The sequence below is a fragment of the Salmo salar genome, unplaced genomic scaffold (genome assembly GCF_965601325.2).
Source record: "Salmo salar unplaced genomic scaffold, fSalSal1 ptg000838l, whole genome shotgun sequence".
In the NCBI taxonomy this organism is placed as follows: Eukaryota; Metazoa; Chordata; class Actinopteri; order Salmoniformes; family Salmonidae; genus Salmo; species Salmo salar.
In genome coordinates, this window is record NW_027675516.1 from 293,430 (window position 1) to 365,518 (window position 72,089).

The following is a 72,089-nucleotide window of genomic DNA, read 5'->3' on the forward strand; positions in this document are numbered from 1 at the left end:
TAAATAGGACGTTTATTTCAAATCAAATCACATTTTATTGGTCACATACACGTGTTTAGCAGATGTTATTGCGGGTGTAGTGAAATGCTTGTGTTTCTAGCTCCGACAGTGCAGTAATATCTAATAAGTAATATCTAACAATTTCACGACATATACCCAATACACACACATCTAAGTATTTGAATCTAGGTTTCTCTGTAGACATGATCCATCCCACCAGAGGGTGGAGGGGCACCTGTAACAGTGGTTTTGACCAGATAGACACCTGCAGACACACAGTATAGTGCCTCCCATGTACTCTCCTATGATTGGACTCTTCTATACCACGTATCACATGACTGTGTACAAAACTGCATTCATTAAGTATTCAGACCCCTTCACTTTTTAAACATTTAGTTACATTACAGCCTTATTCTAAAGTTGAATAATTTTATAATTGAATAATCAATACCCCATAATGAGAAAACAAAATCATTTTTTAAAAACATTTTTCCAAATGTATTTACTTAAGTATTCAGACCCTTTGCTATGAGACTCGAAATTGAGCTCAGATGCATCCTGATTCAATTGATCTTCCTTGAAATGTTTCTACAACTTGATTGGAGTCCACTTGTGGTAAATTCAATTGATTAGACATGATTAGGAAAGGCACACAACTGTCTATATAAGATCCCACAGTTTACAGTGCATGTCAGAACAAAAACCGAGCCATGAGGTCAAAGGAATTGTCCATAGAGCTCTGAGACAGGATTGTGTCGAGGCACAGATCTGGGGAAAGGTACCAAAAAATGTCTTCAGCATTGAAGGTCCCCAAGAACACAGTGGCCTCCATCATTCTTAAATGGAAGAAGTTTGGAACCACCAAGACTCTTCCTAGAGCTGGCCGCCTGGACAAACTGAGAAATCGTGGGAGAAGGGCCTTGGTCAGGGAGGTGAACAAGAACCCGATGTTCACTCTGACAGAGCTCCGGATTTCCTCTGTGGAGACGGGAGAACCTTCCAGAAGGACAACCATCTCTGCAGCACTCCACCAATCAGGCCTTTATGTTGCAATGATTAAAGTGTCAAAATGTATTTCAATGGACAATTCAGTGACCTGTTCTGTGAAAGGTGTTGGCTAGAGATGACATGCAGGAGCTTGCAGGGATTTGTAGTCTTGCATGTCGTCTACTTTGATGCTAATTAGCATTTTAGAATCCAAGAGTAAAGAGACACAAATATATTGATACAAGTATTTGTATTGATTATGGATCCCCATTAGTTCCTGTCAAGGCAGCAGCTACTCTTCCTGGGGTTTATTATGGATCCCCATTAGTTCCTGCCAAGTTAGGTCAGGGAGCGTGCCAGCCTGCCTGAACCGCCCCTGAATTAACAGGTATAAATGATGGATTATGAACTAACAGGTATAAATGATGGGTTATGAATTAACAGGTATAAATGATGGGTTATGAACTAACAGGTATAAATGATGGGTTATGAATGATGGGTTATGAACTAACAGGTATAAATGATGGGTTATGAATTAACAGGTATAAATGATGGGTTATGAACTAACAGGTATAAATGATGGGTTATGAATTAACAGGTATAAATGATGGGTTATGAATTAACAGGTATAAATGATGGGTTATAAATGATGGGTTATGAATTAACAGGTATACATGATGGGTTATGAATTAACACATCCCCTGCGAGCCCAGGCATTTCAATACATTCAGGATTTCTTACGGTCCATGTGCAATGTATATGGTTATCTCTGTCTCTTTCTCCATCTCTTCTTTAAGAAGCAGCCATGTTGTTGTCATTCCACTAGGGACCTGTTTTCAGCATTTTAAGTCTGCAGTCAATAACCAGTGCACTGGGATTATCCCTTTACACCCTTTACACATGTACTGTACTGGAATAATCCCTCTACACCCTTTACACATGTACTGCACTGGGATTATCCCTCAACACCCTTTACACATGTACTGCACTGGGATTATCCCTCTACACCATTTACACATGTACTGCACTGGAATTATCCCTTTACACCCTTTACACATGTACTGCACTGGGATTATCCCTCAACACCCTTTACACATGTACTGCACTGGGATTATCCCTCAACACCCTTTACACATGTACTGCACTGGAATTATCCCTCAACACCCTTTACACATGTACTGCACTGGAATTATCCCTTTACACCCTTTACACATGTACTGTACTGTGATTATCCCTCTACACCCTTTACACATGTACTGCACTGGGATTATCCCTTTACACCCTTTACACATGTACTGCACTGGAATTATCCCTTTACACCCTTTACACATGTACTGCACTGGGATTATCCCTCAACACCCTTTACACATGTACTGCACTGGAATTATCCCTCTACACCCTCTACACATGTACTGTACTGGGATTATCCCTTTACACCCTTTACACATGTACTGTACTGGAAATATCCCTCAACACCCTTTACACATGTACTGCACTGGGATTATCCCTCAACACCCTTTACACATGTACTGCACTGGGATTATCCCTCTACACATGTACTGCACTGGAATTATCCCTCTACACCCTTTACACATGTACTGTACTGGAAATATCCCTCAACACCCTTTACACATGTACTGCACTGGAATAATCCCTCAACACCCTTTACACATGTACTGCACTGGGATTATCCCTCTACACCCTTTACACATGTACTGTACTGGGATTATCCCTCTACACCCTTTACACATGTACTGCACTGGAATAATCCCTCAACACCCTTTACACATGTACTGCACTGGAATTATCCCTTTACACCCTTTACACATGTACTGTACTGGAATTATCCTTTTACACATGTACTGTACTGGAATTATCCTTTTACACATGTACTGCACTGGGATTATCCCTCTACACCCTTTACACATGTACTGTACTGGAATTATCCCTTTACAGTTAGGAGCACTCCCTTTAAGAGTGTGCTCCTAATCTCAGCTCGTTACCTGTATAAAAGACACCTGGGAGCCAGAAATCTTTCTGATTGAGAGGGGGTCAAATACTTATTTCCCTCACTAAAATGCAAATCAATTTATAACATTTTTGACATGCATTTTTCTGGATTTTTTGTTGTTGTTATTCTGTCTCTCACTGCTCAAATAAACCTACTATTAAAATTATAGACTGATTATTTCTTTGTAAGTGGGCAAATGTACAAAATCAGCAGGGGATCAAATACTTTTTCCCCCCACTGTACATCTACATGATGTATTGTTACACCATGTAGGAGCAGTATAGACCTAGTCTGTTCATTATATATATACATCTACATGATGTATTGTTACACCAAAAAAAAGGGAAATTATATTATTTTATACTAATACAATTGCTCAGAGAAAGAGATTTAGTTTAACATGTAATTCTCAAAAGGCAGGGGTCTGAATTATTGCTACCCATGTTTTCAATACTCCAGCACTCTCCCCTTGGGAGGATAATGACACTGAAATGTTTTATGAGATTAGAGAACACATTGGGTGGGACCTTAGACCCTTCCTCCATACAGAATCTCTCCATGTCCTTGATTTATTTAGTCTGTCTTATGGACTGCCCTGTTCAATTCAAACCACAGGTTTTCAATGGAGTTCAAGTCCGAAGACTGAGTTGGCCATAGAACATTTTTGATTTTGTGCCCAATTTACAGTTTCTTTGTTTTGCTGAAAGATCCCCTTATGGCCAAGTTTCAGCCTCCTAGCAGAGAGGTAACCAGGTTTTGGGCTAAAATATCCTGGTAGTGGGTAAAGTTGATTTATTTTATACATTTTTGCTCATCTTTATCAAGGGTATTAATAACTAGGTGCTTATTTTGATATCTTGTTTTTTGACTGAGTCAAACAGGGACATTGATCTGATTAACACCAGTAAATACAGTGAGTACCATCTCATAAAACAGGGACATTGATCTGATTAACACCAGTAAATACAGTGGAGTAGATGTAGAGTTTGTTTTAAATTCTCATAAAAAACGGAATTAATCAAACAGCACTTGTTGCTTTTTGTACGTGTTGATATAATATTAATATTTAATGGAGAGAAAAAAACGTTTCCCTAAACTGCTTTATAATATTATAATTCAATGAAGAATAAAAATAGTTTTCCCTCCTCAACTGCGTTTCCTCCCTCCAGACAGCAGATGGCGATATGTGTCTTTCAGGCGATGTTTCTAGTGTGACGTATAATCTAGTGGACGGAACGCTTCTTCAACAACTGCAGCCACCTCGGTAGCTCGCTAGCTGACAAAGTCGGAACATTCAAGTTCTTTAGACACTTTCCTGGTTTAATTGTAACTGTGATTTAGACATACTTATGTGTAAACAACTAGCTACCCCATTTAATTTAATATTTACGTTGTAAGTCAACTATCTGGCTGGTTAAGTTAGCACTAGCCTAGCTAGCTAACATCCCCGACCATGCGCTCACTAAGCTACTCTCCTCCTGCTAAAGAGGAGGTCTGCTGGACGGAGAAAGAAGCTCTGGGGCTGAACATTGTCGTGAAAGAGGAGAAGGAAGAGGAGGATGTCACAGTAAAACAAGAAGTAGAGGGTGAGGCTGTTACCGTGAAAGAAGAAGAGAAAGACGTTACAGAGAAAGAAGAGGAAGACGCGTTCAGAGTGAAAGAGGAGGAGGATGTTACAGTAAAAGAAGAGGAGGAAGTGAAAGAAAATGAAGACGTTTTTGGAATGAAGGATGAAGAGGGGGAGATTACTGTCACATTAGAGGAGGACGAAGAAGAGAAGACTGGAGATCTGATTAACATTAGTAAATACAGTGAGTACTATCTAATAAAACAGGGACATTGATCTGGTTAACACCAGTAAATACAGTGAGTACTATCTAATAAAACAGGGACATTGATCTGATTAACACCAGTAAATACAGTGAGTACTATCTAATAAAACAGGGACATTGATCTGATTAACACCAGTAAATACAGTGAGTACTATCTAATAAAACAGGGACATTGATCTGATTTAACACCAGTAAATACAGTGAGTACTATCTAATAAAACAGGGACATTGATCTGATTAACACCAGTAAATACAGTGAGTACCATCTTATAAAACAGGGACATTGATCTGATTAACACCAGTAAATACAGTGAGTACTATCTAATAAAACAGGGGCATTGATCTAATTAACACCAGTAAATACAGTGAGTACTATCTAATAAAACAGGGGCATTGATCTGGTTAACACCAGTAAATACAGTGAGTACTATCTAATAAAACAGGGACATTGATCTGGTTAACACCAGTAAATACAGTGAGTACTATCTAATAAAACAGGGACATTGATCTGATTAACACCAGTAAATACAGTGAGTACTATCTAATAAAACAGGGACATTGATCTGATTAACACCAGTAAATACAGTGAGTACTATCTAATAAAACAGGGACATTGATCTGATTTAACACCAGTAAATACAGTGAGTACTATCTAATAAAACAGGGACATTGATCTGGTTAACACCAGTAAATACAGTGAGTAATATCTGATAAAAGAGGGACACAATCTCTGCAGTTGTTGAACTAATGTGTGATTTTAAAAAGGGCATTCTACACTTGAATATGTTGTTGTACTGTATGAATTGTTCATGACGTCCTTTCCTGTTGAAAAGTGATATAAATACAGTAAAGTATAAACACACTAATGGGAAACAAATAAATGTTTTGGGCAAAATAGTGATTTTTTAGACAACTGCAAACTAGAAGGAGTGAGTGATGTCATAGTAAGGCCTCCAAGGAGTTGGCTTGATGGGAAGTCGTGATGTCATCCAATAGGAGGCTGATCTTCATGTGAATATTCATTATTCTTTTTAAAATCCTTCCTGTTCTGTCAAGTTGGTTGTTGATCATTGCTAGAAAGCCATTTTCAAGTCTTGCCATTGACTTTCAAGATGATTTAAGTCCAAACTGTAACTAGGCCACTCAGGAACATTCAATGTCATCTTGGTAAGCTCCTCCAGTGTAGATTTGGCCTTGTGGTTTGGGTTATTGTCCTGTTAGGACAGTTTTTTGTATTCAGATCTCTGAAATGCTCTCTACCTACGTAACATTTAGTGTCTCCTTATGTTACGCTGGCAAAACAGTTTTTATGGGCACAGAAATACTAAATAATTTCAGAGTTTGCTAAATCCAATGGTTCTAACCGAGAGTCACCTTAACTTTATTTACAACACCCAAATAGATACTGTCATTAACGTCGTTCTTCAATAATTACACATAATACTTAATACTGTAGCTGTTTAGTTACAGTCACATGTTCAACTATCATCAGCTGATCCAGGAAATCATTTTCTGAATGACAGTCACATGACAAACATCACGACATGCAACAACAACCAAAGTGCTTCTTCATTCATTACTCTGGTAAAGACAGTTATGCCGTGCTCCACGTTGGATCCAACATCCCAAACAAATCGATGTTTATAATGTGTTACTGTCTGGCTGATTTACAGTAGGGTCTCATTACTCTGTTTGTGCACAGAGATACTTAGCTCATAATGTGTAGAGAACTGTTCCTTGATGGATAGGCTATTGTACAACACACAGAGCTATTTTCCTTTATTCAGGACATTTAGAATGACAACACATTACAGAGTAGCCTAGTGGGATTATTCACAAAATTATCTGGTGATCAGGTTATGAAATGTCATGACAAAGACATGTTAGTTTCCATGTTTCACCTGAAATATAAAATTATATATAGTCTTAGGTGAAGTAGGTCTATGTTGTTGTTAGGTGAAGTTATGGGTCCTACAGTAGGTCTATGTTGTTAGGTGAAGTTATGGGTCTTACAGTTGGTCTATGTTATTGTTAGGTGAAGTTATGGGCCAATTTGTTAAACACTTAGTGTACAAACCCTCATTGTCAGGCTGATGTTAAAGCTAGCCAAAGAGCATTTTACTGGTTGAAGTGTTTTTTAAGTATAAATCAGTTGATATGCGACAATAACACAAACATATTAAGTAGGTGATTCAAGCGAGTCTTACAATTATAATCCATATTTAATGTGAAATGCACTCATAAGCAACCTGTAAATGGAGGCTATATTTGCTGTCAGCCTATGAGAACTCCCCTGAGTTTTCCCCCACGGTGGTGAATTAGTGAATAGACACAGAGCTTAATGTGAGTTTCCTTGAGTAGCACTCCTGATCTTGTGCTGTAATATTCAGAATACATTGTGAAAACTAAAATCTTTGCTCACTATTTTTTGCTCCAGGCAGATATACTACATCCATAACTAGTGGTTTCCTCATTACCAGATACACTATATCCATAACTAGTGGTTTCCTCATTACCAGATATACTACATCCATAACTAGTGGTTTCCTCATTAGCAGATATACTACATCCATAACTAGTGGTTTCCTCATTACCAGATATACTACATCCATAACTAGTGGTTTCCTCATTACCAGATATACTACATCCATAACTAGTGATTTCCTCATTAGCAGGGAAGTGTTTCTGCAATCATTTTTGTGTGCGCATTGACCTCGTGTCGCAATTTTAGCAAACACAGAAAGGGGCCAATATTGGAGACCAAAAGTCATCTGGCACACTGCTTAGGGTTTCAACAACTTTAAAAACTTTTCTAGTTTCTACTAATGTGAAAACAAGACAAAATATGATTGTTGCTAAGTTGACTGTCTTAATTGTCAAATATTTTAACAGACGTCAATTGTTGTACAACTTCATGGGTACGCTCTGGGCATCACCTTTTACCTCAAATAAACAGTGGATTTCTGCTGTTGTGGACCTTTAACCATCTGCCTGACTTTGTTCTCACAGGAGAGAGACGGGACTATAGGGATCCTGGGGATCCTCAACAACATCATGATGCTGACGAGGCAGAGAAGAGTCTCTCCAGATCAGAACTCCTCAAGAAACACCAGCGAGTTCACACAGGAGAGAAATCTCACTGCTGCTCTGACTGTGGGAAAATATTCAACTCTTCACTAGGCCTTAAAATACATCAAAGAATTCACACTGGGGAGAAACCTTATGGCTGTGATCAATGTGGGAAGAGTTTTATTCGGCTACAAACTCTGAAATCACACCAGAGGATACACACTGGAGAGAAACCTTTTGGCTGTGATCAATGTGGGAAGGGTTTTACTCAGCTAAACAGCCTGATAGTACACCAGCGGACACACACAGGAGAGAAACCTTATGGCTGTAATCAATGTGGGAAAAGTTTTACGACATCTAGCTATCTAACTATACACAAGAGAACACACACAGGAGAGAAACCATATAGCTGTAATCAATGTGGGAAGAGTTTTACTCAGCTAAACAGCCTGATAGTACACCAGCGGACACACACAGGAGATAAACCTTATGTCTGTGATCAATGTGTAAAGAGTTTTAGTACGTTTGGCTGTCTGACGGCACACCAGAGGGCACACACAGGAGAGAAACCTTATAGCTGTGATCAGTGTGGGAAGAGTTTTACTACATCTAGCTGTCTAACTAAACACCAGAGAACACACACAGGACAGAAACCTTATAGCTGTGATCAGTGTGGGAAGAGATACTCTGATAAAAGATCTCTGATCAAACATCAGAAACTACATGAAGGAGTTGTTTCATGATATCAGTGAAATAATGTCACAATGTAGAATGTTTTAACATTGTAGTAGGAGTATTTTAATAACGTCAGAATGTAGAACCCTAAACGTTTGTTGTTCAATTGATTTTAGCCTCAGGGGGAAAAATCCAGGCTCTGAAATGGAAGAGTTACTATTTATGTGATTTAACAAAAAGTGACTAACAAAAAAAGAGTTCTGTTACACTTACCACGTTGGTGACCCACTGGAATCACAATGCAACACTTCAAAATGTAGCTAGCTGTTTTCTACAAATTGTACTCTAACCAGTGATGTACACATTATTCCCATATTCCATGTGGTTTTTGAGCTGTTAGTTTTAACAGGACGTGCAACCTCATCTCCCTCCTCTCGCACAATTGATTTCAACATGATATCGATGAGTGATGACAAATAAGTGTTGTGTTCCTTTGTTCAGCGACCCTTAAATGTAAATGCATCACTGTTGCCCTGCTTTTAGAATATCAGGGTTCATTCTCAGATGTGCCAACCCAAATGTACTAGAACATGACATTGGGGACTGGGCCCCGATCCAACAACATGCCTATCTAGTGAACACTGAAAAGAGAGAGAAGCTCTGCAATGAGGTGGAAAGTTACTACGGATATTGCAGGAGTTTCCTCTTGAAATCAGACATGTCTGTGGTGAGGACAACTTGGTTGCTGATTGTCTCAAGGGTGGGCAGTTAAAAAGTTTAGTGTTTTGTGTTTAGCCAGTCCGTTGCCATGGATCACAATTTATTTTGACTGCACGTTTTTCCGTATTGGAGATGAGTTTTGTTTGGGCTCGTTCCAAGGGGACGAGAGTTCTAGAAGCTAGTGGGATTTAGGAAGACGAGTGTTCTAGAAGCTAGTGGGATTTAGGAAGACGAGTGTTCTAGAAGCTAGTGAGTTTTAGGAAGACGAGTGTTCTAGAAGCTAGTGAGTTTTAGGATTCTATAGAAAGAAAAAGGAGAAAAAAATAATACGATTGTATATTATTACTTAGAAATACGTGTTTTTAATTGTTGACATCCAGTGGACACCATGTTTATATTGTAGAAGGGAAGCATTTTTGTTGATTTTAATATGAAATGTAAGTTGTTTTCTGTTGGTGGTGAGCAAACTTGTCCATCAAAAATATAGGATATATTTGTTGTCTTAAGGGGGAAGGTGTTACAGGCTTTGGTTTTTCCATTTATGTTTTGAGGTTGGACTTTAGCTCGTTACCACGTCTAGCTCGTTAGCACATCTAGCTCGTTAGCACGTCTAGCCCGTTAGCACATCTAGCTCGTTAGCCCGTCTAGCTCGTTAGCACGTCTAGCTCGTTAGCACGTAGGACGCACTGATTGGTGTCACCTCAGTTAGTCAATGTGTTACACCTGTGCTGGCTTGTCCATCTCGTTATGGTTGAATATAACATCCATTGTTAATATTGTAATCAATTAATTTTCCTTAGAATGCTCATTAGTCTTTCAGTTGTTATTCTTCATTTTTTTTATCCTCTTATGTTTGTGGTAAATATTGCTGTTTATTTTCATTGTTTTTTTGTTTTCTTTTCCCTGTGAAGCCATTGTGTTTCATCCATGTCTGAAATATGCTGTATAAATAAAGCTTGATTTGAACATATAAAACTAATGAACCCAATGACTGACAATCAACAGACTTTTGCAAAACTAATGAAGAAATATGTGCAAAAGCAACACGTATCTTGGTCCATCTTAGTATGAAAAACAGTATAAATTCAGTATATCTTCCACTATGTCAAAATAGTGCTGGTATGTAAGTTTAAGTATCACTTTTCAACCAACCCAGTTCATTTGTTGAAGATGAAACAATTTGAAATCAACAATATGTTAAAGGATTCAACTACTGGAAACTGAAACAAACAAATGGATCAAACAGATCAATCCTACTGGACATTGGGTTTGATTCAGACCCTGCCAGCATGGCCAGAGATGTAACTTATAACCACAGAAACAACACAGACCTTTCATGCCTAAAAACACCTAAGTATTAGATTTACTGCCATGGTCTAGTATGTCACCGCCTCAGACACCATTCACAATGCTGGCTGAGGTACTCGTAAAACATGACATATTATTTCCTAACCATTCACAATGCTGGCTGAGCTACGAGTAAAACATGACATATTATTTCCTAACCATTCACAATGCTGGCTGAGGTACTAGTAAAACATGACATATTATTTCCTAATTGTCAAAAAATCCCCACTCCTTAATCAACTGGTCTCTCTCTGTTTAACCAGAATAACATGAGTTGTGTCCTTCAAACTGTTAGACTGTTAGTCCATAATCAACTAGTCTCTCACTGAGACAGCTTTGATGGCCCAATAAATGTTTCTGCCAGCCAATGTGATAATTCCTGTACAGTACATGTGTAGAAGGATATTTCCAGTGCAGTACATGTGTAAAGGGTGTAGAGGGATAATCCCAGTGCAGTACATGTGTAAAGGGTGTAGAGGGATCGTTCCAGTACACCGGTTATTGACTGGAGACTTAAAAAGCTGAAAACAGGTCCCTAGTGGAATGACAACAACATGGCTGCTTGTTAAAGAAGAGATGGAGAGAGAGACAGAGATAACCATATACATTGCACATGGACCGTAAGAAATCCTGAATGTATTGAAATGTCTGGGCTCGCAGGGGATGTGTTAATTCATAACCCATCATTTATACCTGTTAGTTCATAACCCATCATTTATACCTGTTAATTCATAACCCATCATTTATAACCCATCATTTATACCTGTTAATTCATAACCCATAATTTATACCTGTTAATTCATAACCCATCATTTATACCTGTTAGTTCATATCCCATCATTTATACCTGTTAGTTCATAACCCATCATTTATACCTGTTAGTTCATAACCCATCATTTATACCTGTTAGTTCATAACCCATCATTTATACCTGTTAGTTCATAACCCATCATTTATACCTGTTAGTTCATAACCCATCATTTATACCTGTTAATTCATAACCCATCATTTATACCTGTTAATTCATAACCCATCATTTATGCCTGTTAATTCATAACCCATCATTTATGCCTGTTAATTCATAACCCATCATTTATGCCTGTTAATTCATAACCCATCATTTATACCTGTTAATTCATAACCCATCATTTATACCTGTTAATTCATAACCCATCATTTATACCTGTTAGTTCATAACCCATCATTTATACCTGTTAGTTCATAACCCATCATTTATACCTGTTAGTTCATAACCCATCATTTATACCTGTTAATTCATAACCCATCATTTATACCTGTTAATTCATAACCCATCATTTATACCTGTTAGTTCATAACCCATCATTTATACCTGTTAATTCATATCCCATCATTTATACCTGTTAGTTCATAACCCATCATTTATACCTGTTAGTTCATAACCCATCATTTATACCTGTTAGTTCATAACCCATCATTTATACCTGTTAGTTCATAACCCATCATTTATACCTGTTAGTTCATAACCCATCATTTATACCTGTTAGTTCATAACCCATCATTTATACCTGTTAATTCATAACCCATCATTTATACCTGTTAGTTCATAACCCATCATTTATACCTGTTAATTCATAACCCATCATTTATACCTGTTAATTCATAACCCATCATTTATACCTGTTAGTTCATAACCCATCATTTATACCTGTTAGTTCAGGGGCGGTTCAGGCAGGCTGGCATGCTCCCCGACCTTACTTGGCAGGAACTAATGAAGATCCATTATAAACCCCAGGAAGAGTAGCTGCTGCCTTGGCAGGAACTAATGGGGATCCATTACAAATACTTGTATCAATATATTTCTGTCTCTTTTCTCTCGGATTCGAAAAAGCTAATTAGCATCAAAGTAGACGACATGCAAGACTACAAATCCCTGCAAGCTCCTGCATGTCATCTCTAGCCAACACCTTTCACAGAACAGGTCACTGAATTGTCCATTGAAATACATTTTGACAATTTAATCATTGCTACATTAAGGCCTGTTTGCTGGAGTGCTGCAGAGATGGTTGTCCTTCTGGAAGGTTCTCCCATCTCCACAGAGGAACTCTGGAGTGAACATCGGGTTCTTGGTCACCTCCTTGACCAAGGCCCTTCTCCCCAGATTGCTCAGTTTGGCCAGGCAGCCAGCTCTAGGAAGAATCTTGGTGGTTCCAAACTTCTTCCATATAAGAATGATGGAGGCCACTGTGTTCTTGGGGACCTTCAATGCTGAAGACATTTTTTGGTACCCTTTCCCAGATCTGTGCCTCGACACAATCCTGTCTCAGAGCAATATGGACAATTCCTTTGACCTCATGGCTCGGTTTTTGTTCTGACATGCACTGTAAACTGTGGGATCTTATATAGACAGTTGTGTGCCTTTCCTAATCATGTCTAATCAATTGAATTTACCACAAGTGGACTCCAATCAAGTTGTAGAAACATTTCAAGGAAGATCAATTGAATCAGGATGCATCTGAGCTCAATTTCGAGTCTCATAGCAAAGTCTCATAGCAAAGGGTCTGAATACTTATGTAAATACATTTGGAAAAATGTTTTTAAAAAATGATTTTGTTTTCTCATTATGGGTTATTGTGATGTCATTATGGGGTATTGATTATTCAATTATAAAATTATTCAACTTTAGAATAAGGCTGTAATGTAACTAAATGTTTAAAAAGTGAAGGGGTCTGAATACTTAATGAATGCAGTTTTGTACACAGTCATGTGATACGTGGTATAGAAGAGTCCAATCATAGGAGAGTACATGGGAGGCACTATACTGTGTGTCTGCAGGTGTCTATCTGGTCAAAACCACTGATACAGGAGCCCCTCCACCCTCTGGTGGGATGGATCATATCTACAGAGAAACCTAGATTCAAATACTTAGATTTGTGTGTATTGGGTCTATGTTGTGAAATTCTTAGATATTACTTGTTAGATATTACTGCACCGTCTGAGATAGAAACACAAGCATTTCACTACACCCACAATAACATCTGCTAAACACGTGTATGTGACCAATAAAATGTGATTTTGATTTGAAATAAACGTCCTATTTATCAAAGATGCTTTTGGCTGGGGTCAAAATGACTCCAAAGGATTGGAATTTGTTAAAAGTCCATATTGATACAGAAACACTAAACCATGATTTAGATTTATTAAGAACAAGTTGATTGACAAAGTCATAAAAATTTGGAAGAATTGAATAAAATACATTTTGGCTATGATAAAAGATATGCCTCTGGGGTAAAAATGATCCATGTCAGAAGTATGGTTCAATGCAAATATGTAGTGGGTGTAAAGTTTGTTTTAAATTCTCACTCATTAAAAACGAATCAATTAACACATGCTTCTCTTTGAACGACTTAATATAATAATCAACTTTTCTGAAATAAATGAAAAATAAACGTTTGGTTCCTCAACTGCATTGCCCAGTCCAGTCAGCAGATGGCGATGTGCGTCTTTTAGGTTCAGGCGATGCTGCCAGTGTGACGTATAATCTAGTGGACGGGACGCTCCTTCAACAACAACAGCTAGTCAGACACCTCGGTAGCTTTCTAGCAAACATAGCTACAACATTCACGCTCTTTACACTGGTTTGGTGTATATTAGTCGCTGTGTATTAAACACACTTCTGTCGTATGTACTTGTTGGTCCGTTTAATTATACATTTACGTTCTTTGTCAGCTAGCTGGTTTGCTAAGTTAGCTTAGAACTAGGCTAGTCGCTAATGCCAGCTAGCTAACATACTGACCATGAGTTCACGAAGCTACTCTCCTCCTACAGTAAAACAAGAAGTAGAGGATGAGGCTGTTACCGTGAAAGAAGAAGAGAAAGACGTTTCAGTGAAAGAAGAGGAAGACACGTTCAGAGTGAAAGAGGAGGAGGATGTTACAGTAAAAGAAGAGGAGGAAGAGAAAGAGGAGGATGCAGTTTATGGAGTGAAAGAGGAGGAGGGGGAAATGACTGTTACATTGGAGGAAGAAGAGGAGGTTGGAGATCTGTTTAACACCAGTAAGTACCGTCTCTGCAGTCGTTGAACCAATATGCAGTAAAAGGGTTCTACACTTTAATGTTGTTCTGTAGGAATGGCTGAAGCTACACTGTAACGTGTAGAACATCAAGAGTGGACCATCAACAAAACGTTAACAATTGATCAAATGCATCCAATGACAATGCCTGAAATACTGTAGTCCTCAATATCTCCTATTAGATTAGCCCAAGATGTTCTCTTAAAGGGGCAATCAGCAGTTGTTACATCCATTTAGGGACTTATACATTAATGATATGTACCCATCTGTTTCTTGAAGAAATCCCTTATAAATGCCTCATGAGCTTAGTTCAACTGTTGTACCCCATCAGAACCCAAAATATAAGCTTTTTTTTACTCCAATGTTTGTCAGTAAATATAAACAAACACTGTATATCCTCAAAACATGGTTAAAACTAGAATGTTGATATCATGGATGGTTACATTTCTCCAGCCCCATCCCTCAGCTTTTTACTGAAACGGGCAGGGAGGACGCTTTGTTATTGTTTCTACTGCTGATTGCTGCCCCCGTTACTCCTCAAGGTCCAAGGACTGTATGTTATTTTCAGAGGTAGACTGGCTCTGTTCAGGTAAAATAGTCAAATAATCCATCTAAATGTGAATTGATTCTCAATTAAGATACATTTCTAGAAGCATAAATTGATGTACTTTCATATCAATTCAGAATAATTTCACACAATATTTAAATATCACAAAAAAATAATTTCACATAATACTTTCCGGACTAGTCTCTCAGTCCCTGCTGCTGAAAAACATCCCCACAGCATGATGCTGCCACCACCATGCTTCACCGTAGGGATGGTGCCAGGTTTCCTCCAGATGTGACTCTTGGCAGTCAGGCCAATGAGTTCAATCTTGGTTTCATCAAGTCAGAGAATCTTGTTTCTCATGGTCTTAGAGTCTTAAGGTGCCTTTTGTCAAACTCCAAGAGGGCTGTCATATGCTTTATACTGAGGAGTGGCTTCTGTCTGGCCACTCTACCATAAAGGTCTGATTGGTGGAGTGCTGCAGAGATGGTTGTCCTTCTGGAAGGTTCTCCCATCTCCACAGAGGAACTCTGGAGCTCTGTCAGAGTGACCATCAGGTTTTTGGTCATTTCCCTGACCAAGGCCCTTCTCCCCCAATCGCTCAGTTTGGCCGGGTGACCAGCTCTAGGAAGAGTATTCCATTTATGAATGATGGAGGCCACTGTGTTCTTGGGGACCTTCAATACTGCAGAATTATTTTTGGTACCCATCCCCAGATCTGTGCCTCGACACAATCCTGTCTCGGAGCTCTACAGACAATTCCTTCGACCTCATGGCTTGGTTTTTGCTCTGACGTGCACTGTCAACTGTGGGACCTTATATAGACAGGTGTGTGCCTTTCCAAATCATATCCAATCAATTGAATTTACCACAGGTGGACTCCGAACAAGTTGTAGATACATCTCAAGGATGATTAATGGAAACAAGATGCACCTGAAAGCAATTTTGAGTCTCATAGCAAAGGGTCTGAATACTTAAGTAAATAAGGTATTTCTGTTTTTTACCTGTTTTAACTTTGTCATTATGTCATTATGGGCTATTGATGACACCCCTCAGATACAAGAGCCTAACCATCAGAAAAAAACCTCTTCCTTAGCCTACTCCTCCCGCTGCTGCTTGCCTTCGTAAATTCTGATGTTATGCTCCTATAGTTTCTGGTGATGGTGATGCGTGGTGCAGACCTCACTACCCTCTGGAGAGCCTTTTTCGGTTATGGGCAGAGCAGCTGCCATACCAGGCGTTTGATACAGCCCGACAGGATGCTCTCGATTGTGCATCTGTAAAAGTTTGTGAGTGTTTTTGGTGACAAGCCGACCATTACACTGGATAATCACAGCTAGCTAGCTGCTACCGAGTGGCCCAGCCTCGAAGCTAGCGTTGAGCCAGGCCCATCTCCCGGCCTGCTCAGTGGACCCTATGATCACTCAGCTACACAGCTGATGCCTCCCAGACTCTTCACTAAGACGACTAGAAGCCACTACATCACCGGATTCCTGCCGTAAGCTCTGGACCTTTGCACCGGAGTGGCTATAGTGGCTAATTCCCTTGTCCCGAAGCTAGCACCAGTTAGCCTTGAGCCAGGTGCATCTCCCGGCTAGCAAACAAAATTACTCCAGCTACAATAGCTATTTTGCCACTTGGCCTGTACCCTTTGTCAACACGGAGCTCCACCGATCCATCACGACTGGTCTGCCGACGTAATTCCGTCCGATGTGCCCTCAACCGGCCTTTGCAGGACGTCGGTGACGCCCTTGTCCCGAAGTTAGCACCAGTTAGCCTCGAGCCAGGCGCATCTCCCGGCTAGCATAGTAACGACTACTTACCGGCTTCCCTGTTTCGTATATTCCCGTTCACTGGACCCTATGATCACTTGGCTACATAGCTGATGCCTGCTGGACTGTTCATTAATCACGGTACTCCATTTTGTTTGTTTTGTTTATCTGTCGGCCCCAGCCTCGAATTCAGGCCCTGTGTGTATTTAACTGACCCTCTCTGCCCATTCATCACCATTTTACCTGTTGTTGTTGTCTTAGCTGATTAACTGTTGTCTTACCCGTTGTTGTCTTAGCTAGCTCTCCCAATCAACACCTGTGATTGCTTTATGCCTCGCTTTATGTCTCTCTAATGTCAATATGCCTTGTATACTGTTGTTTAGGGTAGTTATCCTTGTTTTATTTTACTGCAGAGCCCCTAGTCCTACTCAACATGGCTCAGAGAGCTCTTTTGTCCCAACTCCCACACATGCGGTGACCTCACCTAGCATAACTAGTGCCTACAGAGATGCAACCTCTCTTATCACTCAACACCTAGGTTTACCTCCACTGTACCCGCACCCTACCATACCCCTGTCTGTACATTATGCCTTGAATCTATCCTACCACGCCCAGAAATCTGCTCCTTTTATTCTCTGTTCCCAACGCACTATTCGACCAATTCTGATAGCCTTTAGCCGTACCCTCATCCTACTCCTCTGTTCCTTGGGTGATGTAGAGGTTAACCCAGGCCCTGTGTGATGTCCTGGCCGTGTCTGAATCCTGGCTTAGGAAGGCAACCAACAATTCTGAAATTTCCATCCCCAACCACAACATTTTCAGTCAAGATAGAACTGTCAAAAGAGAGGAGTTGCAATCTACTGCAGAGATGGCCTGCAAAGTTCTGTCATACTTCCCAGGTCCATGCCCAAACAGTTCGAGCTTCTAATTTTAAAAATGAATCTCTCCAGAAATAAGTCTCACTGTTGCCGCCTGTTATAGACCCCCCTCAGCTCCCAGGTGTGCCCTGGACACCATATGTGAATTGATTGCCCCCTATCCATCTTCAGAGTTGGTTCTATTAGGTGACCTAAACTGGGATATGCTTAACACCCCGGCCGTCCTAAAATCCAAGCTAGATGCCCTCAATCTCACACAAATTATCAAGGAACCCATCAGGTACAACCCTAAATCCATAAACATGGGCACCCTCATAGATATTATCCTGACCAACTTGCCCTCCAAATACACCTCTGCTGATTTCAATCAGGATCTCAGCGATCGTTGACTGCATCCGTTATGGGTCCACGGTCAAACGACCAACCCTCATCACTGTCAAACGCTCCCTAAAACACTTCTGTAAGCAGGCCTTTCTAATCGACCTGGCCCGGGTATCCTGGAAGGATTTTGACCTCATCCCATCAGTAGAGGATGCCTGATTTTTCTTTCATTATAATTTCCTCACCACCTTAAATAAGCAAGCCCCTTTCAAAAAATGTAGAACTAAGAACAGATATAGCCCTTGGTTCACTCCAGGTCTGACTGCCCCCGACCAGCACAAAAACATTGAATAGTCTCTGCGATATGCAACTTTTCAGAGAAGTCAGGAATTTTCAAGCTAGCATATAATGTCACAAAAACCCAGAAGACAGCTAAATGCAGCACTAACCTTTGATGATCTTCATCAGATGACAATCCTAGGACATTGTTATCCTGTTAGGGCTAGGGGGCAGTATTGACACGGCTGGATAAAAAACATTATTTTAAGAATTATAGATACAGAACTCCTTTATGCACTCGCTATGTCCGATTTTAAAATAGCTTTTCAGTGAAAGCACATTTTGCAATATTCTGAGTAGATAGCCCGGCCATCACAGGCTAGCTATTTTGACACCCACCAAGTGTGGTACTCACCAAACTCAGATTTACTATTAGAAAAGTTTGATTACCTTTGCTGTCTTCGTCAGAATGCACTCCCAGGACTTCTACTTCAATAACAAATGTTGGTTTGGTTCCAAATAATCCATAGTTATATCCAAATAGTGGCGTTTTGTTCGTGCGTTCAAGACACTATCCGAAGGGTAAAGAAGGGTGACGCGCCCGACGCGTTTCGTGACAAAAAAAATCAAAATATTCCATTACCGTACTTCGAAGCATGTCAACCGCTGTTTAAAATCAATTTTTATGCTATTTTTCTCGTAAAAAAAGCGATAATATTCCGACCGGGAGTCGTTGTTTTCGTTCAAAGAGAGAGAAAGTAAACATGGTGTCGGCTCGTGCACGTGCCTCCAGTCTCATTGTTCTCTGATCGACCACTTACAAAATGCGCTAATGTTTTTCAGCAATGGCCTGCAAAGCCACCATTCAGCTTTCTGGCGCCTTCTGAGAGCGTTAGAAAATGTCACGTCATGCCAGAGATCCCCTGTTTTGGTTAGAGATGATCAAGAAGGCCATGAAATGGTCAGAGAGGGCGCTTCCTGTTTGGAATCTTCTCAGGTTTTGGCCTGCCAAATGAGTTCTGTAATACTCACAGACACCATTCAAACAGTTTTAGAAACTTTAGGGTGTTTTCTATCCAAATCAAACAATTATAGGCATATTTAGTTTCTGGGCAGGAGTAGTAACCAGATTAAATCGGGTACGTTTTTTATCCGGCCGTGCAAATACTGCCCCCTATCCCCAACAGGTTAATCCATTTGCACACACTGTATATAGATTTTTCTGTTGTGTTATTGACTGTACGTTTGTTTATCCCACTTGTAACTCTGTGTTGTTTGTGTCGCACTGCTTTGCTTTATCTTGGCCAGGTCGCAGTTGTAAATGAGAACTTGTTAAATAAAGGACTTGTTCTCAACTAGCCTACCTGGTTAAATAAATCAATAAAATCTTAACTTTATTGACAACACCCAAATGGATACTGTCATTAACGCGGTTCTTCAATAATTACACATAATTCTTAATGCTTTAGCAAACATTATATTAAACAGGACATTCAAATATCCTTAAAATTATAATCCAAAGTAGTGTGAAATGAACTCATCATCAACCTGGAAATGGAGGTTACTCCCCTGAATTTCCCCCATTCACATTCAGAATACATTGTGAAAAACTAAAATCTTTGCTCACCATTTTTGCTCCAGGCAGATATAGTACATCCATAACTATCGGTTTCCTCATTAGCAGGGAGGAGTTTCTGCAATCAAATTGCCCTCGTCCCGCAATTTTAGCAAACACAGAAAGGGGACTATATTGGAGACCAAAAGTCGTCTGGCACACTGCTTAGAGTTTCAACAACATGAATAACGTATTTCTAGCCTACAATCATCTATGTTACTGCTAATGTGAAAACAAGACAAAATATGACTATTCTTGCTCATTTTAAGGCAAATATCAAATAATTTTAATATTCATGACAGAAGTCAATTGTTGTCCAACATCATGGCTCCACTGTTGGCATCACCTTTTACAGTGGATTACCGCTGTTGTGGGCCTTTAACCATCTGTCTGACTTTGTTGTTCACGCAGGAGAGATACTTCACTATCTTGGATCCTCTGGGGAGCCTCAACAACATCATGATGCTGAAGAGGCAGAGAAGAGTCTCTCCACATTAGAACACCTCAAGAAACACCTGCAGACATCCACAGGGAAGAAACCTCACTGCTGCTCTGACTGTGGGAAGAGATTCACCTCCCCATCAGGCATTAAAATTCATCAGAGAATCCACACAGGAGAGAAACCTTATAGCTGTGATCAATGTGGGAAGTGTTTTGGTCAATCTGGCCATCTGGTATCACACCAGAGAACACACACAGGAGAGAAATCTTATAGCTGTGATCAATGTGGGAAGAGTTTTAGTCAATCTGGCTCTCTGACTCTACACCAGAGAATACACACAGGAGAGAAACCTTATAGGTGTGATCAATGTGGGAAGTGTTTTGGTCAATCTGGCCATCTGGTATCACACCAGAGAATACACACAGGAGAGAAATCTTATAGCTGTGATCAATGTGGGAAGAGTTTTAGTCAATCTGGCTCTCTGACTCTACACCAGAGAATACACACAGGAGAGAAACCTTATAGGTGTGATCAATGTGGGAAGAGTTTTGGTCGATCTGGCCATCTGGTATCACACACAGGAGAGAAATCTTATAGCTGTGATCATTGTGGGAAGAGATACTTATATAAAAGTTATCTGATCAAACATCAGAAAAGACATGAAAGAGTTGTTTCATGATATCAATGAAATAATGTCACAATGTAGAATGTTTAAACATTGTAGTAGGAGTATTTTAATGTCACAATGTAGAACCCTAAACGTTTGTCCCCTGTTCTATTGATTTCAACATGATATGGATATTAGCCTCAGGGGGAAAATCCAGGCTCTGAAATGGAAGAGTTACTATTTATGAGATTTAACAAAAAAGAGTTGTGTTACACTTACCACGTTGGTGACGCACTTGAATCAAAATGTATCTGGCTGTTTTCTACAAATTGTCCTCTAACCAGGGATGTACACATTATTCCCAGATTCCGTGTGATTTTTGAGCTGTTAGTTTTAACAGGACGTGCAACCTCATCTCCCTCCTCTCGGCACAATTGATTTCAACATGATATCGATGAGTTATGACAAATAAGTTTTGCGTTCCTTTGTTTAGTGACCCCTACATTTAAATGCATCACTCCAAAATGTAGCTGACTGTCTTCTGCAGGTTGTCCTCTAATCAGTGAGGTAAAAGATATCTCCATTTCCATGTGTGTTTTGTTTTGTTGTGTTAGTTTCAAGAGCAGGTTCAACCTGATTTCCCCCCAAATGGATATAAGATTTGTGTTTTGCGTTTAGCTAGTGCGTTGCTATGGATCTTTATTTATTTTGACTGCACGTTTTTCCGTATTGGAGATGAGTTTTGTTTGGGCTCGTTCCAAGGAGACGAGAGTTCTAGAAGCTAGTGGGATTTAGAAAGAGGAGAGTTCTAGAAGCTAGTGAGTTTTAGGAAGACGAGAGTTCTAGAAGCTAGTGAGTTTTAGGAAGACGAGAGTTCTAGAAGCTAGTGAGTTTTAGGAAGACGAGAGTTCTAGAATCTAGTGAGTTTTAGGAAGACGAGTGTTCTAGAAGCTAGTGGGATTTAGGATTCTATAGAAAGAAAAAGGAGAAACAAATAATCCTATTTTATATTATTATTTAGAAATACGTGTTTTTTCTTGTTTTTAATTGTTGACAGCCAGTAGACACCATGTTTATATTGGTGAAGGTGAATCATTGTAGTTGATTATAATGTGAAATGGAAGTTGTTTTCTGTTGGTGGTGAGCAAACTTGTCCATCAAAAATATAGGATATATTTGTTGTCTTAAGGTGTTACAGGCTTTGGTTTTTACATTTATGTTTTGAGGTTGGACTCTAGCTCGTTAGCCCGTCTAGCTCGTTAGCTCGTTAGCCCGTCTAGCTCGTTAGCACGTCTAGCTGGTTAGCCCGTCTAGCTCGTTAGCACGTAGGACGCACTGATTGGTGTCACCTCGTTAGTCAGTATGTGTTACACCTGTGCTGGCTTGTCCATCTCGTTAGTGGGAAGGTGTTTCACCTGAGCTGGTCCAGGTTCTATTTAAGAGTGTCTGGCCCAGTGCTCCAGTTGTCTTGATACATGTGGAGAGTCAACACCTTTAGTTGCTCCACCTTTTTGGTTTACTTCCTGTCTTTAAGTTTGGTGTGGGATTTTCTTTTGTTTTCCTCTTCTTGGGCAGATTTAGTGGGTCTCATGGTGGGTGTCTTTTAGGTCCCAGTTGTTGTTACTAGTCAACTTCCAGTGGACACCCCCATAGTGTCTTTCAGAGCCCCTCCTAAAACCCCACCTGTTTAGTTGTGGTTGTTGTCAGTGACTCTTTGTTAGTTCCTCTTCTATTTCAGGGACATTTCTGGTTTTCTTGATGGGGAACGTAACAACAAACAAGCTTATATTTTGGGATGTTGCATCCGTTTCTTTAATATTTTAATCAATGGATTTTCCTTCCAATGCTCATTAGTCTTTCAGTTGTTATTATTGTTTTTTATCCTCATATTTGTGTACTAAATATTTCTGATTATTTTCATAGTTTTTTCCTGTGAAGCCATTGTGTTGCATCCATGTCTGACATGTGCTGTATAAATAAAGCTTGATTTGATTTGAACATATTGCAAAACTAATGAACCCTATGACCGACCAATCAACAGACTCTTGGTCCACCTTAGTATGAAAAACAGTATCAATCCCACTTTTCCAGCCTGCTGAAGGCGTGGTGGAGTGGTAAACACCACCCCCGGCTCTACCAGGGGCTTGAGGTGGTCTCCCACAGCTCTGCTTATGTCATGTTCTGTGGCCTTGCTGTTCCATTTATTGACTGCCCCTGCAACACAGAAACACATTTAGTCATATTATATAAAACACTCAAAGTAATGGATATGGAGCATCTATGGCCTCAGTTACACCTGGCACCTAAATGTGACTTCTGATCACTCCAAGCTGCATTAGGTTCAGATCTACCAGGATGGGCCTTTGACGCAGTCAGGCCACTGAATATGCATCAGCAATGTAAAGAGATGGGGTGAATGAGTGGGGAAAAATACATTTTCCACAAATTATCTTCATAAATCAAATCAAATGTTATAGGTCACATACAGGTGTTCAGCAGATGTTATTGTAGTGAAATGCTAGACAAGACAAGTAGGCACGCAATGGATTATGGTCATTGTAGTTAATTACGTTTTATGCGCTAAACTATGTAGAATATTGGCCTGTTGGAAACTACAACTCCCTACTACATCACACAGTTCAGGCTGGATCTGATGCATCTCTACAGAAACTACAACGTCACACAGTTCAGTCTGGATTGGATTTATCTCTAGAGAAACTACAACTCCCTACTACATCACACAGTTCAGTCTGGATCTGATTTATCTCTAGAGAAACTACAACTCCCTACTACATCACACAGTTCAGGCTGGATCTGATATATCTCTAGAGAAACTACAACTCCCTACTACATCACACAGTTCAGTCTGGATCTGATTTATCTCTAGAGAAACTACAACTCCCTACTACATCACACAGTTCAGTCTGGATCTGATTTATCTCTAGAGAAACTACAACTCCCTACTACATCACACAGTTCAGTCTGGATCTGATGCATCTCTAGAGAAACTACAACTCCCTACTACGTCACACAGTTCAGTCTGGATCGGATTTATCTCTAGAGAAACTACAACTCCCTACTACATCACACAGTTCAGGCTGGGTCTGATTTATCTCTAGAGAAACTACAACTCCCTACTCCATCACACAGTTCAGTCTGGATCTGATGCATCTCTAGAGAAACTACAACTCCCTACTACATTACACAGTTCAGTCTGGGTCTGATTTATCTCTAGAGAAACTACAACTCCCTACTCCATCACACAGTTCAGTCTGGATCTGATGCATCTCTAGAGAAACTACAACTCCCTACTACGTCACACAGTTCAGTCTGGGTCTGATTTATCTCTAGAGAAACTACAACTCCCTACTACATCACACAGTTCAGGCTGGATCTGATTTATCTCTAGAGAAACTACAACATCACACAGTTCAGTCTGGGTCTGATTTATCTCTAGAGAAACTACAACTCCCTACAGCATCACACAGTTCAGGCTGGGTCTGATTTATCTCTAGAGAAACTACAACTCCCTACTACATCACACAGTTCAGTCTGGCTCTGATTTATTTCTAGAGAAACTACAACTCCCTACAGCATCACACAGTTCAGTCTGGATCTGATTTATCTCTAGAGAAACTACAACTCCCTACTACATCACACAGTTCAGTCTGGATCTGATTTATCTCTAGAGAAACTACAACTCCCTACTCCATCACACAGTTCAGTCTGGGTCTGATTTATCTCTAGAGAAACTACAACTCCCTACTACATTACACAGTTCAGGCTGGGTCTGATTTATCTCAAGAGCAATGTTGTGAGGGAAAAATCTATGTTAACCTCTTTAAGTTGATATGACTTCGAATGTGTTGAAGGATCTCTTTAAGGTTGAGAAGTTTATGTGTATGTTTGTGTGGGTGTGCAACCACACACCCTCTCGACAGACAGGCCAAAGGCGCTTGGCAGAATTCAGGGAACCGTTGATCTACTTCAGAGGAACTGTGTCTAGAGTGATTTCCTGTTGTTTTGACACCTCACTGGAAAACTAGAATAACTAGCTGTTGCTACAGAACGAGACGACCAATTCACAGTTAGTCTGTGTCTCGTTCTCCACACACGTACACATACCAAGATCACGTGTTTTCTATATGCACAAGATAGTTTGACTATATAAGGCTTCTGAACTCCTTGTGTCATCGAGCTCTCGGCCTTCCACCTCAGAGTGTAGGGCTGACCAGCTACTTTATTGCAATTCTTATCAAATAAAGGTTGATTGTTTGAAGAAATGACAAAGTCTCTCCTGATTGGTTAGAATTTTCACCAGAATGTGCAGTAACAATGATAGACCAGACTCATAGTACAGAATGAATGACTGCCCAGTTCAACATCAGTTCACCGTCTCACCTCATACTGTATTGGAGCAGCAGCAGCTGACTGCCCAGTTCAACATCAGTTCACCGTCTCACCTCATGCTGTATTGGAGCAGCAGCAGCTGACTGCCCAGTTCAACATCAGTTCACTGTCTCACCTCATACTGTATTTGAGCAGCAGCAGCTGACTGCCCAGTTCATCATCAGTTCACCGTCTCACCTCATACTATATTGGAGCAGCAGCAGCTGACTGCCCAGTTCAACATCAGTTCACCGTCTCACCTCATATTGTATTGGAGCAGCAGCAGCTGACTGCCCAGTTCAACATCAGTTCACCATCTCACCTCATACTGTATTGGAGCAGCAGCAGCTGACTGCCCAGTTCAACATCAGTTCACCGTCTCACCTCATACTGTATTGGAACAGCAGCAGCTGACTGCCCAGTTCAACATCAGTTCACCCTCTCACCTCATACTGTATTGGAGCAGCAGCAGCTGACGGCCCAGTTGAACGTCAGTTCACCATCTCACCTCAAACTGTATTGGAGCAGCAGCAGCTGACTGCCCAGTTCAACATCAGTTCACCGTCTCACCTCATACTGTATTGAAGCAGCAGCAGCTGACTGCCCAGTTCAACATCAGTTCACCATCTCACCTCAAACTGTATTGGAGCAGCAGCAGCTGACTTGACAGTTGATACTAATCATCATGTTTGAATCTGAGAGTAAATAGAGCCGACTACACTCTAAAAATGAAGGGTTCAACTGGAGTTGTTCTCAGATCCCCTAAGAACCGTAGGGTTCTTGGTCAATGAAAAACAGCCCCAAAAGGTTCTTCAAAGAACTTGTTAGAAGGTGGGTTCATCGAGGAACCTCCGTTGTTGCTGGACTTCTTCCGGGAACTTCGCAATTACAACTGAAAACGATGGTGACAAGTTTGGATGCGACAACAGTTAAAAAGGTTAAGTTGGGTTGATGTTTGGCTCTGAATATGTCTCGAAATAATGTATTATAATAATATAACATACTAATAATGAATAACGAAGACAATGATAGTTTTCTGTGAATATCTTCCATAACGTTACTATAGTTAATTAACGTTAATATTAGAAAGCCGGGTTTGACCGTCGGCGTTGTATGAGCTACAGTACAGTACCGTTAGCTAGCTAGCTAACGTTATGTCCTAACTAGGCACAACTAGGTTTGGATTATTTCCTCAACTATATTCTTTCCCATATATTGTATATCGTTTCCATAAAGCCAACATCGCTTTACACTCATTAACGTAAGTTTCCAATCTAGAGCAGTTCTCACTTTTGTGATAATGAACTAGCTAACGTTAGCTTTGTTAACTAACTAACTAACTAACTAACTTAGGACGGTGACCTGTCCAGACGAGATGTTACAACGAACTGAATCGTCAATGGAGGTCTTCCTCTTTATATAGCCTGCTACAGCATGCAATACTATTAACTCACAAAGGGGCATAACGTTATATGGACAATACTATCCCATTTTGGAAACGTTACATGTACAATACTATCCCATTTTGAAACGTTACATGAACAATACTATCCCATTTTGGAAACGTTACATGTAAAATACTATCCCATTTTGGAAACGTTACATGTACAATACTATCCCATTTTGGAAACGTTACATGTAAAATACTATCCCATTTTGGAAACGTTACATGTACAATACTATCCCATTTTGGAAATGTTACATGTGCAATACTATCCCATTTTGGAAATGTTACATGTGCAATACTATCCCATTTTGAAACGTTACATGAACAATACTATCCCATTTTGGAAACGTTACATGTACAATACTATCCCATTTTGGAAACGTTACATGTACAATACTATCCCATTTTGGAAACATTACATGGACAATACTATCCCATTTTGGAAACGTTACATGGACAATACTATCCCATTTTGGAAACGTTACATGGACAATACTATCCCATTTTGGAAACGTTACATGGACAATACTATCCCATTTTGGAAACGTTACATGTACAATACTGTCCCATTTTGGAAACGTTACATGGACAATACTATCCCATTTTGGAAACGTTACATGTACAATAATATCCCATTTTGGAAACGTTACATGTCCGCCCCCTTGTGGAGGGAAATGAATATCTTAGATGGTAGCTGTAGATGGGATTCAAATGCATAATGGTATTAATACAGTGTCTAGACTACCTCTTTTGTATAAATGCCCTTCAGAATCCAAACACAGTATTGCCACGCAGTAAAATGTTGAGTAAAATCTTTCAAGTCAGCCTGTCACACAATGCTATTCTCAAACATAACTAATATTAATAATCAATTAATATTTTAACCTACAGGAATATTTTCATTTTTCACATTTCTATGTCAAGGTTAGTTCCTAGGATTTTGCAACTCATACATTTATATCTTTCAATACTTCTAAAATGGGGTACAGGTGTAAAATAATTACAGGTTTAAAACAATTACAGGTTTAAAATAATTCCAGGTGCACCTTACTAGCTTATACTATATCATAAACTGTCTTAAATAGTAAACAAAGATTCTAGTTTTCATCCAGTTCACACAGATAGCTGACTCAGCCCTGTTTACACCTCCAAGGTGCCCCCCACTTAGGAATACACACTCAGAGGCTTTTCTAAAAACTCCACTTTACGTGCTCACCACCAACAGAAAACAACTTCCATCCACTACAATGCTTCACCAATATAAACATGGTGTCCACTGGCTGTCAACAATTAAAAACAATTAAAAAAATAATAATTACCACGAGCTTCTAGAACTCTCGTCCCCTTGGAATGAACCCAAACAAAACTCATATCCAATACGGAAAACTAACTTCTTAATAATTTGTAGAAAACAGCTAGATACATTTTGAAGTGTTGCATTTTGATTCAAGTGGGTCACCAACGTGGTAAGTGTAACACAACTCTTTTTTTGTTAGTCATTTTTTGTTAAATCACATAAATAGTACTCTTTCAATTCAGAGCCTGGATTTCCCCCTGAGGCTAATATCCATATCATGCTGAAATCAATAGAACAGGGGACAAACGTTTAGGGTTCAACATTATGACATCATTAAAATACTCCTACTACAATGTTAAAACATTCTACATTGTGACATTATTTCATTGATTGAGGTATTTTATCAGATTATCTCTGGTCACACTGATCACAGCTGAGGTTTCTCCTGTATGTGTTATATGGTGTGAAGTCCGCTTGTTAGACATAGTAAAACTCTTCCCACATTGAGCACAGCTATAAGATTTCTCTCCTGTGTGTGTTTTCTCTGGTGTGACATCAGGCTGGTTGACTGAGTAAAACTCTTCCCACATTGAGCACAGGTATAAGGTTTCTCTCCTGTGTGTGTTCTATGGTGTGATATCAGGCTGGCTGACTGAGTAAAACTCTTCCCACATTGATTACAGCTAAAAGGCTTCTCTCCTGTGTGTGTTCTCTGGTGTTTAGTCAGACAGCTTTTCTCATTAAAGCTCTTCCCACATTGAGCACAGCTATAAGGTTTCTCTCCTGTGTGTGTTCTCCGGTGTTTAGTCAGACAGCTAGATGTAACATAACTCTTCCCACATTCATCACATCTATAAGATTTCTCTCCTGTGTGTGTTCTCTGGTGTTTAGTCAGACTGTTAGATGTAACAAAACTCTTCCCACATTCATCACAGCTATAAGATGTCTCTCCTGTGTGTGTTCTCTGGTGTTTAGTCAGACTGCTAGATTTAACATAACTCTTCCCACATTCATCACATCTATAAGGTTTCTCTCCTGTGTGTGTTCTCTGGTGTTTAGTCAGACTGCTAGATTTAACATAACTCTTCCCACATTCATCACATCTATAAGGTTTCTCTCCTGTGTGTGTTCTCTGGTGTTTAGTCAGACTGTTAGATGTAACAAAACTCTTCCCACATTCATCACAGCTATAAGGTTTCTCTCCTGTGTGTGTTCTCTGGTGTGATATCAGGCCAGTTGACCTAGTAAAACTCTTCCCACATTGAGCACAGTTATAAGGTTTCTCTCCTGTGTGAGTTCTCTGGTGTGATATCAGGCTGGTTGATTGAGTAAAACTCTTCCCACATTGAGTACAGCTAAAAGGTTTCTCTCCTGTGTGGATTCTCTGATGAATTTTAATGCCTGATGGGGAGGTGAATCTCTTCCCACAGTCAGAGCAGCAGTGAGTTCTCTTCCCTGTGGATGTCTGCAGGTGTTTCTTGAGGTGTTCTAATGTGGAGAGACTCTTCTCTGCCTCTTCAGCATCAAGAGGTTGTTGAGGCTCCCCAGAGGATCCACGATAGTCACGTCTCTCTCCTGCATGAACAACAAAGTCAGACAGATGATTAAAGGCCCACAAAATGAGCAAGAATAGTCATATTTTGTATTGTTTTCACATTAGTAGTAACATCGATGATTGAGGGCGATGCACACACAATCTGATTGTAGAAACTCCTCCCTGCTAATGAGGAAACCGCTAGTTATGGATGTAGTATATCTGGTAATGAGGAAACCACTAGTTATGGATGTAGTATATCTGGTAATGAGGAAACCACTAGTTATGGATGTAGTATATCTGGTAATGAGGAAACCACTAGTTATGGATGTAGTATATCTAGTAATGAGGAAACCACTAGTTATGGATGTAGTATATCTGGTAATGAGGAAACCACTAGTTATGGATGTAGTATATCTGGTAATGAGGAAACCAGTAGTTATGGATGTAGTATATCTGGTAAATAACCACTAGTTATGGATGTAGTATATCTGGTCATGAGGAAACCACTAGTTATGGATGTAGTATATCTGGTAATGAGGAAACCACTAGTTATGGATGTAGTATATCTGGTAATGAGGAAACCAGTAGTTATGGATGTAGTATATCTGGTAAATAACCACTAGTTATGGATGTAGTATATCTGGTCATGAGGAAACCACTAGTTATGGATGTAGTATATCTGGTAATGAGGAAACCACTAGTTATGGATGTAGTATATCTGGTAATGAGGAAACCACTAGTTATGGATGTAGTATATCTGCTAATGAGGAAACCACTAGTTATGGATGTACTATATCTGCTAATGAGGAAACCACTAGTTATGGATGTAGTATATCTGCCTGGAGCAAAAATGGTGAGCTAAGATTTTAGTTTTTCACGATGTATTCTGAATATTACAGCGCAAGATCAGGAGTGCTACTCAAGGAAACTCACATTAAGCTCTGTGTCTATTCACTAATTCACCACCGTGGGGGAAAACTCAGGGGAGTTCTCATAGGCTGACAGCAAAAATAGCCTCCATTTACAGGTTGAGTACATTTCACATTACTTTTGGATTATAATTGTAAGGCTCGTTTGAATCTCCTGCTTAATATGTTTGTGTTATTGTCGCAAATCAACTGATTTATAGTTAAACACTTCAACCAGTTAAATGCTCTTTGGCTAGCTTTTCCATCAGCCTGACAATGAGGGTTTGTACACTAAGTGTTTAACAAATTAGCCCATAACATCACCACCAATAACATAGTAGAGGTCCACCCATAACATCACCACCAATAACATAGTAGAGGCCCATAACATCACCACCAATAACATAGTAGAGGTCCATAACATCACCACCAATAACATAGTAGAGGCCCACCCATAACATCACCACCAATAACATAGTAGAGATCCATAACATCACCACCAATAACATAGTAGAGGTCCACCCATAACATCACCACCAATAACATAGTAGAGGTCCATAACATCACCACCAATAACATAGTAGAGGTCCATAACATCACCACCAATAACATAGTAGAGGTCCACCCATAACATCACCACCAATAACATAGTAGAGGTCCACCCATAACATCACCACCAATAACATAGTAGAGGTCCACCCATAACATCACCACCAATAACATAGTAGAGGTCCACCCATAACATCACCACCAATAACATAGTAGAGGTCCATAACATCACCACCAATAACATAGTAGAGGTCCATAACATCACCACCAATAACATAGTAGAGGTCCACCCATAACATCACCACCAATAACATAGTAGAGGTCCACCCATAACATCACCACCAATAACATAGTAGAGATCCACCCATAACATCACCACCAATAACATAGTAGAGGTCCACCCATAACATCACCACCAATAACATAGTAGAGGTCCACCCATAACATCACCACCAATAACATAGTAGAGGTCCACCCATAACATCACCACCAATAACATAGTAGAGGTCCACCCATAACATCACCACCAATAACATAGTAGAGGTCCATAACATCACCACCAATAACATAGTAGAGGTCCACCCATAACATCACCACCAATAACATAGTAGAGGTCCACCCATAACATCACCACCAATAACATAGTAGAGGTCCACCCATAACATCACCACCAATAACATAGTAGAGGTCCACCCATAACATCACCACCAATAACATAGTAGAGATCCATAACATCACCACCAATAACATAGTAGAGGTCCATAACATCACCACCAATAACATAGTAGAGGTCCATAACATCACCACCAATAACATAGTAGAGGTCCACCCATAACATCACCACCAATAACATAGTAGAGGTCCACCCATAACATCACCACCAATAACATAGTAGAGGTCCATAACATCACCACCAATAACATAGTAGAGGTCCATAACATCACCACCAATAACATAGTAGAGGTCCACCCATAACATCACCACCAATAACATAGTAGAGATCCACCCATAACATCACCAACAATAACATAGTAGAGGTCCATAACATCACCACCAATAACATAGTAGAGGTCCACCCATAACATCACCACCAATAACATAGTAGAGGTCCACCCATAACATCACCACCAATAACATAGTAGAGGTCCACCCATAACATCACCACCAATAACATAGTAGAGGTCCACCCATAACATCTCCACCAATAACATAGTAGAGGTCCACCCATAACATCACCACCAATAACATAGTAGAGGTCCACCCATAACATCACCACCAATAACATAGTAGAGGTCCACCCATAACATCACCACCAATAACATAGTAGAGGTCCACCCATAACATCACCACCAATAACATAGTAGAGGTCCACCCATAACATCACCACCAATAACATAGTAGAGGTCCACCCATAACATCACCACCAATAACATAGTAGAGGTCCATAACATCACCACCAATAACATAGTAGAGGTCCATAACATCACCACCAATAACATAGTAGAGGTCCACCCATAACATCACCACCAATAACATAGTAGAGGTCCACCCATAACATCACCACCAATAACATAGTAGAGGTCCATAACATCACCACCAATAACATAGTAGAGGTCCATAACATCACCACCAATAACATAGTAGAGGTCCATAACATCACCACCAATAACATAGTAGAGGTCCACCCATAACATCACCACCAATAACATAGTAGAGGTCCACCCATAACATCACCACCAATAACATAGTAGAGGTCCACCCATAACATCACCACCAATAACATAGTAGAGGTCCACCCATAACATCACCACCAATAACATAGTAGAGGTCCACCCATAACATCACCACCAATAACATAGTAGAGGTCCATAACATCACCACCAATAACATAGTAGAGGTCCATAACATCACCACCAATAACATAGTAGAGGTCCACCCATAACATCACCACCAATAACATAGTAGAGGTCCATAACATCACCACCAATAACATAGTAGAGGTCCATAACATCACCACCAATAACATAGTAGAGGTCCATAACATCACCACCAATAACATAGTAGAGGTCCACCCATAACATCACCACCAATAACATAGTAGAGGTCCATAACATCACCACCAATAACATAGTAGAGGTCCATAACATCACCACCAATAACATAGTAGAGGTCCATAACATCACCACCAATAACATAGTAGAGGTCCACCCATAACATCACCACCAATAACATAGTAGAGGTCCATAACATCACCACCAATAACATAGTAGAGGTCCATAACATCACCACCAATAACATAGTAGAGGTCCACCCATAACATCACCACCAATAACATAGTAGAGGTCCACCCATAACATCACCACCAATAACATAGTAGAGGTCCACCCATAACATCACCACCAATAACATAGTAGAGGTCCACCCATAACATCACCACCAATAACATAGTAGAGGTCCACCCATAACATCACCACCAATAACATAGTAGAGGTCCATAACATCACCACCAATAACATAGTAGAGGTCCATAACATCACCACCAATAACATAGTAGAGGTCCACCCATAACATCACCACCAATAACATAGTAGAGGTCCACCCATAACATCACCACCAATAACATAGTAGAGGTCCATAACATCACCACCAATAACATAGTAGAGGTCCATAACATCACCACCAATAACATAGTAGAGGTCCATAACATCACCACCAATAACATAGTAGAGGTCCACCCATAACATCACCACCAATAACATAGTAGAGGTCCATAACATCACCACCAATAACATAGTAGAGGTCCATAACATCACCAACAATAACATAGTAGAGGTCCACCCATAACATCACCACCAATAACATAGTAGAGGTCCATAACATCACCACCAATAACATAGTAGAGGTCCACCCATAACATCACCACCAATAACATAGTAGAGGTCCACCCATAACATCACCACCAATAACATAGTAGAGGTCCATAACATCACCACCAATAACATAGTAGAGGTCCACCCATAACATCACCACCAATAACATAGTAGAGACCCATAACATCACCACCAATAACATAGTAGAGGTCCATAACATCACCACCAATAACATAGTAGAGGTCCACCCATAACATCACCACCAATAACATAGTAGAGGTCCATAACATCACCACCAATAACATAGTAGAGGTCCACCCATAACATCACCACCAATAACATAGTAGAGGTCCATAACATCACCACCAATAACATAGTAGAGGTCCACCCATAACATCACCACCAATAACATAGTAGAGGTCCACCCATAACATCACCACCAATAACATAGTAGAGGTCCATAACATCACCACCAATAACATAGTAGAGGTCCACCCATAACATCACCACCAATAACATAGTAGAGGTCCATAACATCACCACCAATAACATAGTAGAGGTCCATAACATCACCACCAATAACATAGTAGAGATCCACCCATAACATCACCACCAATAACATAGTAGAGGTCCATAACATCACCACCAATAACATAGTAGAGGTCCATAACATCACCACCAATAACATAGTAGAGGCCCATAACATCACCACCAATAACATAGTAGAGGTCCATAACATCACCACCAATAACATAGTAGAGGTCCACCCATAACATCACCACCAATAACATAGTAGAGGTCCATAACATCACCACCAATAACATAGTAGAGGTCCATAACATCACCAACAATAACATAGTAGAGGTCCACCCATAACATCACCACCAATAACATAGTAGAGGTCCATAACATCACCACCAATAACATAGTAGAGGTCCACCCATAACATCACCACCAATAACATAGTAGAGGTCCATAACATCACCACCAATAACATAGTAGAGGTCCATAACATCACCACCAATAACATAGTAGAGGTCCATAACATCACCACCAATAACATAGTAGAGGTCCACCCATAACATCACCACCAATAACATAGTAGAGGTCCATAACATCACCACCAATAACATAGTAGAGGTCCATAACATCACCACCAATAACATAGTAGAGGTCCACCCATAACATCACCACCAATAACATAGTAGAGGTCCACCCATAACATCACCACCAATAACATAGTAGAGGTCCACCCATAACATCACCACCAATAACATAGTAGAGGTCCACCCATAACATCACCACCAATAACATAGTAGAGGTCCACCCATAACATCACCACCAATAACATAGTAGAGGTCCATAACATCACCACCAATAACATAGTAGAGGTCCATAACATCACCACCAATAACATAGTAGAGGTCCACCCATAACATCACCACCAATAACATAGTAGAGGTCCACCCATAACATCACCACCAATAACATAGTAGAGGTCCATAACATCACCACCAATAACATAGTAGAGGTCCATAACATCACCACCAATAACATAGTAGAGGTCCATAACATCACCACCAATAACATAGTAGAGGTCCACCCATAACATCACCACCAATAACATAGTAGAGGTCCATAACATCACCACCAATAACATAGTAGAGGTCCATAACATCACCAACAATAACATAGTAGAGGTCCACCCATAACATCACCACCAATAACATAGTAGAGGTCCATAACATCACCACCAATAACATAGTAGAGGTCCACCCATAACATCACCACCAATAACATAGTAGAGGTCCACCCATAACATCACCACCAATAACATAGTAGAGGTCCATAACATCACCACCAATAACATAGTAGAGGTCCACCCATAACATCACCACCAATAACATAGTAGAGACCCATAACATCACCACCAATAACATAGTAGAGGTCCATAACATCACCACCAATAACATAGTAGAGGTCCACCCATAACATCACCACCAATAACATAGTAGAGGTCCATAACATCACCACCAATAACATAGTAGAGGTCCACCCATAACATCACCACCAATAACATAGTAGAGGTCCATAACATCACCACCAATAACATAGTAGAGGTCCACCCATAACATCACCACCAATAACATAGTAGAGGTCCACCCATAACATCACCACCAATAACATAGTAGAGGTCCATAACATCACCACCAATAACATAGTAGAGGTCCACCCATAACATCACCACCAATAACATAGTAGAGGTCCATAACATCACCACCAATAACATAGTAGAGGTCCACCCATAACATACCACCAATAACATAGTAGAGGTCCATAACATCACCACCAATAACATAGTAGAGGTCCATAACATCACCACCAATAACATAGTAGAGGTCCATAACATCACCACCAATAACATAGTAGAGGTCCACCCATAACATCACCACCAATAACATAGTAGAGGTCCATAACATCACCACCAATAACATAGTAGAGGTCCATAACATCACCACCAATAACATAGTAGAGGTCCACCCATAACATCACCACCAATAACATAGTAGAGGTCCACCCATAACATCACCACCAATAACATAGTAGAGGTCCACCCATAACATCACCACCAATAACATAGTAGAGGTCCACCCATAACATCACCACCAATAACATAGTAGAGGTCCACCCATAACATCACCACCAATAACATAGTAGAGGTCCATAACATCACCACCAATAACATAGTAGAGGTCCATAACATCACCACCAATAACATAGTAGAGGTCCACCCATAACATCACCACCAATAACATAGTAGAGGTCCACCCATAACATCACCACCAATAACATAGTAGAGGTCCATAACATCACCACCAATAACATAGTAGAGGTCCATAACATCACCACCAATAACATAGTAGAGGTCCATAACATCACCACCAATAACATAGTAGAGGTCCACCCATAACATCACCACCAATAACATAGTAGAGGTCCATAACATCACCACCAATAACATAGTAGAGGTCCATAACATCACCAACAATAACATAGTAGAGGTCCACCCATAACATCACCACCAATAACATAGTAGAGGTCCATAACATCACCACCAATAACATAGTAGAGGTCCACCCATAACATCACCACCAATAACATAGTAGAGGTCCACCCATAACATCACCACCAATAACATAGTAGAGGTCCATAACATCACCACCAATAACATAGTAGAGGTCCACCCATAACATCACCACCAATAACATAGTAGAGACCCATAACATCACCACCAATAACATAGTAGAGGTCCATAACATCACCACCAATAACATAGTAGAGGTCCACCCATAACATCACCACCAATAACATAGTAGAGGTCCATAACATCACCACCAATAACATAGTAGAGGTCCACCCATAACATCACCACCAATAACATAGTAGAGGTCCATAACATCACCACCAATAACATAGTAGAGGTCCACCCATAACATCACCACCAATAACATAGTAGAGGTCCACCCATAACATCACCACCAATAACATAGTAGAGGTCCATAACATCACCACCAATAACATAGTAGAGGTCCACCCATAACATCACCACCAATAACATAGTAGAGGTCCATAACATCACCACCAATAACATAGTAGAGGTCCATAACATCACCACCAATAACATAGTAGAGATCCACCCATAACATCACCACCAATAACATAGTAGAGGTCCATAACATCACCACCAATAACATAGTAGAGGTCCATAACATCACCACCAATAACATAGTAGAGGCCCATAACATCACCACCAATAACATAGTAGAGGTCCATAACATCACCACCAATAACATAGTAGAGGTCCACCCATAACATCACCACCAATAACATAGTAGAGGTCCATAACATCACCACCAATAACATAGTAGAGGTCCATAACATCACCAACAATAACATAGTAGAGGTCCACCCATAACATCACCACCAATAACATAGTAGAGGTCCATAACATCACCACCAATAACATAGTAGAGGTCCACCCATAACATCACCACCAATAACATAGTAGAGACCCATAACATCACCACCAATAACATAGTAGAGGTCCATAACATCACCACCAATAACATAGTAGAGGTCCACCCATAACATCACCACCAATAACATAGTAGAGGTCCATAACATCACCACCAATAACATAGTAGAGGTCCACCCATAACATCACCACCAATAACATAGTAGAGGTCCACCCATAACATCACCACCAATAACATAGTAGAGGTCCATAACATCACCACCAATAACATAGTAGAGGTCCACCCATAACATCACCACCAATAACATAGTAGAGGTCCATAACATCACCACCAATAACATAGTAGAGGTCCATAACATCACCACCAATAACATAGTAGAGGTCCACCCATAACATCACCACCAATAACATAGTAGAGGTCCATAACATCACCACCAATAACATAGTAGAGGTCCACCCATAACATCACCACCAATAACATAGTAGAGGTCCACCCATAACATCACCACCAATAACATAGTAGAGGTCCATAACATCACCACCAATAACATAGTAGAGGTCCATAACATCACCACCAATAACATAGTAGAGGTCCACCCATAACATCACCACCAATAACATAGTAGAGGTCCATAACATCACCACCAATAACATAGTAGAGGTCCATAACATCACCACCAATAACATAGTAGAGGTCCACCCATAACATCACCACCAATAACATAGTAGAGGTCCATAACATCACCACCAATAACATAGTAGAGGTCCATAACATCACCACCAATAACATAGTAGAGGTCCACCCATAACATCACCACCAATAACATAGTAGAGGTCCACCCATAACATCACCACCAATAACATAGTAGAGGTCCACCCATAACATCACCACCAATAACATAGTAGAGGTCCACCCATAACATCACCACCAATAACATAGTAGAGGTCCATAACATCACCACCAATAACATAGTAGAGGTCCACCCATAACATCACCACCAATAACATAGAAGAGGTCCATAACATCACCACCAATAACATAGTAGAGGTCCACCCATAACATCATCACCAATAACATAGTAGAGGTCCACCCATAACATCACCACCAATAACATAGTAGAGGTCCACCCATAACATCACCACCAATAACATAGTAGAGGTCCATAACATCACCACCAATAACATAGTAGAGGTCCACCCATAACATCACCACCAATAACATAGTAGAGGTCCATAACATCACCACCAATAACATAGTAGAGGTCCACCCATAACATCACCAACGATAACATAGTAGAGGTCGACCGATTATGATTTTTCAATGCCGATGCCGATTATTGGAAGACCAAAATAAGCCAATACCGATTAATTGGACGATTTTTTATATATATTTGTAATAATGACAACTACAACAATACTGAATGAACACTTATTTTAACTTAATATAATACATCAATAAAATCTATTTAGTCTCAAATAAATAATGAAACATGTTCCATTTGGTTTAAATAGTGCAAAAACACAGTGTTGGAGAAGAAAGTAAAAGTGCAATATGTGCCATGTAAAAAAGCTTTTAACATATAACTATTTCTCTCTATATCATTTGAAATTCATATACATTTTTATTTATTTATTTAATTTATATATTTTCTTACCTTTAGTGGGTTAACTGCCTGTTCAGGGGCAGAACGACAGATTTGTACCTTGTCATCTCGGGGATTTGAACTTGCAACCTTTCAGTTACTAGTCCAACGTTCTAACCACTAGGCTACCCTGCCACCCAGAATGTTCTTATAGGCACTTTAGTATTGCCAGCCTAATCTCAGGAGTTGATAGGCTTGATGTCATAAACAGCGCTGTGCTTCAAGCATTGCTAAGAGCTGCTGGCAAACGCAGGAAAGTGCTGTTTGAATGAATGTTTGAATGAATGCTTACGAGCCTGCTGCTGCCTACCACCACTCAGTCAGACTGCTATATCAAATATCAAATCATAGACTTAATTATAATATAATAACACACAGAAATACGAGCCTTAGGTCATATTCAATTTAATATCGCTCTTCACCGACCCAGGAAGGGGTGGGGCCAAACAGGTGTTGTACCTCGTTTCCCTCCTTCAGGGAACAGTAATTATAGTCATAAAGTTACACTCCCTTTCAGTTGGTCAACTTCGGTACAACATACTATGGGGAAATACAATCATTCCCCAACTGACCCAAACGGATACTAAATGAAACGGCCCCTGGCAGACCACCCAGACCTGACCCCGCAAGATTGTTGTCAATTTATTAATTGTCTTTTGTTTGAAACACTCCTGTCAATGTTGAGTAAGGACGCACACCTAATTACGCATATAGAAGTAGGACTAGTCTACCTGGTTACACATATAGAAGTAGGACTAGTCTACCTGGTTACACATATAGAAGTAGGACTAGTCTACCTGGTTACACATATAGAAGTAGGACTAGTCTACCTGGTTACCCATATAGAAGTAGGACTAGTCTACCTGGTTACACATATAGAAGTAGGACTAGTCTACCTGGTTACCCATATAGAAGTAGGACTAGTCTACCTGGTTACACATATAGAAGTAGGACTAGTCTACCTGGTTACCCATATAGAAGTAGGACTAGTCTACCTGGTTACACATATAGAAGTAGGACTAGTCTACCTGGTTACACATATAGAAGTAGGACTAGTCTACCTGGTTACACATATAGAAGTAGGACTAGTCTACCTGGTTACACATATAGAAGTAGGACTAGTCTACCTGGTTACACATATAGAAGTAGGACTAGTCTACCTGGTTACCCATATAGAAGTAGGACTAGTCTACCTGGTTACACATATAGAAGTAGGACTAGTCTACCTGGTTACACATATAGAAGTAGGACTAGTCTACCTGGTTACCCATATAGAAGTAGGACTAGTCTACCTGGTTACACATATAGAAGTAGGACTAGTCTACCTGGCCTGTGTGCAAATGTAGGCCTATAAATGTGCCCATTTGGGGATGTCTGATAGTATTTCTGATTGTCTTAACGCACCACCACTAATGAGTTGGAGCTTCTCAAAGTATTATTTTCTTCACATCAAAAAGCAAGTAAACAAAGTCTAATCAAAATCAATTGCAAATGAGAATAGTTCCTCAAAGTATTTAAAAAATATATTTCCAGCTCTCACCCTTTCGATAAACACTCAGCATAAAAGGGAAAAATGTAATGCTCTGATCCAGTGGAAATGTCATAAAAGACCTGATTACTTCTTATCCTTTGCACAAATAGCCTACAGCTGTGTCTGTCCAGAACTCACTGGCAGGGAATAAGGCCCAGAATATTTTATACAATGTTGCAAGCTTGCTATCACAAGTTTAGGAGGACCCAGTTGATAGTTGATATGTTTTAAGTTCGTTGTAGACAGGCCATGTGCAGCAAATGTGATTTATAGGATATTTTCTACCTGCAGGCTGCAATGTTTTTATTTGTTGGTTTTATGTAGGCTATTTTTACATAGTTGGCAATGGCAATAAAAGTTACTTTTAGATTTGTATAATTTTCTTTTAGATTTAGATAGAATGTAGATTAATCACAGACAATGATTTTAAAATCTTCCATGAAAATGTGCATATGAAAATCCTAACTGGCACCAGATCAGTAGAAATGGTCAGATAAATTGCCACTCGAAATGGAAAAGGTTCGAGTCATCCCTCGAGTCATTTGTGTGTCTTAATTATTTGGTCAAACAGTGTGCTTAAAGCATCAGACCAGTTCAGTACATATAGTTGATTTTATTAAAACACATGGGTTGTGTCTATATATGGAAAAATATACATAACATTTCAACCAATCGATTGGTAGAAAGAACAGATGACTCTTGGTTGACCAAGATGTATTTTAGTTGGGGACAGCACTAGAACATGATGTTGGGGCCCCTGAGTGGTGCAGCGGTCTAAAACACTGTATCTCAGTGCTTGAGGCGTCACTACAGACACCCTGGTTTGAGTCCAGGCTGTGTCACAACTGGCCGTGATTGGGAGTTACAGTGAGGGAAAAAAGTATTTGATCCCCTGCTGATTTTGTACATTTGCCCACTGACAAAGAAATGATCAGTCTATAATTTTAATGGTAGGTTTATTTGAACAGTGAGAGACAGAATAACAAAAAAATCCAGAAAAACACATGTCAAAAATGTTATAAATTGACTTGCATTCAATGTTTGGGGCATCGCGACTGGTTACCTATTTTGATGTGATATGAAAGTATTGTGTGAAATTATTTTGATGTGAAAGTATTTTAAATAATTTTGATGTGATATGAAAGTATTATTTGAAATAATTTTGATGTGAAAGTATTTGAAATAATTGATGTGATATGAAAGTATTATTTCAAATAATTTTGATGTGATATTTAAGTATTGTGTGAAATTATTCTGAATTGATATGAAAGTACAGCGATTTATGTTTCTAGAAACGTATCGCAATTGAGAATCGATTCACATTTAGATGGATTATTTGACTATTTTAGCTGCCAGAGCCAGTCTACCTCTGAAAATAACATTCAGTCCTTGGACCTTGAGGAGTAACGGGGGCAGCAATCAGCAGTAGAAACAATAACAAAGCGTACTCCCTGCCCGTTTCAGTAAAAAGTTGAGGGATGGGGCTGGAGAAATGTAACCATCCATGATATCAACATTATAGTTTTAACCATGTTTTGAGGATATACAGTGTTTGTTTATATTTACTGACAAACATTGGAGTAAATAAAAGCTTATATTTTGGGTTCTGATGGGGTACGACAGTTGAACTAAGCTCATGAGGCATTTATAAGTGATTTCTTCAAGAAACAGATGGGTACATATCATTAATGTATAAGTCCCTAAATGGATGTAACAACTGCTGATTGCCCCTTTAAGAGAACATCTTGGGCTAATCTAATAGGAGATATTGAGGACTACAGTATTTCAGGCATTGTCATTGGATGCATTTGATCAATTGTTAACGTTTTGTTGATGGTCCACTCTTGATGTTCTACACGTTACAGTGTAGCTTCAGCCATTCCTACAGAACAACATTAAAGTGTAGAACCCCTTTACTGCATATTGGTTCAACGACTGCAGAGACGGTACTTACTGGTGTTAAACAGATCTCCAACCTCCTCTTCTTCCTCCAATGTGACAGTCATCTCCCCCTCCTCCTCTTTCACTCCAAAAACTGCCTCCTCTTTCTCTTCCTCCTCTTCTTTTACTGTAACATCCTCCTCCTCTTTCACTCTGAACGCCTCTTCCTCTTCTTTAACTGAAACGTCTTTCTCTTCTTCTTTCACGCTAACAGCTTCACCCTCTACTTGTTTTTGTATTGTAACATCTTTCTCTTCCTCCTCCTCTTTCACTAGAGTTTCTTTCTCCGTCCAGCAGACCTCCTCTTTAACAGGAGGAGAGTAGCTTAGTGAACTCATGGTCGGGGATGTTAGCTAGTTAGCATTAGCGACTAGCCTAGTTCTAAGCTAACTTAGCAAACCAGCTAGCTGACAAACAACGTAAATATATAATTAAATGGGCCAACAAGTACATACGACAGAAGTGTGTTTAATACACATCGACTAATATACACCAAACCAGTGTAAAGAGCGTGAATGTTGTAGCTATGTTTGCTAGAAAGCTACCGAGGTGTCTGACTAGCTGTTGTTGTTGAAGGAGCGTCCCGTCCACTAGATTATACGTCACACTGGCAGCATCGCCTGAACCTAAAAGACGCACATCGCCATCTGCTGACTGGACTAAGCAACGCAGTTGAGGAACCAAACGTTTATTTTTCATTTATTTCATAAAATATTAATATTACATTAAGTCGTTCAAAGAGAAGCATGTGTTGATTGATTCGTTTTTAATGAGTGAGAATTTAAAACAAACTTTACACCCACTACATATTTGCGTTGAACCATACTTCTGACATGGATCATTTTGACCCCAGAGGTATATTACATTTACATTTACATTTAAGTCATTTAGCAGACGCTCTTATCCAGAGCGACTTACAAATTGGTGCATTCACCTATAATATCCAGTAGAACAACCACTTTACAATAGTGCATCTAAATCTTTTAAGGGGGGGGGGGGGGGGTTAGAAGGATTACTTTATCCTATCCTAGGTATTCCTTAAAGAGGTGGGGTTTCAGGTGTCTCCGGAAGGTGGTGATTGACTCCGCTGTCCTGATGTCGTGAGGGAGCTTGTTCCACCATTGGGGTGCCAGAGCAGCGAACAGTTTTGACTGGGCTGAGCGGGAACTGTGCTTCCTCAGAGGTAGGGAGGCGAGCAGGCCAGAGGTGGATGAACGCAGTGCCCTTGTTTGGGTGTAGGGCCTGATCAGAGCCTGAAGGTACGGAGGTGCCGTTCCCCTCACAGCTCCGTAGGCAAGCACCATGGTCTTGTAGCGGATGCGAGCTTCAACTGGAAGCCAGTGGAGAGAGCGGAGGAGCGGGGTGACGTGAGAGAACTTGGGAAGGTTGAACACCAGACGGGCTGCGGCGTTCTGGATGAGTTGTAGGGGTTTAATGGCACAGGCAGGGAGCCCCGCCAACAGCATATCTTTTATCATAGCCAAAATGAGGTTTATTCAATTCTTCCAAATTTTCATGACTTTGTAAGTCAACTTGTTCTTAATAAATCTATATCATGGTTTAGTGTTTCTGTATCAATATGGACTTTTAACAAATTCAAATCCTTTGGAGTCATTTTGACCCCAGACAAAAGCACCTTTGATAAATAGGACGTTTATTTCAAATCAAATCACATTTTATTGGTCACATACACGTGTTTAGCAGATGTTATTGCGGGTGTAGTGAAATGCTTGTGTTTCTAGCTCCGACAGTGCAGTAATATCTAATAAGTAATATCTAACAATTTCACGACATATACCCAATACACACACATCTAAGTATTTGAATCTAGGTTTCTCTGTAGACATGATCCATCCCACCAGAGGGTGGAGGGGCACCTGTAACAGTGGTTTTGACCAGATAGACACCTGCAGACACACAGTATAGTGCCTCCCATGTACTCTCCTATGATTGGACTCTTCTATACCACGTATCACATGACTGTGTACAAAACTGCATTCATTAAGTATTCAGACCCCTTCACTTTTTAAACATTTAGTTACATTACAGCCTTATTCTAAAGTTGAATAATTTTATAATTGAATAATCAATACCCCATAATGAGAAAACAAAATCATTTTTTAAAAACATTTTTCCAAATGTATTTACTTAAGTATTCAGACCCTTTGCTATGAGACTCGAAATTGAGCTCAGATGCATCCTGATTCAATTGATCTTCCTTGAAATGTTTCTACAACTTGATTGGAGTCCACTTGTGGTAAATTCAATTGATTAGACATGATTAGGAAAGGCACACAACTGTCTATATAAGATCCCACAGTTTACAGTGCATGTCAGAACAAAAACCGAGCCATGAGGTCAAAGGAATTGTCCATAGAGCTCTGAGACAGGATTGTGTCGAGGCACAGATCTGGGGAAAGGTACCAAAAAATGTCTTCAGCATTGAAGGTCCCCAAGAACACAGTGGCCTCCATCATTCTTAAATGGAAGAAGTTTGGAACCACCAAGACTCTTCCTAGAGCTGGCCGCCTGGACAAACTGAGAAATCGTGGGAGAAGGGCCTTGGTCAGGGAGGTGAACAAGAACCCGATGTTCACTCTGACAGAGCTCCGGATTTCCTCTGTGGAGACGGGAGAACCTTCCAGAAGGACAACCATCTCTGCAGCACTCCACCAATCAGGCCTTTATGTTGCAATGATTAAAGTGTCAAAATGTATTTCAATGGACAATTCAGTGACCTGTTCTGTGAAAGGTGTTGGCTAGAGATGACATGCAGGAGCTTGCAGGGATTTGTAGTCTTGCATGTCGTCTACTTTGATGCTAATTAGCATTTTAGAATCCAAGAGTAAAGAGACACAAATATATTGATACAAGTATTTGTATTGATTATGGATCCCCATTAGTTCCTGTCAAGGCAGCAGCTACTCTTCCTGGGGTTTATTATGGATCCCCATTAGTTCCTGCCAAGTTAGGTCAGGGAGCGTGCCAGCCTGCCTGAACCGCCCCTGAATTAACAGGTATAAATGATGGATTATGAACTAACAGGTATAAATGATGGGTTATGAATTAACAGGTATAAATGATGGGTTATGAACTAACAGGTATAAATGATGGGTTATGAATGATGGGTTATGAACTAACAGGTATAAATGATGGGTTATGAATTAACAGGTATAAATGATGGGTTATGAACTAACAGGTATAAATGATGGGTTATGAATTAACAGGTATAAATGATGGGTTATGAATTAACAGGTATAAATGATGGGTTATAAATGATGGGTTATGAATTAACAGGTATACATGATGGGTTATGAATTAACAGGTATAAATGATGGGTTATGAATGAACAGGTATAAATGATGGGTTATGAATTAACAGGTATAAATGATGGGTTATGAATTAACAGGTATAAATGATGGGTTATGAATTAACAGGTATAAATGATGGGTTATGAATTAACAGGTATAAATGATGGGTTATGAATTAACACATCCCCTGCGAGCCCAGGCATTTCAATACATTCAGGATTTCTTACGGTCCATGTGCAATGTATATGATTATCTCTGTCTCTTTCTCCATCTCTTCTTTAAGAAGCAGCCATGTTGTTGTCATTCCACTAGGGACCTGTTTTCAGCATTTTAAGTCTGCAGTCAATAACCAGTGCACTGGGATTATCCCTTTACACCCTTTACACATGTACTGTACTGGAATAATCCCTCTACACCCTTTACACATGTACTGCACTGGGATTATCCCTCAACACCCTTTACACATGTACTGCACTGGGATTATCCCTCTACACCATTTACACATGTACTGCACTGGAATTATCCCTTTACACCCTTTACACATGTACTGCACTGGGATTATCCCTCAACACCCTTTACACATGTACTGCACTGGGATTATCCCTCAACACCCTTTACACATGTACTGCACTGGAATTATCCCTCAACACCCTTTACACATGTACTGCACTGGAATTATCCCTTTACACCCTTTACACATGTACTGTACTGTGATTATCCCTCTACACCCTTTACACATGTACTGCACTGGGATTATCCCTTTACACCCTTTACACATGTACTGCACTGGAATTATCCCTTTACACCCTTTACACATGTACTGCACTGGGATTATCCCTCAACACCCTTTACACATGTACTGCACTGGAATTATCCCTCTACACCCTCTACACATGTACTGTACTGGGATTATCCCTTTACACCCTTTACACATGTACTGTACTGGAAATATCCCTCAACACCCTTTACACATGTACTGCACTGGGATTATCCCTCAACACCCTTTACACATGTACTGCACTGGGATTATCCCTCTACACATGTACTGCACTGGAATTATCCCTCTACACCCTTTACACATGTACTGTACTGGGATTATCCCTCTACACCCTTTACACATGTACTGTACTGGGATTATCCCTCTACACCCTTTACACATGTACTGCACTGGAATAATCCCTCAACACCCTTTACACATGTACTGCACTGGAATTATCCCTTTACACCCTTTACACATGTACTGTACTGGAATTATCCTTTTACACATGTACTGTACTGGAATTATCCTTTTACACATGTACTGCACTGGGATTATCCCTCTACACCCTTTACACATGTACTGTACTGGAATTATCCCTTTACAGTTAGGAGCACTCCCTTTAAGAGTGTGCTCCTAATCTCAGCTCGTTACCTGTATAAAAGACACCTGGGAGCCAGAAATCTTTCTGATTGAGAGGGGGTCAAATACTTATTTCCCTCACTAAAATGCAAATCAATTTATAACATTTTTGACATGCATTTTTCTGGATTTTTTTTGTTGTTATTCTGTCTCTCACTGCTCAAATAAACCTACTATTAAAATTATAGACTGATTATTTCTTTGTAAGTGGGCAAATGTACAAAATCAGCAGGGGATCAAATACTTTTTCCCCCCACTGTACATCTACATGATGTATTGTTACACCATGTAGGAGCAGTATAGACCTAGTCTGTTCATTATATATATACATCTACATGATGTATTGTTACACCAAAAAAAAGGGAAATTATATTATTTTATACTAATACAATTGCTCAGAGAAAGAGATTTAGTTTAACATGTAATTCTCAAAAGGCAGGGGTCTGAATTATTGCTACCCATGTTTTCAATACTCCAGCACTCTCCCCTTGGGAGGATAATGACACTGAAATGTTTTATGAGATTAGAGAACACATTGGGTGGGACCTTAGACCCTTCCTCCATACAGAATCTCTCCATGTCCTTGATTTATTTAGTCTGTCTTATGGACTGCCCTGTTCAATTCAAACCACAGGTTTTCAATGGAGTTCAAGTCCGAAGACTGAGTTGGCCATAGAACATTTTTGATTTTGTGCCCAATTTACAGTTTCTTTGTTTTGCTGAAAGATCCCCTTATGGCCAAGTTTCAGCCTCCTAGCAGAGAGGTAACCAGGTTTTGGGCTAAAATATCCTGGTAGTGGGTAAAGTTGATTTATTTTATACATTTTTGCTCATCTTTATCAAGGGTATTAATAACTAGGTGCTTATTTTGATATCTTGTTTTTTGACTGAGTCAAACAGGGACATTGATCTGATTAACACCAGTAAATACAGTGAGTACCATCTCATAAAACAGGGACATTGATCTGATTAACACCAGTAAATACAGTGGAGTAGATGTAGAGTTTGTTTTAAATTCTCATAAAAAACGGAATTAATCAAACAGCACTTGTTGCTTTTTGTACGTGTTGATATAATATTAATATTTAATGGAGAGAAAAAAACGTTTCCCTAAACTGCTTTATAATATTATAATTCAATGAAGAATAAAAATAGTTTTCCCTCCTCAACTGCGTTTCCTCCCTCCAGACAGCAGATGGCGATATGTGTCTTTCAGGCGATGTTTCTAGTGTGACGTATAATCTAGTGGACGGAACGCTTCTTCAACAACTGCAGCCACCTCGGTAGCTCGCTAGCTGACAAAGTCTGAACATTCAAGTTCTTTAGACACTTTCCTGGTTTAATTGTAACTGTGATTTAGACATACTTATGTGTAAACAACTAGCTACCCCATTTAATTTAATATTTACGTTGTAAGTCAACTATCTGGCTGGTTAAGTTAGCACTAGCCTAGCTAGCTAACATCCCCGACCATGCGCTCACTAAGCTACTCTCCTCCTGCTAAAGAAGAGGTCTGTTGGACGGAGAAAGAAGCTCTGGGGCTGAACATTGTCGTGAAAGAGGAGAAGGAAGAGGAGGATGTCACAGTAAAACAAGAAGTAGAGGGTGAGGCTGTTACCGTGAAAGAAGAAGAGAAAGACGTTTCAGTGAAAGAAGAGGAAGACGCGTTCAGAGTGAAAGAGGAGGAGGATGTTACTGTGAAAGAAGAGGAGGAAGTGAAAGAAAATGAAGACGTTTTTGGAATGAAGGATGAAGAGGGGGAGATTACTGTCACATTAGAGGAGGACGAAGAAGAGAAGACTGGAGATCTGATTAACATTAGTAAATACAGTGAGTACTATCTAATAAAACAGGGACATTGATCTGGTTAACACCAGTAAATACAGTGAGTACTATCTAATAAAACAGGGACATTGATCTGATTAACACCAGTAAATACAGTGAGTACTATCTAATAAAACAGGGACATTGATCTGATTAACACCAGTAAATACAGTGAGTACTATCTAATAAAACAGGGACATTGATCTGATTTAACACCAGTAAATACAGTGAGTACTATCTAATAAAACAGGGACATTGATCTGATTAACACCAGTAAATACAGTGAGTACCATCTTATAAAACAGGGACATTGATCTGATTAACACCAGTAAATACAGTGAGTACTATCTAATAAAACAGAGGCATTGATCTAATTAACACCAGTAAATACAGTGAGTACTATCTAATAAAACAGGGGCATTGATCTGGTTAACACCAGTAAATACAGTGAGTACTATCTAATAAAACAGGGGCATTGATCTGGTTAACACCAGTAAATACAGTGAGTACTATCTAATAAAACAGGGACATTGATCTGGTTAACACCAGTAAATACAGTGATTACTATCTAATAAAACAGGGACATTGATCTGATTAACACCAGTAAATACAGTGAGTACTATCTTATAAAACAGGGACACAAACTCTGCAGTTGTTGAACTAATGTGTGATTTTAAAAAGGGCATTCTACACTTGAATATGTTGTTGTACTGTATGAATTGTTCATGACGTCCTTTCCTGTTGAAAAGTGATATAAATACAGTAAAGTATAAACACACTAATGGGAAACAAATAAATGTTTTGGGCAAAATAGTGCTTTTTTAGACAACTGCAAACTAGAAGGAGTGAGTGATGTCATAGTAAGGCCTCCAAGGAGTTGGCTTGATGGGAAGTCGTGATGTCATCCAATAGGAGGCTGATCTTCATGTGAATATTCATTATTCTTTTTAAAATCCTTCCTGTTCTGTCAAGTTGGTTGTTGATCATTGCTAGAAAGCCATTTTCAAGTCTTGCCATTGACTTTCAAGATGATTTAAGTCCAAACTGTAACTAGGCCACTCAGGAACATTCAATGTCATCTTGGTAAGCTCCTCCAGTGTAGATTTGGCCTTGTGGTTTAGGTTATTGTCCTGTTAGGACAGTTGTTTGTATTCAGATCTCTGAAATGCTCTCTACCTACGTAACATTTAGTGTCTCCTTATGTTACGCTGGCAAAACAGTTTTTATGGGCACAGAAATCCTAAATAATTTCAGAGTTTGCTAAATCCAATGGTTCTAACCGAGAGTCACCTTAACTTTATTTACAACACCCAAATAGATACTGTCATTAACGTCGTTCTTCAATAATTACACATCATTCTTAATACTGTAGCTGTTTAGTTACAGTCACATGTTCAACTATCATCAGCTGATCCAGGAAATCATTTTCTGAATGACAGTCACATGACAAACATCACGACATGCAACAACAACCAAAGTGCTTCTTCATTCATTACTCTGGTAAAGACAGTTATGCCGTGCTCCACGTTGGATCCAACATCCCAAACAAATCGATGTTTATAATGTGTTACTGTCTGGCTGATTTACAGTAGGGTCTCATTACTCTGTTTGTGCACAGAGATACTTAGCTCATAATGTGTAGAGAACTGTTCCTTGATGGATAGGCTATTGTACAACACACAGAGCTATTTTCCTTTATTCAGGACATTTAGAATGACAACACATTACAGAGTAGCCTAGTGGGATTATTCACAAAATGATCTGGTGATCAGGTTATGAAATGTCATGACAAAGACATGTTAGTTTCCATGTTTCACCTGAAATATAAAATTATATATAGTCTTAGGTGAAGTAGGTCTATGTTGTTGTTAGGTGAAGTTATGGGTCCTACAGTAGGTCTATGTTGTTAGGTGAAGTTATGGGTCTTACAGTTGGTCTATGTTATTGTTAGGTGAAGTTATGGGCCAATTTGTTAAACACTTAGTGTACAAACCCTCATTGTCAGGCTGATGTTAAAGCTAGCCAAAGAGCATTTTACTGGTTGAAGTGTTTAAGTATAAATCAGTTGATATGCGACAATAACACAAACATATTAAGTAGGTGATTCAAGCGAGTCTTACAATTATAATCCATATTTAATGTGAAATGCACTCATAAGCAACCTGTAAATGGAGGCTATATTTGCTGTCAGCCTATGAGAACTCCCCTGAGTTTTCCCCCACGGTGGTGAATTAGTGAATAGACACAGAGCTTAATGTGAGTTTCCTTGAGTAGCACTCCTGATCTTGTGCTGTAATATTCAGAATACATTGTGAAAACTAAAATCTTTGCTCACTATTTTTTGCTCCAGGCAGATATACTACATCCATAACTAGTGGTTTCCTCATTACCAGATACACTATATCCATAACTAGTGGTTTCCTCATTACCAGATATACTACATCCATAACTAGTGGTTTCCTCATTAGCAGATATACTACATCCATAACTAGTGGTTTCCTCATTACCAGATATACTACATCCATAACTAGTGGTTTCCTCATTACCAGATATACTACATCCATAACTAGTGGTTTCCTCATTAGCAGGGAAGTGTTTCTGCAATCATTTTTGTGTGCGCATCGCCCTCGTGTCGCAATTTTAGCAAACACAGAAAGGGGCCAATATTGGAGACCAAAAGTCATCTGGCACACTGCTTAGGGTTTCAACAACTTTAAAAACTTTTCTAGTTTCTACTAATGTGAAAACAAGACAAAATATGATTGTTGGTAAGTTGACTGTCTTAATTGTCAAATATTTTAACAGACGTCAATTGTTGTACAACTTCATGGGTACGCTCTGGGCATCACCTTTTACCTCAAATAAACAGTGGATTTCTGCTGTTGTGGACCTTTAACCATCTGCCTGACTTTGTTCTCACAGGAGAGAGACGGGACTATTGGGATCCTGGGGATCCTCAACAACATCATGATGCTGACGAGGCAGAGAAGAGTCTCTCCAGATCAGAACTCCTCAAGAAACACCAGCGAGTTCACACAGGAGAGAAATCTCACTGCTGCTCTGACTGTGGGAAAATATTCAACTCTTCACTAGGCCTTAAAATACATCAAAGAATTCACACAGGAGAGAAACCTTTTGGCTGTGATCAATGTGGGAAGAGTTTTATTCGGCTACAAACTCTGAAATCACACCAGAGGATACACACTGGAGAGAAACCTTTTGGCTGTGATCAATGTGGGAAGGGTTTTACTCAGCTAAACAGCCTGATAGTACACCAGCGGACACACACAGGAGAGAAATCTTATGGCTGTAATCAATGTGGGAAAAGTTTTACGACATCTAGCTATCTAACTATACACAAGAGAACACACACAGGAGAGAAACCATATAGCTGTAATCAATGTGGGAAGAGTTTTACTCAGCTAAACAGCCTGATAGTACACCAGCGGACACACACAGGAGATAAACCTTATGTCTGTGATCAATGTGTAAAGAGTTTTAGTACGTTTGGCTGTCTGACGGCACACCAGAGGGCACACACAGGAGAGAAACCTTATAGCTGTGATCAGTGTGGGAAGAGTTTTACTACATCTAGCTGTCTAACTAAACACCAGAGAACACACACAGGACAGAAACCTTATAGCTGTGATCAGTGTGGGAAGAGATACTCTGATAAAAGATCTCTGATCAAACATCAGAAACTACATGAAGGAGTTGTTTCATGATATCAGTGAAATAATGTCACAATGTAGAATGTTTTAACATTGTAGAAGGAGTATTTTAATGATGTCACAATGTAGAATGTTTTAACATTGTAGTAGGAGTATTTCAATAACGTCAGAATGTAGAACCCTAAACGTTTGTTGTTCAATTGATTTTAGCCTCAGGGGGAAAAATCCAGGCTCTGAAATGGAAGAGTTACTATTTATGTGATTTAACAAAAAGTGACTAACAAAAAAAGAGTTCTGTTACACTTACCACGTTGGTGACGCACTGGAATCACAATGCAACACTTCAAAATGTAGCTAGCTGTTTTCTACAAATTGTACTCTAACCAGTGATGTACACATTATTCCCATATTCCATGTGGTTTTTGAGCTGTTAGTTTTAACAGGACGTGCAACCTCATCTCCCTCCTCTCGCACAATTGATTTCAACATGATATCGATGAGTGATGACAAATAAGTGTTGTGTTCCTTTGTTCAGCGACCCTTAAATGTAAATGCATCACTGTTGCCCTGCTTTTAGAATATCAGGGTTAATTCTCAGATGTGCCAACCCAAGTGTACTAGAGCATGACATTGGGGACTGGGCCCCGATCCAACAACATGCCTATCTAGTGAACACTGAAAAGAGAGAGAAGCTCTGCAGTGAGGTGGAAAGTTACTATGGATATTGCAGGAGTTTCCTCTTGAAATCAGACATGTCTGTGGTGAGGACAACTTGGTTGCTGATTGTCTCAAGGGTGGGCAGTTAAAAAGTTTAGTGTTTTGTGTTTAGCCAGTCCGTTGCCATGGATCACAATTTATTTTGACTGCACGTTTTTCCGTATTGGAGATGAGTTTTGTTTGGGCTCGTTCCAAGGGGACGAGAGTTCTAGAAGCTAGTGAGTTTTAGGAAGACGAGAGTTCTAGAATCTAGTGAGTTTTAGGAAGAGGAGAGTTCTAGAAGCTAGTGGGATTTAGGATTCTATAGAAAGAAAAAGGAGAAAAAAATAATACTATTGTATATTATTATTTAGAAATACGTGTTTTTAATTGTTGACATCCAGTGGACACCATGTTTATATTGTAGAAGGGAAGCATTTTTGTTGATTTTAATATGAAATGTAAGTTGTTTTCTGTTGGTGGTGAGCAAACTTGTCCATCAAAAATATAGGATATATTTTTTGTCTTAAGGTGGAAGGTGTTACAGGCTTTGGTTTTTCCATTTATGTTTTGAGGTTGGACTTTAGCTCGTTAGCACGTCTAGCTCGTTAGCCCGTCTAGCCCGTTAGCACGTAGGACGCACTGATTGGTGTCACCTCAGTTAGTCAATGTGTTACACCTGTGCTGGCTTGTCCATCTCGTTATGGTTGAATATAACATCCATTGTTAATATTGTAATCAATTAATTTTCCTTAGAATGCTCATTAGTCTTTCAGTTGTTATTCTTCATTTTTTTTATCCTCTTATGTTTGTGGTAAATATTGCTGTTTATTTTCATTGTTTTTTTGTTTTCTTTTCCCTGTGAAGCCATTGTGTTTCATCCATGTCTGAAATATGCTGTATAAATAAAGCTTGATTTGAACATATAAAACTAATGAACCCAATGACTGACAATCAGCAGACTTTTGCAAAACTAATGAACAAATATGTGCAAAAGCATCACGTATCTTGGTCCATCTTAGTATGAAAAACAGTATATCTTCCACTATGTCAAAATAGTGCTGGTATGTAAGTTTAAGTATCACTTTTCAACCAACCCAGTTCATTTGTTGAAAATGAAAAAATGTTGAAATCAACAATATGTTAAAGGATTCAACTACTGGAAACTGAAACAAACAAATGGATCAAACAGATCAATCCTACTGGATATTGGGTTTGATTCAGACCCTGCCAGCATGGCCAGAGATGTAACTTATAACCACAGAACCACCCCAGACCTTTCATGCCTAAAAACACCTAAGTATTAGATTTACTGCCATGGTCTAGTATGTCACCGCCTCAGACACCATTCACAATGCTGGCTGAGGTACTCGTAAAACATGACGTATTATTTCCTAACCATTCACAATGCTGGCTGAGGTACGAGTAAAACATGACATATTATTTCCTAACCATTCACAATGCTGGCTGAGGTACGAGTAAAACATGACATATTATTTCCTAACCATTCACAATGCCGGCTGAGGTACGAGTAAAACATGACATATTATTTCCTAACCATTCACAATGCTGGCTGAGGTACGAGTAAAACATGACATATTATTTCCTAACCATTCACAATGCTGGCTGAGGTACGAGTAAAACATGACATATTATTTCCTAACCATTCACAATGCTGGCTGAGGTACGAGTAAAACATGACATATTATTTCCTAACCATTCACAATGCTGGCTGAGGTACTAGTAAAACATGACATATTATTTCCTAACCATTCACAATGCCGGCTGAGGTACTAGTAAAACATGACATATTATTTCCTAATTGTAAAAAATTCCCCAATCTTTTAAAAAAGATCTGAAATGTCAAGGCTTTAGTTCAGTGGGCTTTTCCATTGTTGAGGAAAGCAGGGGAAGTGTTGTGATTAACAGAACTGCCTACGGTGTGGGGGAAGGGAAGCTGCTCGCTGATTGGCTGTAGTGACAAGGGTCCCTCCAAAAATCTATCACTATTCCAACTCAAATTCTCCCCCAAATCTACCACTAATAGGCCAAGCCTCCACAGGCCCTGTCTTGTATTGACAAACAGAACAAATCATTTGACATTCAAATATGTCATTTTAAATGGCTCAATTCAATCCAGCTGGGCCTTTTTAACACAGACAGTTGTTCCTGGTGTAAATGTTATGCCTTTGTACAGATCTAAGATCAGTTCTCCTCCACAATGCATATTCAGTACCGGTCAATTGTTTGGACACACCTCCAAATTCAATGTTTTTTCTTTATTTTAACTATTGTCTACATTGTAGAATAATAGTGGAGACATCAAAACTATGAAATAACTCATATGGAATCATGTAGTAACCAACAAAAGTGTTAAACAAATCAAGATATATTATATATTTTATATTCTCCAAGTTTATCATTTTAAAAGGCTAATTGATCATTAGAAAACCCTTTTGCAATTATGTTAGCACAGCTGAAAACTGTTGTTCTGATTAATGAAGCAATAAAACTGGCCTTCTTTAGACTAGTTGAGTATCTGGAGCATCAGCATTTGTGAGTTCGATTACAGGCTCAAAATGGCCAGAAACAAATCATTTTCTTCTGAAAATTGTTAGTCTATTCTATTTCTGAGGAATGAAGGCTATTCCATGCAAAAAATTGCCAAGAAACTGAAGATCTCGTACAATGCTGTGTACTACTCCCTACACAGAACAGCGCAAACTGGCTCTAACCAGAATGGAAGGAGGCCCCAGTGCACAACTGAGCAAGAGGACAAGTACATTAGTGTCTAATTTGAGAAACAGACGCCTCACAAGTTTTCAACTAGGTGCTTAATCAAATTGTACCCGCAAAACACCAGTCTAAACGTCAACAGTGAAGAGGCGACTCCGGGATGTTGGCCTTCTAGGCAGAGTTGCAAAGAAAAATCCATATCTCAGACCGTTTTAAAAAAAGGAAAAGATTAAGATGGGCAAACTAACACAGACATTGGGCAGAGGAAGATTGGAAAAAAGTGTTATATACAGACGAATCTAAGTTTGATGTGTTCGGATCACAAACAACAACATTCGTGAGTTCCAGAAAAAATGAAAAGATGCTGGAGGAGTGCTTGACACCTTCTGTCAAGCATGGTGGAGGCAATGTGATGGTCTGGGGGTGCTTTGGTGGTGGTAAAGTGGGAGATTTATACAGGGCAAAGCCATGCCATACCGTGGACGGTGCTTAATTGGAGCCAACTTCCTCCTACACCAGGACAATGACCCAAAGCACAGCTCCATTTAGGGAAGAAGCATTCAGCTGGTATTCTGTCTATAATGGAGTGGTCAGCACAGTCACCGGATCTCAACCCTATTGAACTGTTGTGGGGGCAGCTTGACCGTATGATACGTAAGAAGTGCCCATCAATCCAATCCAACTTGTGGGAGGTGCTTCAGGAAGCATGGGGTGAAATCTCTTCAGATTACCTCAACAAATTGACAACTAGAATGCCAAAGATCTGCAAGGCTGTAATCGCTGCAAATGGAGGATTCAAAGTCTGAAGGACACAATTATTATTCCAATTAAAAATCATTATTTAAAACCTTGTCAAAGACTTGACTATATTTCCTATTCATTATGCAACTCATTTCATGAATGTTTTCATGGAAAACAAGGACATTTCTAATTGACTCCAAACTTTTGAACGGCAATGTAGGTTCAACAGGTTTGAGCACCGAATCGCATGCGCAGTGTGGCCTTTTTGTCATCTACTAAACCACTGGCCGTGTTCGAGAGCATCAAATCCATGCTGCATTGTGGGTAAATGGTCACTGGCTGACTGATTTAAACTGGCTGGTGTTCATGAGTTTATAAAACACATACTTTATACATGTCATAAATTACCTGCATTGATGAGACACACAGTGTGGATGAATGATCAGGATATAAATAGCACTCCTAAAGAAGATGCAGTGTGGATGAATGATCAGGATATAAATAGCACTCCTATAGAAGATGCAGTGAGGATGAATGATCAGGATATAAATAGCACTCCTAAAGAAGATGCAGTGTGGATGAATGATCAGGATATAAATAGCACTCCTATAGAAGATGCAGTGTGGATGAATGATCAGGATATAAATAGCACTCCTAAAGAAGATGCAGTGTGGATGAATGATCAGGATATAAATAGCTCTCCTAAAGAAGATGCAGTGTGGATGAATGATCAGTAGTGACAGGATATAAATAGCATTCTGAAGATGATGCATTTTCCAGTTTGCTACCAACTTGATAGAGGGAACTTCAGCATAAAACCCACATGGAAAACTGAGATTCGGCAAATAACATATAAAGAGAGGCCAAACCAACAACAGAAGTTACTAAAACATAAATTGCTAATTTATGATGTAAAAGGGGGATTTTATGATGTAATGTCAACTTCATACATTTCTATCCCAGGACCACTCAATTTCCAATTTCTCCAGAAATCTGCTGTGGGTTACCCAGAATCACATTGGGTTACCCAGAATAACATCCTTTATCACTGACTGTAATGTAAACACACAAACAGCGATTTAAGGTACTGCATCTCAGTGCTAGAGGTGTCACTACAGACCCTGGTTCAAAACTAGGCTGTATCATAACAGGCCGGATTGGGAGTCCCATAGGGCAGCGCACAGTGGCCCAGCATCGCCTGGGTTAGGGTTTGGCAGGGGTTTGGCCGTCATTGTAAATAAGAATTTGTCCTTAGCTGGCTTGCCTGTTTAAATAAAGGTTAAATACATTTTTTTTTAAATGTAACTTCATTACACCGTTACACTGGCATACAAACTCGGTAGCATAGAGTTGATAATACATATGACGTTGGGAAATAGTGCATTGTGGGTAGTTTAGAAGATTTCCCGAAATAAGTTAATCAATTTGTAATAATGCAAAAACATAGCTGTTTGTACTTATAGGTAACCATATCGTGACTACAACTAGGCTACTAAGTCTTTAACCACACTGTGTTGTTACACTGGCGAGTAAAAACTCATGCTTCCTACACTTTAACTTTTTGTCTGACAATAAAATAATCATTTTACTCAACTGCGTTACCCACTCCAGTCAGCAGATGGCGGTGTGGGAATTTAAGGTAATGCTGTTGGTGTGACGTATAATGTAGTGGACGGAACGCTTCTTTCAACAGCAACAACAGTTAGTCAGACACCACGGTAGCTTGCTAGACAAAATAGCCGAACAATAAAGCTCTTTAGATGCTTTAGTGTATATTAGCCACTGTGTTTTAAACCCACTTCTGTCGTCTAGTTAGTTAGCAGATTTAATTTCATATTTACGGTGTTGTTGTTATTAGTCAGCTAGCGGGCTGGTTAAGTTAGCATTAGCCTAGCTAGCTAACATCTCCGACCATGCGTTCACTAAGCTACTCTCCTCCTGCTAAAGAAGATGAGGTCTGCTGGACGGAGAAAGAAGCTCTCGTCAAAGAGGAGGAGGAAGAGGAGGCTGTTTCAATACAAAACCAAGTAGAGGGTGAGGCTGTTACCGTGAAAGAAGAAGAGAAAGACATTACAGTGAAAGAAGAGGAAGACGTGTTCAGAGTTAAGGAGGAGGAGGATGTTACTGTGAAAGAAGAGGAAGTGTTCAGAGTGAAGGAGGGGGAGGATGCAGTTTTTGGAGTGAAAGATGAGGAGGGGGAGATGACTGTCACATCGAAGAAGGAAGAAGAGGAAGAATCTGGATATCTGGGCCCGGTTTCCCAAACGCATCATAAGGCATCCAATGGTTTTAACGATGAACATGCCCTGATTAACACTAGTAAGTACTGTCTTAAATACAGAGGCACAAACTCTGCAGTTGTTGAACTGATGTTTGGTGTTAAAGGGGAAATCTGCAATTTTTACATCCATATTTGGACTTTTTAATTATTTATTTATAGCCATTGATTCTTGAAGAATATAACACATGCCTCATGAGCTTAGTTCAACTGTCATACGCCATCAGAACCCCAAATGAGCTTTTTTTACTCCAATGTTTAGAAACAATGTAAATCAACACTGTATAGCCTCAACATGGTTAAAACTATAATGTTGATATCATGGATGGTCAGTCCTTGCATCCGCAGGTCTGTCTATGAATTTGAGATTAGTTACATTTCTCCAACCCCATCATCATCTTATTACCAAAACAGTGGTGGAATTACAGCTTTGTTATTGTATGAACTGCAGATTGCTGGGTTGTGTGGGTTTTTTAAACAGTAACAAAATGGCTGCCCAGAGGCTTGGTTTGGTAAACAGCTGAGGGATGGGGGAAGGAGAAGTGTAACCACTCAAATTTATTCATCCAGGATGTCATAATGATAGTTTAACCAGGTTTCTAGGATATATAGTATATTCTAGAATTCATCCATGATGTCATAATGATAGTTTAACCAGGTTTCTAGGATATATAGTATATTCTAGAATTCATCCATGATGTCATAATGATAGTTTAACCAGGTTTCTAGGATATATAGTATATTCTAGAATTCATCCATGATGTCATAATGATAGTTTAACCAGGTTTCTAGGCTATATAGTATATTCTAGAAGTCATCCATGATGTCATAATGATAGTTTAACCAGGTTTCTAGGCTGTATAGTATATTCTAGAATTCATCCATGATGTCATAATGATAGTTTAACCAGGTTTCTAGGATATATAGTATATTCTAGAATTCATCCATGATGTCATAATGATAGTTTAACCAGGTTTCTAGGATATATAGTATATTCTAGAATTCATCCATGATGTCATAATGATAGTTTAACCAGGTTTCTAGGCTATATAGTATATTCTAGAATTCATCCATGATGTCATAATGATAGTTTAACCAGGTTTCTAGGATATATAGTATATTCTAGAATTCATCCATGAGGTCATAATGATAGTTTAACCAGGTTTCTAGGCTATATAGTATATTCTAGAATCCATCCATGATGTTATAATGATAGTTTAACCAGGTTTCTAGGATATATAGTATATTCTAGAATTCATCCATGATGTCATAATGATGGTTTAACCAGGTTTCTAGGATATATAGTATATTCTAGAATTCATCCATGATGTTATAATGATAGTTGAACCAGGTTTCTAGGATATATAGTATATTCTAGAATTCATCCATGAGGTCATAATGATGGTTTAACCAGGTTTCTAGGATATATAGTATATTCTAGAATTCATCCATGGTGTCATAATGATAGTTTAACCAGGTTTCTAGGATATATAGTATATTCTAGAATTCATCCATGAGGTCATAATGATGGTTTAACCAGGTTTCTAGGCTATATAGTATATTCTAGAATCCATCCATGATGTTATAATGATAGTTTAACCAGGTTTCTAGGATATATAGTATATTCTAGAATTCATCCATGATGTCATAATGATGGTTTAACCAGGTTTCTAGGATATATAGTATATTCTAGAATTCATCCATGATGTTATAATGATAGTTGAACCAGGTTTCTAGGATATATAGTATATTCTAGAATTCATCCATGAGGTCATAATGATGGTTTAACCAGGTTTCTAGGATATATAGTATATTCTAGAATTCATCCATGGTGTCATAATGATAGTTTAACCAGGTTTCTAGGATATATAGTATATTATAGAATTCATCCATGATGTCATAATGATAGTTTAACCAGGTTTCTAGGATATATAGTATATTCTAGAATTCATCCATGGTGTCATAATGATAGTTTAACCAGGTTTCTAGGATATATAGTATATTATAGAATTCATCCATGATGTCATAATGATAGTTTAACCAGGTTTCTAGGATATATAGTATATTATAGAATTCATCCATGATGTCAAAATTATTGTTTTAAACAGATTGAGGCAATTCATGAATTGGTTTGAAACCTTTGTTTTCTTCTCAAAGTTGGTGCCTCGACGGATTGGTAAAAAATGGTTTGTCATAAAACACTATTTGGCATAACGTGACAGTTTCTAGCGCTCCCATAGGCTCTCAGAAGGCGCCAGAACGTTGAATGATGACTTTGCAGGCCATGGCTGAAAAACAGTAGCGCATTTGGTAAGTGGTCGATCTGAGAACAATGAGACTGGGGCGCGCGTGCACGAGACGACTCCATGTTTTCATTTTCAGTCTTTGAACGAAAACAACGACTCCCGGTCGGAATATTATCGCTTTTTTACGAGAAAAATCGCATCAAAATTGATTTTAAACAGCGGTTGACATGCTTCGAAGTACGGTAATGGAATATTTTGATTTTTTTTGTCACGAAACGTGCCGGGCACGCACCCTCCTTTACCCATCAGATAGTGTCTTGAACGCACGAACAAAACGCCACTATTTGGATATAACTATGGATTATTTGGAACCAAACCAATATTTGTTATTGAAGTAGAAGTCCTGGGAGTGCATTCTGACGAAGAACAGCAAAGGTAATCCAATTTTTCTCATAGTAAATCAGAGTTTGGTGAGTACCACACTTGGTGGGTGTCAAATTAGCTAGCCTGTGATGGCCGGGCTATCTACTCAGAATATTGCAAAATGTGCTTTCACCGAAAAGCTATTTTAAAATCGGACATAGCGATTGCATAAAGGAATTCTGTATCTATAATTCTTAAAATAATTGTTATGTTGTTGTTATGGGTCCTACAGTAGGTCTATGTTATTGTTATGGGTCCTAGAGGACACTATGTGTGTCATGCAACAACAACCAAAGTGCTTCTTCGTTCATTACATAGGTATGATTGTTGTTAGGTGAAGTTATGGGCCAATTTGGCAAAGAGTGTACAAACCCTCATTGTCAGGCTGATGGAAAAGCCAAAGAGCATTTTACTGGTTGAAGTGTTTTTTAAGTATAAAGCAGTTGATTTGCGACAATAACACAAACATATTAAGCAGGAGATTCAAATGAGTCTTACAATTATAATTCAAAGTAGTGTGAAATGAACTCATCATCAACCTGGAAATGGAGGTTACTCCCCTGAGTTTCCCCCATTCACTTTCAGAATACATTGTGAAAAACTAAAATCTTTTCTCACCATTTTTGCTCCAGGCAGATATACTACATCCATAACTAGTGGTTTCCTCATTACCAGATATACTACATCCATAACTAGTGGTTTCCTCATTACCAGATATACTACATCCATAACTAGTGGTTTCCTCATTACCAGATATACTACATCCATAACTAGTGGTTTCCTCATTAGCAGATATACTACATCCATAACTAGTGGTTTCCTCATTACCAGATATACTACATCCATAACTAGTGGTTTCCTCATTACCAGATATACTACATCCATAACTAGTGGTTTCCTCATTACCAGATATACTACATCCATAACTAGTGGTTTCCTCATTACCAGATATACTACATCCATAACTAGTGGTTTCCTCATTACCAGATATACTACATCCATAACTAGTGGTTTCCTCATTACCAGATATACTACATCCATAACTAGTGGTTTCCTCATTACCAGATATACTACATCCATAACTAGTGGTTTCCTCATTACCAGATATACTACATCCATAACTACTGGTTTCCTCATTACCAGATATACTACATCCATAACTACTGGTTTCCTCATTACCAGATATACTACATCCATAACTAGTGGTTTCCTCATTACCAGATATACTACATCCATAACTAGTGGTTTCCTCATTACCAGATATAGTACATCCATAACTAGTGGTTTCCTCATTACCAGATATACTACATCCATAACTAGTGGTTTCCTCATTAGTGGGGAGGAGTTTCTACAATCAAATTGTGTGCTTTGCCCTCGTGCCGCAATTTTAGCTAACACAGAAAGGGGCCTATATTGGAGACCAAAGTCGTCTGGCACACTGCTTAGAGTTTCATCAACTTTAATAACTTATTTCTAGCCTACAATCATTGATGTGACTACTAATGTGAAAACAAGACAATATATTACTTTTCTTGCTCATTTTAAGACAATTGTCAAATAATTCTAACATTCATTACAGATGTCAATTGTTGTACAACATCATGGCTACGCTGTTGGCATCACCTTTTACAGTGGATTTCTGCTGTTGTGGGCCTTTAATCATCTGTCTGACTTTGTTGTTCACACAGGAGAGAGATGTGACTATCGTGGATCCTCTGGGGAGCCTCAGCAACCTCATGATGCTGAAGAGGCAGAGAAGAGTCTCTCCAGATCAGAACTCCTCAAGAAACACCTGCAGAGATCCACAGGGAAGAGAACTCACAGCTGCTCTGACTGTGGGAAGAGATTCACCTCATCAGGCATTAAAATTCATCAAAGAATCCACACAGGAGAGAAACCATTTAGCTGTACTCAATGTGGGAAGAGATTTACTACATCTGGCTCTCTGACATTACACCAGAGAACACACACAGGAGAGAAACCTTTTAGCTGTGGTCAATGTGGGAAGAGTTTTGGTCAATCTAGCAATCTGACAGTGCACCAGAGAATACATACAGGACAGAAACCCTATAGCTGTGATCAATGTGGGAAGAGTTTTGGTCAATCTAGCAATCTGACAGTGCACCAGAGAACACACACAGGAGAGAAATCTTATAGCTGTGGTCAATGTGGGAAGAGTTTTGGTCTATCTGGATATCTGACAGTGCACCAGAGAACACACACAGGAGAGAAATATTTTGGCTGTGGTCAATGTGACAAGAGATTCTCTGATAAAAGACCTCTGATCAAACATCAGAAAATACATGAAGGAGTTGTTTCATGATATCAATGAATTAATGTCACAATGTAGAATGTTTTAACATTGTATTAGGAGTATTTTAATGATGTCCCAATGTAGAACCCTAAACGTTTGTCCCCTGTTCTATTGATTTCAACATGATATGGATATTAGCCTCAGGGGGAAAATCCAGGCTCTGAAATGGAAGAGTTACTATTTATGAGATTTAACAAAAAGTGACTAACACAAAAAGAGTTGTGTTACACTTACCATGTTGGTGACCCACTGGAATCAAAATGTATCTGGCTGTTTTCTACAAATTGTCCTCTAACCAGGGATGTACACACTATTCCCAGATTCTGTGTGGTTTTTGAGCTGTTAGTTTTAACAGGACGTGCAACCTCATCTCCTTCCTCTCGGCACAATTGATTTCAACATGATATCGATGAGTTATGACAAATAAGTGTTGTGTTCCTTTGTTTAGGGACCCCTAAATTTAAATGCATCACTCCAAAATGTAGCTGACTGTCTTCTGCAGGTTGTCCTCTAACCAGTGAGGTGAAAGATATCTCCATTTCCATGTGTTTTTTGTTTTGTTGTGTTAGTTTCAAGAGCAGGTTCAACCTGATTTCCCCCCAAATGGATATAAGATTTGTGTTTTGCGTTTAGCTAGTGCGTTGCTATGGATCTTTATTTATTTTGACTGCACGTTTTTCCGTATTGGAGATGAGTTTTGTTTGGGCTCGTTCCAAGGAGACGAGAGTTCTAGAAGCTAGTGGGATTTAGGAAGACGAGTGTTCTAGAAGCTAGTGGGATTTAGAAAGAGGAGAGTTCTAGAATCTAGTGAGTTTTAGGAAGACGAGAGTTCTAGAATCTAGTGAGTTTTAGGAAGACGAGTGTTCTAGAAGCTAGTGGGATTTAGGATTCTATAGAAAGAAAAAGGAGAAACAAATAATTATAATGTGAAATGGAAGTTGTTTTCCGTTGGTGGTGAGCAAATTTGTCCAAAAGAAATATAGGATATATTTGTTGTCTTAAGGGGGAAGGTGTTACAGGCTTTGGTTTTTCTATTTATGTTTTGAGGTTGGACTTTAGCACGTCTAGCTCGTTAGCACGTATAGCTCGTTAGCCCGTCTAGCTCGTCAGCACGTCTAGCTCGTTAGCACGTCTAGCTCCGTTAGCTCGTCTAGCTCGTTAGCACGTCTAGCTCCGTCAGCTCGTATAGCTCGTTAGCACGTCTAGCTCGTTAGCCCGTCTAGCTCGTTAGCCCGTCTAGCTCGTTAGCACGTTTAGCTCGTTAGCACGTCTAGCTCGTCAGCACGTCTAGCTCGTTAGCACGTAGGACGCACTGATTGGTGTCACCTCGTTAGTCAGTATGTGTTACACCTGTGCTGGCTTGTCCATCTCGTTAGTGGGAAGGTGTTTCACCTGAGCTGGTCCAGGTTCTATTTAAGAGTGTCTGGCCCAGTGCTCCAGTTGTCTTGATACATGTGGAGAGTCAACACCTTTAGTTGCTCCACCTTTTTGGTTTACTTCCTGTCTTTAAGTTTGGTGTGGGTTTTTCTTTTGTTTTCCTCTTCTTGGGCAGATTTAGTGGGTCTCATGGTGGGTGTCTTTTATGTCCCAGTTGTTGTTACTAGTCAACTTTCAGTGGACACTGAGCAAAACGGCAAGATTATGTTATAATACTTTTATTGCATCAAATGGTTGTTTTATGCAACAGAATAGAGGGTTCTTAGAACTATTGTGTCTGTGTGTTCTACTGAGGATGGGCCTCTGGGAGAAAACACTGACAGGAGATTTACAATGTCTTTTGGGTGATAAAACCTAAAGAGACTGCATTCCAGAACATGAGTTAATGTTTCTGTTCTATATGGTACCAGGGAGAGATGACCTCAGGGCCAGACCCTGGTCTCTACACAAAGAGTACTGTTTTTACAGCAGATACTGTCTGCTGAGAATTATAAGTATCTTTCATACAAATCTTAACCTTGTGACCCGTTCTATATATCTGTTGTTGGTCATTTAGGTTGAAAGGGGTGTATCTTGGCTGTAAAATACCTTTGTACATTTGTATCGTGGCTCTCAAGATTCGTCGACCAGCCATCATTTATCGTAGAGCACTCAATTGATTCACTTTATATGTGTGTGTTGTTTTGACCTGCTTCCGTATTAGTAAGTGAATAAAGATTTAGTTTTAGAATAACTCTGACTTGTGTGATAAGTTTGTCTCAATTGATATTAAAGAAATTAACCACCACGTATGGGGATGTGAATCTTGACTTGGTGAGCGCTCCTGGTGACCTGGGTAAATGGTCCACAAGGGATTCCTCTAACTTGGGATCTCAGTGAGACCACACTTAGAGAACGGAGCAAATGGACCCACCTTTGATCTGAGAGGCAGTGAGCCGAGTGGATACCACATCTCGAACGTAGTTTAAAAAAAGAAAGAGGTGAGCGAAACACAAAGTTTAGTTTTTAGAAAATCCTCGTAGGCTCTGAGTGTGTATTCCTGTGTGGAGGTGTAAACAGGGCCCAGTCAGGAGGCTCTGAGGCTGAGTCAGCTATCTCTGTAAACTGGATGAGAACTAGAATCTGTGTTTACTATTTAAGACCATTTATGATATAGTGTAAGATATTAAGGTGCACCTGTAATTGTTTTAAACCTGGACCCCATTTTAGAAGTATTGAAAGATGTAAATGTATGAGTTTCATTATCCTAGGAACTAACCATTAGATAGAAATGTGGAAATATTCCTGCAGGTTAAAATATTGTTGAAAAACAACTAATTGATTAGGTATGTTTGGGAATAGCATTGTGTGACTGTGATATGAGAGTTGTGACTGTGATATGAGAGTTGTGTGACTGTGATATGGGAGTTGTGTGACTGTGATATGAGAGTTGTGTGACTGTGATATGAGTCTTAATCTGTCGTCTGGATAGTAACATATAGAAATATGCTTAATCAGATGATTGAAATATGGATAATAAGCGGGATGATATTTTAGAAAGCAGCGGAAGGTCTATAGTTCCTGGGAGGCTTGATTTTGCCGTGGTTTCTGGGAGGTTAGAGAACTGTTGAGGATCGCATGGTCATTGTCTGGGAAACTAAAGTTTATTTTTGGTTCTGCTGGGAGGATGTTTGGAGAGATGCTTCGTTGCTATGGAGAGTCCCTGAAAAAGCAAATGGAATGGTTGTCGTGACTACCTGAGAATTTCTTACGTTTTATATGGATTCTGTGAATATATGAAAATATGATGAATTGTATGTGTGTATAATGATTACTAGAGATTTGATGAAGTAATACTGGGAATATAATTAGATACAATTTAAACAACCCATATGTAGACGAACGTAGGTTTTGAGTTGGTATCTTTAATGGATCATTTGATAAAGATGAGGTTTAAGCATTATTAAACTGTCTATAAAGTCTGGGCAGTTGTCTCAGAAACTGATGGGAGTGTGTCCACTTTAGGTTAAGTTACCCTAACGATGTAACTATAAAACGCTTATTGGATTTTCTCCGTCCAGGTACTACTTTTGAAATAAACTGCCCTTAAGGCCGGGGGGGGGTTCTTCCCAGTATGAGAGGAGTTGCTAGATTTATTGAATAAACCTTTTTCCATAAAGTTAGAGTGAACCAAGGTGGCTGACTAGCTGTTGATGCTGAAGAATCGTCCCATCCACTAGATTATACGTCACAGTGGCAGAATCACCTGAAAGATGCACATCGCCATCTGCTGACTGGAGTTGGTATCGCAGTTGAGAAAATACAAAGTCTGGGCAGTTCGATGAAACTGGAGTGAATCACAGGTAAACTAACAATATTGTAGACTTGATGCTAAATACAGATTTTTCAGCTTTAGTGTGTATATCATATCCACTTAGTTATGTTAGTAAGTTTTCCATCTTTATGACCGGCCCTGGTAACTTCATCCCAACTTATCTTATCCCCAGAACACAGTAACTTAACAACATAAGTGTTCTTCTGACATTTTGGGGAAATTTAAGGGAAAATAAAAAATCCAGCCGTAGCAGAGCTCCAAGTCCCATGGGGACGTCCTCGAGGGCCTGGATGTTCTCCCCATCAAAGGCCAGCGGGATTTCACTCTCATGGTGAAATGGATTTCCACCGATGTGCAGTAAAGGAGTGAAGAGCGGTGAAAATCTGTGTCAACAAAAGTAAGAAAAGATTAATACACAAACAATTAACAAAGAACATAACAAATGTTCAGCTGTAGTTTTATATAAGCATGCACACCTATGTTTATGAAGAAACAGATGATTGGTGCATAGACATACCTTGTCACGGACATAAAGGCCACTGGGGTCCTCATTGAAGAGGTAGGGCAAGAGCAGAATCGCTGCTGTGGTCTCCAGTCCTAGTAAAGTAAAGCAATGATCTTACTACACTTGCTAATTTCATTACAAAATACATTAGAGAAAAGGAAGGAATAAGAGCAAATCCCTCTTCTGTATTGTCCTTCAGGGACTGTCAAAATAGCAGGATGATGTCCTCACCCCTGCCTCGCCTCTCTACCTCTAATAGTCCTTGAATTATCTTTTTGTCTATATCCATTCCATGGACTTGATTCATTTCTGAGAAGATCTGAAAAGATCATTTGCACACATTTGTATGCTAATAGACGTCAGTTTGTATTGACTGCTATGCAGGTTAAATGTACACTTCAAATGCAGCTGTCCTACAACATATCTGTACCTTCTTCTTGATCCCAATTGCATTGTGTCCATGTTCTGTCCTATAAGAGTTTCAAAGGAAGAGAAAATGTGTCAAAGAATAGTCTTACAAGTATTAAAATATATATATATATATATATATATATATATATTTTTTTAAATGAATATTGAAAGATAAATGGCATCGACAAATAATATAATGTAAAATGGAAGAACATATTGGAGAAAGCACTAGCCAATACAGTACTGCCATACAGTAACAGTACTGTCATACAGGCATAATATCACATTTCAAGATATCTTTGTACACAAATTGTTCAATATTTTATCAGGCTGACTTGAAAGATTATACTCAACATTTTGCTGCGTGGCAATACTGTGTTTGGATTCTGAAGGGCATTTATACAAAAGAGGTAGTCTAGACACTGTATTAATACCATTATGCATTTGAATCCCATCTACAGCTACCATCTAAGATATTAATTTCCCTCCACAAGGGGGCGGACATGTAACGTTTCCAAAATGGTATAGTATTGTACATGTAACGTTACCAAAATGGGATAGTATTGTACATGTAACGTTTCCAAAATGGGATAGTATTGTACATGTAACGTTTCAAAATGGGATAGTATTGTCCATGTATCGTTTCCAAAATGGGATAGTATTGTCCATGTAACGTTTCCAAAATGGGATAGTATTGTACATGTAACGTTTCCAAAAATGGGATTGTATTGTCCATGTAACGTTTCCAAAATGGGATAGTATTGTCCATGTAATGTTTCCAAAATGGGATAGTATTGTACATGTAACGTTTCCTAAATGGGATAGTATTGTACATGTAACATTTCCAAAATGGGATAGTATTGTACATGTAACGTCTCCAAAATGGGATAGTATTGTACATGTAACGTTTCCAAAATGGGATAGTATTGTACAATAACATTTCCAAAATGGGATAGTATTGTACATGTAACGTTTCCTAAATGGGATAGTATTGTACATGTAACGTTAAGCCCCCTTGTGAGTTAATAGTATTGCATGCTGTAGCAGCCTATATAAAGAGGAAGACCTCCATTGACGATTCAGTTCGTTGTAACATCTCGTCTGGATTGGTCACCGTCCTTAGTTAGTTAGTTAGTTAGTTAGTTAGTTAACGAAGCTAACGTTAGCTAGTTTATTATCACAAAAGTGAGAACTGCTCTAGATTGGAAACCATGTTGGCTTTATGGAAACGATATACAATATATGGGAAAGAATATAGTTGAGGAAATAAACCAAACCTAGTTGTGCCTAGTTAGGACATAACGTTAGCTAGCTAGCTAACGGTACTGTACTGTAGCTCATACAACGCCGACGGTCAAACCCGGCTTTCTAATATTTACGTTCATTAACTATAGTAACGTTATGGAAGATATTCACAGAAAACTATCATTGTCTTCGTTATTCATTATTAGTATGTTATATTATTATAATAAATGATTTCGAGACATATTCAGAGCCAAACATCAACCCAACTTAACCTTTTTAACTGTTGTCGCATCCAAACTTGTCACCATCGTTTTCAGTTGTAATTGCGAAGTTCCCGGAAGAAGTCCAGCAACAACGGAGGTTCCTCGATGAACCCACCTTCTAACAAGTTCTTTGAAGAACCTTTTGGGGCTGTTTTTCATTGACCAAGAACCCTACGGTTCTTAGGGGATCTGAGAACAACTCCAGTTGAACCCTTCATTTTTAGAGTGTAGTCGGCTCTATTTACTCTCAGATTCAAACATGATGATTAGTATCAACGATCAAGTCAGCTGCTGCTGCTCCAATACAGTATGAGGTGAGACGGTGAACTGATGTTGAACGGGGCAGTCAGCCGCTGCTGCTCCAATACAGTATGAGGTGAGACGGTGAACTGATGTTGAACCGGGCAGTCAGCTGCTGCTGCTCCAATACAGTATGAGGTGAGACGGTGAACTGATGTTGAACGGGGCAGTCAGCCGCTGCTGCTCCAATACAGTATGAGGTGAGACGGTGAACTGATGTTGAACGGGGCAGTCAGCCGCTGCTGCTCCAATACAGTATGAGGTGAGACGGTGAACTGATGTCTAACCGGGCAGTCAGCTGCTGCTGCTCCAATACAGTATGAGGTGAGACGGTGAACTGATGTTGAACCGGGCAGTCAGCTGCTGCTGCTCCAATACAGTATGAGGTGAGACAGTGAACTGATGTCTAACCGGGCAGTCAGCCGCTGCTGCTCCAATACAGTATGAGGTGAGACGGTGAACTGATGTCTAACCGGGCAGTCAGCCGCTGCTGCTCCAATACAGTATGAGGTGAGACGGTGAACTGATGTTGAACCGGGCAGTCAGCTGCTGCTGCTCCAATACAGTATGAGGTGAGACGGTGAACTGATGTTGAACTGGGCAGTCAGCTGCTGCTGCTCCAATACAGTATGAGGTGAGACGGTGAACTGATGTTGAACTGGGCAGTCAGCTG

The 72,089-nt window shown here is 39.5% G+C and overlaps 2 protein-coding genes and 1 pseudogene across 2 annotated transcripts; 2 read left to right on the forward strand and 1 right to left on the reverse strand.

Annotated features, from left to right (window-relative positions):
• The first annotated feature begins 4,259 nt into the window (after positions 1-4,259).
• LOC145877305 (uncharacterized) lies at positions 4,260-10,269 on the forward strand. The gene is made up of 2 exons (XM_082972616.1): positions 4,260-4,809; positions 7,840-10,269. Exons 1-2 carry the CDS (start codon positions 4,452-4,454, stop codon positions 8,640-8,642), a joined length of 1,161 nt encoding a protein of 386 aa, XP_082828742.1. The 5' UTR covers positions 4,260-4,451; the 3' UTR covers positions 8,643-10,269.
• Positions 10,270-27,604: 17,335 nt separating this feature from the next.
• On the reverse strand, positions 27,605-42,411 carry LOC123741789 (uncharacterized; annotated as a pseudogene).
• A 6,863-nt stretch (positions 42,412-49,274) lies between these two features.
• On the forward strand, positions 49,275-55,134 carry LOC106571823 (uncharacterized). The gene is made up of 2 exons (XM_082972615.1): positions 49,275-49,842; positions 52,759-55,134. The coding sequence occupies exons 1-2, from the start codon at positions 49,485-49,487 to the stop codon at positions 53,559-53,561; spliced, it is 1,161 nt and encodes a 386-aa protein (XP_082828741.1). The 5' UTR covers positions 49,275-49,484; the 3' UTR covers positions 53,562-55,134.
• The last annotated feature ends 16,955 nt before the right edge of the window (positions 55,135-72,089 follow it).

Coding starts and splice junctions, on each gene's coding strand:
- LOC106571823 (XM_082972615.1), top strand. CDS start 49,485: ATGCGCTCACTAAGCTACTCTCCTCCTGCTAAAGAAGAGGTCTGTTGG. Junction 49,843..52,758: donor GATTAACATTAGTAAATACA/GTGAGTACTATC, acceptor TTGTTCTCACAG/GAGAGAGACGGGACTATTGG.
- LOC145877305 (XM_082972616.1), top strand. CDS start 4,452: ATGCGCTCACTAAGCTACTCTCCTCCTGCTAAAGAGGAGGTCTGCTGG. Junction 4,810..7,839: donor GATTAACATTAGTAAATACA/GTGAGTACTATC, acceptor TTGTTCTCACAG/GAGAGAGACGGGACTATAGG.